Here is a 72089-nt window from a genome sequence, read left to right on the forward strand (position 1 = left end):
TAAAAGGATAGATAATTTAATAAAAACAATTATTCTTGAAATTCGGTCGCTAACCTTATCGGATATCTCAACTGATAGGATTTCTTACAGATTACTTATATCTAGGTGGCCAGGCTGACTACGAAGAGGCATGATCCTTTTGGTTCCAATATAATTGGAGACTGTTCAGAAAATCCAACAACCAAGTCCGTGTATAATTATCTTTCTTAGACACCACTAAACAATACTTTTGTCTGTTTAAAATCTTTCTCAATCAAAATATTCAATCCCCGGCAGCGGCGCCAGAAAAACTTCTCTCATTGATGTGACTGCAAAGATACGGTTGAAACAGAAAGTTTTATTCGTGCGGTGTGGTTAGGCCGCAGGACGTCAGAATCAGTTGATCAAGGTAGCACACAGTGGTTTTATTTATTTATATTATGCGGGGCCTAAATTTACTTTTACTTTCTAAGGTGTAGAAGGTGTAAGTTAACGTAGTGTCGTATTTTTTAATACATTAACGATTTGAAAATCAAGTGGATAATTGTCTTTTATTTAAATTACCTAGATAAAGGATAGTAGTTGGTTTAAGCTAAAAGTCCTAAGTGCGGAAAAGTAAATAAGTGGAAAGATATCCGGAGTATGCAGATCAGGGAAATGTTGACCAAGATATTAGTATTGGGTTAGGGGAAGGTAATTATGCTTATGTTAAGGCTATGCTGGAATGATGTAGATCTGGTTGGATGAGCCAATTACACAGACCTACTTGTCTCTGAACTCTCGGAGTTCTCTTTGAGCAGTGAGAAGTATGTCACTTGGTTGTATAATTGAAAGGTCGATATGCCTTGGAGGTTATCTTCAGTAAAGTACTAGGTTTATTAGTGAGTTTAGCTCTAATCCTAACCCTCGTTATCAGTTTGGTTAACTGAATAACAACGTGTCGTGTTGATTGAACACTGATCACAAATGGAATGAGTCCGTCGGTTTAAGTTGGCAAAACCTTAAATGAAAACTAACAACCATTTCATCATACTAATGAGATCATATCAGTTCAAGTATTATACAGCATTACAGTTGAGATACTGAAAGTAAAGCAGATAGAAACCTAATAAGTACCTAAACAGTTGATATGACCTAATCCTAAGGCAACAATCAAACAAGAACATGCAATATGTTTGGGTCATATAGTGAAGGCACTAACTAGATCTTAACAGCTCCTAAGAAGTCTCTTCGGAATAGTCAATAGGCATACTAGGTCATTCATGTCTCAATTCCTAAGTTCCGTGTCCTAAAAGCGCATTAAATGCCTCTCGAGAACTCCGGTCATACCGAGTTCATACAATCTTCAGATACAGTATAACCAAGGGTCTTAATCCTATGAATTAACTAATTTCATATAGGTGGACAAGTCCTAATCACAACCTAGTTTGGTCAATCCTTAAGATGCTAACATACAAATCTATCAGACTTCCTAGTTCAGTATTACGACAGTAATCGTACTAAATTAACATAATTACGCTAACCCAAACTTCTATCATGGCAACATACGGATTAATTAAGCTATCATGGTAATATCGAAATGCATTATTAAACATAAAAAGTAAGAACACATATTTAATACAAAAGACAAGCGTTTCGGATAAAAACCTGAAAAGGCTGAAGAAATCTGCCCGAGATCGCAGGGACTCGCCGTGATATCCTCCGAAAAATAAAAGGTAAGCTAACTACTACTAAAAACTAACTAAAAGCTTTAAAATATAAAGTGAATTACATATTGAGTGTGTGTTGAAATGGATGAAGAGAGCCCTTTAAATAGACTTGAATTTTTGCCTGCAAATGGCTGGCAGGCCGTTTGGCAGGCCGTTTGCAGGGGCTGTTTGCCAGATCAAGCCGTTTGCAGGGGCCGTTTATCTCGAGCGTGTGGCAGGCCATTTGTGAGCCAGGAAAGCCATTTAGCAGGCCGTTTTGTTGCCTGGTCAGCTGAAATTCACTTGATCGTAACTTGATTTCTTGTCTTTCACCATTTTCGCTCTAGAATCTTCGTTTTAGCTCCGTTTTACTTGATTCTTTTTGCATCGCCTTCGTAATTACTTAATCTACAAAATAAATTGAAAAAGAGATAATTTTTCTGACAAAGTTTGAATTTTTATTGTTTTAGGGCTTAATATTGGGGGTAAAAATGTGACTTTTTGGCCGATGTCAGAGACCAAACGTATGAGACGTCATATATCTACAAAGAACGGACGAAGCTGACACACGATGCAAAACTGATACCTACAAAGTTCACGCATGGAGATAAAGTTCTTGTCTTTAATTCCGATTCAAGAAATTCACTGGAAAATTCAGATCAAGATGGAGTGGACCATACAAAGTTATACATGCTTTTCCACACAGAGCCGTGGAATTAGAAGGACCTACTGGCAACTTCAAAATCAACGGCCACCGACTAAAAGCTTATCTAGAAGACCATGACAAAGAGAAGCACTTCTTCTCCTCTGATCCATTCAGAAAACATACCAGGAAAAGTCGAGGTGTAACGACTTGATAAATAAAGCGCTCTTAGGAGGCACCCCTTGTTATCTTTTTTTATTTTCTTAAAACAAATTATTTTCAGTCTACAAAAATATATCTCTGTGCACTAACACTAAGCGCCATACTTGTGCTTAGTAGTACTTACAAGTTTGTTGAATGTATTCAGGCAAAATACCAAGTTCAGGAGCTTCCCATTGCATTCCAGTTCGCAGGATGAGGACTCTCGGGGTTTACCTATCAGAGAGCAGCATTGTTTAGCACAAGCCGTCAACAGGGCAGTTAGGCCCAAGGCATTTGATCCTAGAGAGTGTTGAGGAGGACATCAGTACGACATCGCCAGCTCCTCTAGTACGACGCTCCAGGCGTTTAGCTTTGAGACCCGCTGAGCATATATAGCCACTAGAGATACTAGAGCCGCAGACTGTGATACATTATGGAGCCACCTTGAATGACCCAGATGTTACATAGGCATTACGAGCATCTTGACTTGAAGAGTATCTTGAACCCATGAGACAAAAGTCTTCATTTCCATCTTGATTAACCAACCAATTTCCATCAAGACATTCATGTCTGTTACCTTTTCTTCTAACCGATTCTTCATGGACCAACTTGAGTCTTCTTCAACATGAGTACATAGTGAATTCCAACATTTCGTTGCACTTTTACATGAAAGCATTTTAACCCATTCTTCATTAGGAAGAATTCCATGAAGTAGTGTTATAGCATCAATTTGCTTTTGCACGTTTTTCACTACTTCACTATTTTGGAATGTTGAATTCGCCATTTTTGAAGATTCTTGAGAAACTTTGTATTGAAGGAAATGTAGATCACCATTGTGTTCGAGTAATATTGGTGATTCACTATTGATAGGACCAGAGATTATCCATGAGACAACCGAGAAGATCTTTCAGATTCAAGAAAGATTAAAGACGGCAAGAAGTAGGCAGAAGACTTATGCCGATGTTCGAAGGAAACCTTTGGAATTTTAAGTAGGTGACAGAGTCATGCTTAAAGTATCTCCATGGAAAGGAGTAATAAGGATTGGAAAGTGAGGAAAGCTAAGCCCGAGATATGTAGGACCTTTTGAAATTATTGAAAGGATTGGTCCAGTTGCATATAGATTAAAGCTACTACAAGAGCTTAGTGGTATTCATAATGCTTTTCACGTTTCAAACTTGAAGAAATGTTTATCAGATGAGAATTTAGTGATTCCTTTAGAGGAACTTAGCATCGAGGATAAGTTGCATTTTGTCGAGGAACCGGTAGAGATAATGGATCGTGATGTGAAGAGATTGAAGCACAGTAAGTGATATGCCCAAATCGGACGGTTTATTTATGCGGTGTCGTTAGGTAGTAAAACGTCAATTCAGGATATCAACAGGAGAAGTTAATTGTTTAATTTATATATGCTGGGCCTAAATCTATTATTCCTTCCTATGGGTTAGCAAGGGCAAATATGACCTAGGGTCATTCCTTGAGCGGTCGAATTTGAAACAGAGCTTATCTAGATAATTTAGTAATTAAGATTGGGTTTATACACAATTTAGTATCCAAGACTAGTGGTTAGGTACACCTTGTGTGGAGAGGCAGGATCCTTTTGGTCCCAATAAATTGGCGACTGTTCGGAAAATCCAACAACTAAGTCCAACCAGTTTATTCTAGACACCACTTTTATCCGGAATATCAAATTATGTAAAGACAATAGTTGGGTTGATTTGATTTAAAATCGTATTTAAAATATTAAAGCAATATAATTAAATTAAGCTAGCTAGCATGCAACATCTAAGGACAGAGAACACGTGGTTCACCATGATTTAAGATAACGTAGTGTCGGGATGATTATGAGACACTCCTTGGATAGATATACCTTGGTGTGAACACTAGATTCCCTACTAAGCGGTTTCCCGATTAGCATGTCACGAGGAACTAGGCTTTGAAGATTCTGATCGGATGGACTATGCTCAACTCCCGACGCTTTATCCGGTTTAAGGATATAAGTGGCCCATCTTGGATGCAATGCATACCTTGGGAGCACGAATAAAGTAGCATAGTCTTATACATATAATATCCAACATTTCTTAACACTTTAGTGTATCACCTAAGTGGGTGGTTATGATTGTGTTTCGAATCTTTTCTGTCAATGGTTTGGTAAAATCTAAGGGTTTGTAGACAAATTAGAACTTCTGATCGTTCTCAGTCATCCTCAAAGACTTATAAGCTTAGTTTGTATTGTAGGGCGTTAAATTCCCATTTATGATTTAAACCAGATCTTACTTAAATCAACCCAATAAATCCCTTAGTTATCCACCATGTACTAGACTTATAGTGGTTCCATAGCTTATAACCTTGATCATGCTCAAGTGGTCCTATAGTACATCAACACTGTACTCTACTGTTGCAACAATATTTCCTCGAGTCTTATACTCTTGACCAATGTCTTGATCTGGTCCTACGATAATTCTCCATGTACTTTATAGTATTTCCGATGGTTTTATACCTTGACCAATGTATAAACACAGATAATTAATTACCTTTATAATGTCGACTTTATAAAAGGTTTTAATAACGTTTATTGGTGGAAGGATGATAATAACGAGGTTTAATATCATAGACAGAAAGCGAATATGAAACGATAATCATCCCTAACTAACATTATTAAATCATGGCAAACAATCAAGCAATTACTCACACGTCATGGTAACAAGCATTTCAATCATTAATAAATCGAAAACATTAAACAAGAACATTATGATGGATTAATAAAAGAAAAGATAGATAGTACCAGATAATGTCGGCAGAATGACACTTGTATTTCTTCATAATATTCATAGCGTTACAATGCTTGATAGCTTCTACTACTAACTACATACTAATCTCCCATTGATCACTAGAGAACGACAATAGAGAGAGATAATTACATTTCCTAATCTCTGTACTTTTCTCTCTCTAGAATCTAGAGAGAGAAAGTAGAGAGAACTAATCTCCTATAGATCACTAGAGAGCGACTATAGAGAGATATTTAGAGAGAGAAGTGAAGAATTGGAGTGTGTTGAAATGAATGCAAAAAGCTCTTTAAATAGGCAAAATTTTCCTGGCAAACGGCTGGTAGGCCGTTTGGCAAGCCGTTTGCCAAGGCCGTTTACCAGGGTAAGCTGTTTTTGATGCCCATTTGGAAAGCCATTTTACCTTATGGCAGGCCATTTGGCAAGCCGTTTGGCAGGCCGTTTGCAAGCCAGGCAAGGGGTTTGGCAAACCGTTTGCTGGATCGAACTTGTCTTTCACTGTTTTTGCTCTAGAATCTTCATTTTAGCTCCGTTTTTGACGATTCTTGTGCCCACGCGTTCGTAATTGAATATCCTAAAACATGAGATTAAGTAAATAAACTTTTCCAGAAATTATAAAATAAGTTATTTAAATGCGAGTTAATCGTCTTAGTTTGTTTTGCTCGTTTTTCCTCGTTTTTCATCTGTTTTTAGTGATTCTTGAAACATAGCCTTCGTAATGACATAATCTACCAAATGAAACAACTAAATGCTTATTTAGATGATAAAGTCAATCACTTGATCATAAATAGGGCTAATATCGGGGGTAAAAATGTGACTTTTTAGCCGATATAAAATATCCCACACTTAGACTTTGCTTGTTCTCAAGCAAACCTCTCTTTTATTTTGAGTTCAAGGGTGCTTATGAGGTTTTCGTTCTATTATTCAAGTGGCTTGTTATTTATTATAAGAGCAAGATCAGACAAACCGTCTTCTAAAAGGGGTAGAAACTATCTCTACAAGCATGAGGGGAGGTTACATGACATTGGCTTCCTTACATGGGTCACTCAAATCACTCAAGTGTTTTAGGGTTCCCTATCAATCTATGAAATGAATTCGCTCATAGCCAGTCATGTTGCAAGTATAGTCATAGGCTTGACCAAGAATCAAATCTCCACCGGTTAGATAAAGACGGCACTGATCTTCTCCCTAATCATTCTTTTAAGAGGAAGAGCGGGTTTAAACATTGGTATGCAGAGAAAAGTGAAGGTTTTGATATGGCGAAAAGGGTGATTTTCGAATCTTTGAAATTTTAAGAGATTCGATAGATTTTGGTTTCAATGAGGATATACTTTTTCAAGGAAATATGGTACTCTATTTTTGTTTAAGAGTTCCTTTAGAGGGTGTTGATTCTCAGTGAAGACTTTGCTTCTTTTCTGCAATTCTCCTGGGTCACAATCTTCATTTTCTTGAGGGATTTATGCTTTTATTCGAAGACTTTTCTCTTCTTTATTTCTGAGACTTTGCTCAATTTTTTTTTTTTTTTTGCATATCCCATCTTCATACCTTTGTTTATTTCTCCTTGTGCCCAGAGAGAAAGGTATTTCACCAGAAATGGGTCTTTTGACCTATCAAAAACAGTCTAGAATTTTGGAATTTTTCGGCAAGTGTTTGAAGTAAACTTGGTCGATCTATCTCTTTGAATTTCTAGATTTTTGAAAGGAGAAACGAAAGAGTGTGGAAAGGGTAACGTATTTGATAGTGAATTTGGGGTGAGTATTTTCTGATTCATCAACTCTTTAAGATAAGTTGGTCGGTTTAAATGCGTGGAGTGGAAACTGAAACAGATGGTTTTTTTGTCTTCTCTATTCAGAATGATTTCGGAAGGAGTATCGCACCTACACCATGTATGGTGCTTTCTAATCATTGGCCTCGAAATGTATGTCAAGGTCAAGTTCTAACTCTCAATGCTAACATCGGTACTCTCAACGGAAAAGATAGTGAAGCATTAAAAATGAATGCTTATTGGCCATTTTTTAGGTGCCTCACAACAATTATATTGGGTCGATAATGCCTAGTCATGCAATGCTCTTTTATAGAATCGGTTCATCCTTAAGAAGATTTATGTCCTTATTTGTCTTAATTTTAGAACAAACACGCTTGATTTTCGAAAGTACTTTTTCAGAAAGTATCATTTAGTCAAAATTTTTGAAAAATTTACGTTGAGGACAACGAATCTAAATAGTAGGTATAGTCGAAAAGCTTAGTCAAATTTTAAGTTTAGAATATTTTCTGAGCATCTCCTAGCTAATTATGGTGTACTACACCGCTATCCCACACTTAGAGGAACATTGTCCCTAATGTTCATTCTTAGATTTTAGGGACTAAAATCCCACACTTAGAGTTTGAACATGTCGAAAAATGTATCTAAGCTTGATATTCGGTTGGAATCCCACTCTTAGTGATAAGCTTAGGATAGGGTATAGTTTAAGGATATAACGAAGCAAAATAAACGAAGAGAAAGAAACGAATTACTCCCCTTGGGTGCGGCTGTGAGCTGAGGATCTGAAGGTAGACTGAGTCGGAACCATCTTCAGCTGGATTCGAATCAGTCTTCTTGAAGCGTACTCGAGCTCATTAGGGTGTTCTCATCCTCCATACACCATCCACCAATAACTTGCAGTGAAATAATCAACGGATTTCCTTGTCGTTTCATCATTATTCAAAGAGTCTCCACCACAGGCATCAATAACTGTCTATTACTTGTATAGATAGAAAACATTAATCCTAGACGGGTGATTAAGCTCTAGGCCATAGACTCACTGATTTGCGTTTTGATGAAAAGGTTATTTGAAAACTTGAGGGTTTCAAAATTAGGTTTTTGAGAATTCAACAAATCAGTGTATGACTAAAAGCTTAATCCCACACTTAAAGTGCTGACTGCCTTTAATTTTAAGACTTTTGAAGTATTGCAATTAATTTCATGACAAGTAAGAAACTTTGAAAATTCCATTTTAAGTTTCACTTTCTCACTTATTCAATTAACCTAATTATCCTAATCTAACTACTACTAAAGCTATAGAAAAATAAACACGCGGGTTGCCTCCCGAGAAGCGCTTGTTTTTGTTCGAGTCAAGAGCCTGACTCTAGCCTTATTTCTCAGGATATCTAGGCGGCTCCCTTGCATCCATCAGTAGACACAAGAGGTAATATCGGAACATACCAATGAGATTGAAGCGGTCATAGAATAAGGTATGTCCAATGAGAGGAGAAGGTAGTTTGAAGTTAATGTTGTGTTTAACTTGAGGTATAGCAAAGCCATCAACTTCTTTTACCTCCTTGATTTATGCGGGTTGGTCAAACAGGTCCTCATCACTCCATGGTGTGTATGTCATTATGTATTTGAGTGATGGTTTATAGGGAAGCCCTGACGCAAAACCCGCTTTCTTCTTTGTGAGTTCAGGTTGGTCGTAACGTTGTACTCTAAGGATAGAGGTGGGACTATGTCCATTGATGTCTCCAATATGGTAACAACATTAGCAACTACTTCGATGCTAGAATCCTCCATCTCTTTCTTCTCATCCGGGCTTTCCATTTCTATTTCTTCATCCACCTCCTCGTCACTCTGGTCGGGAGAGTTCTTCTAGAATGAAATCCTCTCCAGTCATTAAAAGATCAAAATAAGGCGGGAGTGAAGATTGGGTTGGTGTAGAGTGGTTATTCATCTTGTCTTCTACTTCTATCTTCTTCCCTTCATTCTCGGGATAAAAGGTAACTTTCCTAGCAGAGATGGTATTTACTTCGGCGTTCCCATCAGAAGGACATACAGACTCGTCGATCGTGAAAGTGACCTCTTCTCCACGGGCTCTCTGGGTGATAGTCCGTGAATAAACGTCAACGATCACTTTAGCTGTATTCATGAAAGGCCTTCCTAAGATGATAGGGATTTTCATGTCTTGTTTATTGTCCATAACCACAAAGTCAGTCGGAAAGAGTAATTTGTCGACCTTAACAATGACATTCTCAGTTATTCCCTTAGGATATCTAGTAGATTGGTCAGCTAGCTGGATGCTCATTTTGGTAGGGTTAAGGTTTCCAATTTTGAGTCTCTGGAACAGTGAGTAGGGCATGAGATTGATGCTGGCACCAAGGTCAGTGAGAGAATAGATAGTACCAGATTGGTAGATAGAACAAGGATGGGTGAATCGTCCGGTATCCCCTAGTTTTTCAGGAAGAGTATTTAAGATAATGGCTGAACAATCCGCGTTCAGCCGGACATTGGGTACTTCCGGTACCGTATCCTTGGTTGATAGGAGTTTCCTAAAATACTTCTTACTATGAGGATTTTTAGACACAGTGTCCAAAACTTTACCATCAAGCTTGAAAGAGTTCATCTTGTTATGTCTTTGCTTGAGACGGCCTGGGAATGGGATGGGTGTTTTCCCAGTAGGTTTAGGTGATGACTCAATGACTACTACCAAACAGGTATTAGTTAGTTTCTTATCCTTAGAAGAAACTGAAGGTTGGCTATGTGCCACCTTTGAGTCATTTTTAGGACAACCTAGAGAATCAAGACGATGATTTAGCTGGCTTATTTGATTTTCAAGACTACTCAAGTGATTAGTCATGGCTAAGTCAGTTGCATTTTATCTTGCTGTGATCATGTGGATGATACGCAGTAGGACATCGTCTGGACTTATCTCTGGTGGGGTAGTGGGTTTAGTGGGTGGGTTGTGTGGATGAGCTAAGATCTTATCAGAGTAGACAACAGATTCCTCACACTCAGCCTCGTATACCTTGGCCGAATGTGGGTCAGTACAATTCTGGCATAATTGCACTTGAGACACCTGTTGTGGGAGTTTCTTTAGCTCTCCAACTTCTTTGGTGAGGTTTTCTATTTGTTCCCAGAGAAATTTGATGGTTTTATTTTCGATAGGATCGGAGGTGGAAAGTGGTGTTACTGATGAATCGAGCTCTTCCGTGTTCCAATAGTGATCATGCATAGTCATCTCCTTGATCAATCTCCAGGCCTCATCAGCAGTGAAGTTCATGAAGTTACCCTGAGAAACAGCATCAAGAGTAGACTTATTGTTCTGATTCAGACCTTTGTAGAAGGTCAAAATCTTATCAGAGCTCTCAAGACAGTGATTCGGGCATCTTCGAAGCAGGTGTTTGAATCTTTCCCATGCAGTGTAGAGTGATTCATCGCATGCTTGTTGAAATTTTACGATATCATTCCTAAGTCTGATTTGCTTTGATGGGGGAAAGTATTTGATTAAGAAAGTTGTTGCCATTTCCTCCCATGAGGTGATAGACTTAGGTTCTAACCCCTCGAACCAAGTTTTTGCATGAAAAGTTAAGGAATAGGGAAACAGATACATACGAACTACGTCTTGTTCAATCCCATTTTGCTTAAATGATTTGGATAAGGAGAGGAATCTATCTAATTGAGAGCTGGGATCGTCAATTGGTAAGCCATGGAATAGACAGTGATTCTGAATGAGTTGTATGATGTTATGCTTAAGCACAAAAGACGCTCCGTTAATCTCTGGATTGAGTATCGGTCCTCCTTCTAATGAGGGTTTGGTGATGTCAGCGAGAGTGATACGTGTGATGACCCGGATTTTTCCGACTACTTGATTATACTATTTACATGATTTAATAATTTTGACTTGATAAGCAATGAATTTTAATAAGTCTTGAACCTCCGGAAAGAATTTTACATAAGCAGTTGACCACCCTTTTATTCCTACGATTCACGAACGTCATAACTTGTATTAATTATATATATATGTGTGTTTATATATATATATATATATATATATATATATATATATATATATATATATATATATATATATATATATATATATATATATATATATATATATATAACTTGAAAATATGATAATTAAATATCTCATTAAGTATATTAACAAAGTATTATATATTTATTTTCATACTACTAATTTAAAGAGTTTTTGAACAATATATATGTTACTATTTAAACGACTTAATTAACTTATGCTAAAATGTATTTACATATAATGTATTACGAGTGTAAATACATCCATACAAGTATTGAATATGCTTTATAATATACCAATACATATAAAGGATAGCTATACTCGTATTTTCGTTCAATTTCCTCAAAAATTCTACTCGCATTCATACAGTATTTTTACCCGTATTATGCACAGCTTCTAGAAGTATTTACTATTGGTATATACCAATAGAAATCTGCAATTATTTGTGTAATATGTCATCCATGACCTAATCAATTTAATATGTCATCCATGACTTAATACATTTTAACTTATCTTAGATATTTTCACTAAAAACCAAATTTTCAAGCCTATAAATAAGCACCATTTCTAACTCATTTATACACACACTTGCAAGAACTCTCTCAAGTTTTGTTCTACTACTTCTTTCCAGCAACTTTACATTCTAAACTTGAGGTAAAAACTCTACTTCAACTCTTGTTCAATTCATATGTTTATAGCTATCTATATAAGAGTTTATAAACTAGAACATAGTTTAGTTGATTCTAAACTTGTTTGAAAAACTAATCTATTCTTTCTAACTTAACTCTAATAACACTTATTTATATCTATTATGATGTTATATTAAGTTAATATAAGAACTTATAACTTGTACATATGAAGAACACCTTGAAACTTAACATATATCCTTTAATCTCCATTCGATAAAAAGCGGGCTATTTTGGGTTGGGAATTAAAAACCTATCTTAGACTATGAGTTCGAGGCTAAGACTTTGTAAATATGTTAATATATGTAAATAAGACTTCCAGTATTTTTTCATGATTTTAGACAAAGTGAAAGTATTTTATCAAAAATCATATATTGGGTGGATGCCGGGATTTTTCCAAATCTGTCCACCGACAAAAAAAGAGGGTAAAGCTCTAAAAATTACTACTTGGGATGAACTTTTCGAATTGGTTTTGTAAAATTTAATTCTTAAGGAATCCATAGCAATTTTATTCACTTTAAACGGAGTTGTAATGAATATTTGGCGAGCAAAACAAAATCTGCTAAAATTAACGTTGTATGGACGAAATTTATATTATAAAAACTATATTAACCATATCCTTGTTAACTTTTCCTATATCCTATATATATTTGTACATGTTATCATTAGTATAACAAAATATTATAATCTTGGTTAATTCCGAGATTGTATATATATAATAATCTTGGTACGTTCCATGACAATACGTGGACAATACGTTTTGATAAATTCTAAGACAATACGTACACAATACATCTTAGTTTATTCTAAGACAATAAGTATACAATACGTCTCTAGATTGATTCAAGACAATACGTACACAATACGCTGTGGGGTAATTCTAAGATTATATATATATACCGATTATTGGACTACTAACTTAACAACTTAAATAATCACATGTGATTGAAAATATAAACTTTTATAATCACATGTGATTGAATATATGATATGAACTTGCTATATTAATTTTGTTCACATGTTTTATTATCTGAATCGTTATTATTATTATAGGTTCGTGAATCCAAGGACGACGATCATATTTTTAATAAGTTGAAAAGTTATTATTAATATACTTTTACTACCGTGAGTATATAGTCCCATTTTTAAATTCTAAAAATATTTTGGGATGGGAATACATGCATTTTATGTTTTACGCCATGGACACAAGTACTTAAAATATATTCTACGTTGAGTTGTACCACATTGCATATCTTCCCTAATAGCTTGGTAACTAATATTTACATGTTGTAAGAACATGTAAGCGCGAATCCTATTGATAGATCTATCGGGTTTGACAACCCCAACCGGGCTTGTCGCTCTAGTATCCTAAACGGTTGCATAGTACTTTGTTTTTACAACACTTGGTACAGTGTAGGGAGATTTCATAACAAAGGGAATATGCTACATTTATGGTTAAGTATGGTTACCGAAGCGCTCAACAACTTATAGAATATCTTTATTGAAATGTTTGTAACTATGAAATCTTGTGGTCTATATTTATATCGATGCTAGCTTTAAACCTATATATCTCACCAACCTTTGTGTTGACTGTTTAAGCATGTTTATTCTCAGGTCCTTAAGAAAGTCTTCCGCTATCGCATTATCTGAGCAAGCCTTGCATGGAGTCTCATGCTTTTGTTTAAAAGAGGGTTGCATTCAATAAAACTTTGGTCATGTATTATATTCGACTGTTATGTCACCTTTGTAATATTTGAAAATCAATGTATCATGGGGATTATTTTGTAAATAATCGCCCATATGTTTGAAACTGGTATTATGTATAATAATGGTGTGCTTTTTATGAAACGAATGCAATATTTTCTAAAACGTATCATATAGAGGTCAAATACCTCGCTATGGGACCAATGAATAACGTACTACGTTTATAGCAATATGGACGGGTCGTTTCAGTTGGTATCAGAGCAGAGGTCTTAGCGAACCAGAAATTGCATTAGTGTGTCTGACCAGTATTTGTTAGGATGCATTAGTGAGTCTGGACTTTGATCGAACTTGTTTTTGAAAACCATTGCTTATCATTTTTGGTCGAAAATTGAATATTATAACATGTAAATATTATGTGGTATATTACTAATGTGGTAGTTAATGTGTGATAGATGTCTACTTCTAGCACCAACCTCATTATCACATTCAGCGACTCCGAAGAGGAATCTCCAGCAAAAGTACCAATCATTGACTTATCTGATAACCACGATGACTCGAAGAAAGATGTATCAATCATCTATATAACTGATGACGATGATGACCTAGAGTGGGATGCATTTTGGGAAGATTCACAAATTCCAGAAGAACCAGAAGTGAAAGAACCTGAAAATGATCCTGAGGCGGAGGAGGAAGTCAAAGAAATTTCTAAACAAGATTGGAATAACGCAACAAGGGATGTTAAACTTCCTATTGTAGTAGGGCTTGAGAACCGACACCTTTTACCACCAAATCACCCTTACCATATAAATCTCCCTGATAATCCCACCAAGATACCAAGTACCTTCAACCCACGACCAACAACAAAATACAATGTGCGTCTATCCCTCATTCCACCTAAACAAATTGATTCACCAATAACTAAAAGGCCCCGTCGTTTTTGAATCACCTCCCGCTATGATAACATTTCACGTCATGTATAATATTATGTAGTGTGCTTTATTTTATCCTATATATGAATTATGTAAAATAAACATATGTGAAATACTGGTATTGTATTGTTATATCATGAATAAGCGTGAAATGATTATGTGATTTTACTTTAAATTTTTCATAATGAAATAATATCTAGATTGTAGTAGTTAATTTTTGTACTAAGCTATTAAGTATGAACTTTAACGGGTAGGTAATACCCTAGAAATAATTATAAAATGCTAATAAGAAGAAAATGCTTTTATAATAATTGGTTCATATTATTAATATGCCATGATGTACCATTAATTACTCACTACATCTATAATATTCTATGTGATTAGTTATCTTATATGTTTATTGAAGAAACATGGCTCGATTAAACCGAATAACGGAACAAGAAATTGAAGAGCTTATCAACCAACACGTAAACGACCGTATGCTTTGGGTCGAAGTGGCAAGAGCATCAGCAAATAACACCAACCCTCATGTTGGATGCACATATAAAGCATTTCAAGGTTGCAAACCTTCATCATTCAGCGGAACAGAAGGACCAGTTGGTTTAACCCGATGGTTCGAAAAGCTCGAGTCCGTATTTAAAATCAGTGGTTGTGCGGAAGGGGATAGGACAAAGTATGCTTCATGCACATTACAGGATGGTGCACTTACATGGTGGAAAAACTATGTAAAAGCTGTAGGGGGCGATGAAGCATATGATACTCCTTGGGAGGAGTTGAAAAATATGCTAATCACTGAATACTGCCCAAGAAATGAGGTCAGGAAGATGGAAACCGAGCTACAAAATCTGAAAGTTGTTGGCATGAAACTTACTAACTACAATAGGTGATTCATGGAATTAGCCTTGTTATGTCCTGAATTGGTACCAACGGAAGAGCGAAAGATTGAATTGTACAAAGATGGTCTGCCAAAGAACATCAAGGCCAATGTTACAGCATCCAAACCCAATACAATTCATGAAGCTATCACCATGGAAAACGAACTAATGGATCAGATCATCCTGGATAAGAACGCATCAAATACCGATGCCAAGGTATCGGATAACAAAAGAAAGTGGGATGGAAACCGTGATCGAGGTCACCAGCAACAATCTCTTAAGAAATAGGAAACCACGCAAGGTGCGGGTAGTGGTTCAAGCTCGGGTTATAAAGGGCATAATCCCTTATGTAACAGATGCCACAAACATCACACTAGTTTTTGTAATGTGGTGTGCAACAAATGTAATCGAAGGGGTCATCTTGCTGAAGATTGTTGGGTTCCCGTTACAAATACAAATGGCACCAAGACTCCTGCCACCAATGCAAATAGAACTGCCTTGGCTACTGTTACTTGTTACGGGTGTAGGAAACAGGGTCATATTAAGAGCCAGTGCTGGAATCCAGAGAAAAACAATGGACCTGCACGTGGAAGAGCATTTAATATTAATACTAGAGAGGCGTGTGAAGACCCGGAGCTTGTTACGGGTACGTTTACCATTAATGACTTATCAGCATCTATTATATTTGATACTGGTGCCGATAGAAGTTTCATGTGTAGAGACTTTTACGCTAATTTGAATTGTTCAACATTACCTCTAGATGCTAAGTACATGATTGAGTTAGCTAATGGTAAACTAATTAAAGCCGATAAAATTTGCCGTGATTGTAAAAAAATAAACTTAGCCGGAGAAATGTTTAAAATTGATTTGATACCCGTAGAATTAGGAAGTTTTGATATAATAGTCGGCATGGACTGGATGTCCAAAATAGGAGTTGATGTTGTGTGTTCCAAGAAGGCAATTCGCATTCCTCGTAAGGATAAAACGTCAGTAATGATTTATGGAGAGAAGGGTAACTCAAAGCTAAAACTCATTAGCTGCTTGAAAGCCCGAAAGTGCTTGAAGAAAGGATGCTATGCTATCTTAGCACATGTTAATAAATTTGAAATGGAGGAGAAAGAGAAAAGCATCAACGATGTTCCTGTGGTAAGAGAATTTCCGGAAGTGTTTCCAAAAGAATTACCGGAATTACCTCCGCATAGATCTTTAGAATTTCAAATAGATCTAGTACCGGGAGCTGCACCAGTGGCTCGTGCTCCTTATAGACTCGCACCGTTTGAAATGAAAGAACTACAAAACCAGTTGCAAGAATTGTTAGATCATGGATTTATTCGACCGAGTACTTCCCCGTGGGGAGCTCCAATTTTATTCGTCAAGAAGAAAGATGGATCCTTCCGAATGTGTATAGATTACCGCGAATTAAATAAGTTAACTATCAAGAATCGGTACCCATTACCAAGAATTGATGACTTGTTTGATCAGCTGCAAGGATCGTGTGTTTACTCCAAAATTGACCTAAGATCGGGTTACCATCAGCTGCGAGTAAAAAAAGAAGATATTCCGAAAACCGCATTTCGCACACGCTACGGTCATTATGAATTTTTAGTCATGCCGTTCAGGCTGACAAATGCACCAGCTGTATTCATGGACCTCATGAATAGGGTGTGCAGTCCATACTTAGATAAGTTTGTTATCGTCTTTATTGATGATATTCTTATTTATTCTAAGAATGAAGGAGAACATGAACAACATTTAAGGTTGGTGCTGGAACTGTTAAAGAAAGAACAGTTATACGCAAAGTTTTCCAAGTGCGCCTTTTGGCTGAAGGAAGTACAGTTCCTTGGTCACATTGTCAGCATTGAAGGAATTCAGGTTGATCCAGCCAAAATTGAAGCCATTGAAAAGTGGGAGACCCCAAAGACTCCAACGCAAATACGCCAATTTTTAGGTCTTGCTGGCTATTACAGAAGGTTTATTCAAGATTTTCCCGGATAGCCAAACCATTAACAGCATTAACACACAAAGGGAAGAAGTATGAATGGACTTCTGAGCAGGAAGCCGCATTTCAATTATTGAAGAAGAAGTTGACTACATCGCCTATTCTATCGTTACCTGAAGGGAACGATGATTTTGTAATTTATTGTGACGCTTCGCGACAAGGTTTTGGTTGTGTCCTCATGCAACGAAAGAAGGTTATTGCATATGCATCCTGACAACTAAAGATTCATGAACAAAATTATACGACTCATGATCTGGAATTGGGAGCAGTGGTGTTTGCATTAAAGATTTGGAGACATTACTTGTACGGGGTTAAATGTACTGTGTATACCGATCATAAAAGCCTTCACCATATCTTCAACCAAAAACAACTGAACATGAGGCAACGTAGGTGGGTTGAGCTGATAAATGACTATGATTGTGAAATTCGCTATCATCCCGGGAAAGAAAATGTAGTAGCAGATGCTTTAAGTAGAAAAGAAAGAGAGCCGATTCGAGTACGTGCAATGAATATGAAGATTCGTACGAACCTCACTACGCAAATTAAGGAGGCTCAACAAGGAGCTCTTTTTGAAGAAAACTTTGGAAATGAGATGCTTAAAGGGTTAGATAAACAGCTTGTTACACGGGAGGACGGAACCCGATACTTCGCTGGACGCATTTGGGTACCGAAGTTTAAAGGGTTAAGAAAATTGGTTTTAGATGAGGCACATAAGACGAGATACTCGATACATCCCGGAGCTGGAAAGATGTATCAAGATCTTAAAGCACACTTTTGGAGGCCAAATTTGAAAGCTGATATTGCAACATACATCGGAGAATGTTTGACTTGCTCCAAAGTCAAGGCGGAACATCAGAAACCGTCAGGTCTGCTTCAACAACCAGAAATCCCGGAATGGAAATGGGAATGTATTACTATGGATTTCATCACGAAGCTACCAAAGACTGCATGGGGTTACGACACCATTTGGGTAATTGTCGATCGTCTCACCAAATCTGCACATTTCCTACCTATGAAGGAAATGGATAAGATGGAGAAATTGGTACGATTATACATGAAGGAAGTTGTTTCAAGACATGGAGTACCTATCTCCATTATATCCGATCGCGACAATCGGTTTACGTCAAGGTTTTGGCAATCACTACATGAAGCTCTAGGGACTCGTTGAAATGTCCCGTTCATATTGATTATAAACGTTTCATATTAATTGATTTCGTCGCGAGGTTTTGACCTCTATATGAGACGTTTTTCAAAGACTGAATTCATTTTTTGAAAACAAGCATAACCTTTATTTTATCGATAAAGGTTTTTAAAAAGCATTACGTAGATTATCAAATAATGATAATCTAAAATATACTGTTTACACACGACCATTACATAATGGTTTACAATAAGAATATATTACATCAAAAATAAGTTTCTTGAATGCAGTTTTTACACAATATCATACAAGCATGGACTCCAAATCTTGTCCTTATTTTAGTATGCAACAGCGGAAGCTCTTAATTATCACCTGAGAATAAACATGCTTAAAACGTCAACAAAAATGTTGGTGAGTTATAGGTTTAACCTATATATTATCAAATCATAATAATAGACCACAAGATTTCATATTTCAATACATCCCATACATAGAGATAAAAATCATTCATATGGTGAACAACTGGTAACCGACATTAACAAGATGCGTATAGAATATCCCCATCATTCCGGGACACCTATCGGACATGATAATTTCGAAGTACTAAAGCATTCTAAATTCCAGAATGGGGCTTGTTGGGCCCGATAGATCTATCTTTAGGATTCGCGTCAATTTGGGGGTCTGTTCCCGAATTCTTAGGCTACCAAGCTAAAAGGGGCATATTCGGCTTTAATCATTCACCCATATAATGTAGTTTCATTTACTTGTGTCTATTTCGTAAAACATTTATAAAGTTGCATGTATTCTCATCCCAAAATATTAGATTTTAAAAGTGGGACTATAACTCACTTTCACAGATTTTTACTTCGTTGGGAAGTAAGACTTGGCTACTGGTCAATTCACGAACCTATAACAAATATGTACATATATATCAAAGTATGTTCAAAATATATTTACAACATTTTTTAATACGTTTTAATGTTTTAAGCTTATTAAGTCAGCTGTCCTCGTTAATAGCCTACAACTAATTGTCCATAGTTAGATGTACAGAAATAAATCGATATATATTATCTTGAATCAATCCACGACCCAGTGTATACACGTCTCAGGCTAGATCACAACTCAAAGCATATATATTTTTAGAATCAACCTCAACCCTGTATAGCTAACTCCAACATTACTGCATATAGAGTGTCTATGGTTGTTCCAAATAATATATATACATGGGTCGATATGATATGTCAAAACATTTGCATACGTGTCTATGGTATCCCAAGATTACATAATATATTAAAATACATGTATAATACAATATAATTTAGCTAGGATATGATTTGTATAGAATTGTTACAGTATTTCCCGTAGCTACATCAATCAAAAAATATCCAATCTTGTTTTACCCATAACTTCTTCGTTTTAAATCTGTTTTGAGTGAATTAAATTGCTATGGTTTCATATTGAACTCTATTTTATGAATCTAAATAGAAAAAGTATAGGTTTATAGTTGGAAATATAAGTTACAAGTCATTTTTGTAAGAGGTAGTCATTTCAGTCGAAAGAACGACGTCTTGATGACCATTTTGAAAAACATACTTCCACTTTGAGTTTAACCATGATTTTTGGATATAGTTTCATGTTCATAAGAAAAATCATTTTCCCAGAAGAACAACTTTTAAATCAAAGTTTATCATAGTTTTTAATTATCAAACACAAAACAGCCCGCGGTGTTACTATGACGGCGTATGTCCGGTTTTACGGTGTTTTTCGTATTTTTCAGTTTTAAATAATTAAGTTAGCATATCATATAGATATAGAACATGTGATTAGGTGATTTTAAAAGTCAAGTTAGAAGGATTAACTTTGTTTGCGAACAAGTTTAGAATTAACTAAACTATGTTCTAGTGATTACGTTTTCAAATCTTCGAATAAGATAGTTATTTATATATGAATCCAATGATGTTATGAACATCATTACTACCTCAAGTATAGTAGGTAAACCTACTGGAAATGACAAAAATAATCTTCAGCTTGAATGGATCTTTGATGGCTTGGAAGTTCTTGAAGCAGAATCATGACATGAAAACAATTTCAAGTAAGATTATTACTCGAATCAAGATAGTTTATAGTTATAGAAATCGAATCAAAGTTTGGATATGAGTATTACCTTAAATAATAAAGATAACCTACTGTAATTAACAAAGGTTTCTTGATCTTAGATGATTACTTGGAATGGATTTGCAAGATTAAAAGTAAACTAGCAAACTTGAAAGGATTTTAGAAATGTTCTTAAAGTGTTCTTCCTATGATGATTATAGCTTGATTCTTGAAGTAATTTTTGATGAAGATGATGATTAGTTTACTGGAAATTTCGTTCCTAAGTGTGTATGTGTGTTTTGAGAGAATTAGAAAGAGAATTGGAAGTGAAATGGATTGATTGGTGAGTGGTGAATGATGAGTGGTGAGTGGGGTTAAAAGGATCTCTAGTTAGTTGACTAGTTCATGGTAGAAGTTAAATTTGATTAGTCATGCATGACATAATCAAGAGTGGAATCCCATGCTAGTTCCTATTGGTATATACTCATAGTAAGTACGGCTAGCAGCTGTGTAAAATACGGGTACGAATACTGAATGACTACGAGTAGAATTGTTGATGAAAAAATGAATGGAAATGTAATTGTAAGCATTTTTGCTAAGTAGAAGTACTTTGATATGTGTCTTAGTTAACGATCTTATTTAATGTTGTTGAAATCTTAAAATCAAATTTTTAACACATTTTCAATAAAGCGATATTAACCCAAAAAAAGAAATTTCCAAGCTGATCTGGCAGCTCGACCCCAACCAGGGGCTCTGCCCCTTGGACCCCACCAGGGGTTGCCACCCCTTGGACCCTGCTATCAGGGGCGCTGCCCCCGAACCCCCGTCATAATCAAGATAAGTTCAAACAATTGTGCACTCCACACTTTCCCCAAACTTGTTCGATATTTAACAAGGTTATTTTGGTTATGAAATTAATCCCATTACAATTAAATCATATTGGTGACACAAATCACCAACAATGAATATATCTTGATATGATATATATACTTTAAAATGTCATTACAATGATAATCGGTACATATATGTCCATATATATATATATATATATATATATATATATATATATATATATATATATATATATATATATATATATATATATATATATATATATCATATAGTTTTTACAAGTTTTAACGTTCGTGAATCGCCGGTCAACTTGGGTGGTCAATTGTCTACATGAAACTCATTTCAAATAATCAAGTCTTAACAAGTTTGATTGCTTAACATGTTGGAAACATTTAATCATGCAAATATAGTTTTCATTTAATATATAATCATGGAATAATCATGGAAAAGTTCGGGTCACTACAGTACCTACCCGTTAAATAAATTTCATCCCGAAATTTCAAGCTGTTGGAAGTGTTGACGAATCTTCTGGAAATAAGTGCGGGTATTTCTTCTTCATCTGATCTTCTCGTTTCCAGGTGAACTCAGGTCCTCTACGAGCATTCCATTGAACCTTAACAATTGGTATCTTGTTTTGCTTAAGTCTTTTAACCTCACGATCCATTATTTCGACGGGTTCTTCGATAAATTGAAGTTTTTCGTTGATTTGGATTTCGTCTAACGGAATAGTGAGATCTTCTTTAGCAAAACATTTCTTCAAATTCGAGACGTGGAAAGTGTTATGCACAGCCACGAGTTGTTGAGGTAACTCAAGTTGGTAAGCTACTGGTCCGACGCGATCAATAACCTTGAATTGTCCAATATACCTTGGGTTTAATTTTCCTGGTTTACCAAATCGAACAACGCCTTTCCAAGGTGCAACTTTAAGCATGACCATCTCTCCAATTTCAAATTCTATATCTTTTCTTTTAATGTCAGCGTAGCTCTTTTGTCTACTTTGGGCGGTTTTCAACCGTTGTTGAATTTGGATGATCTTCTCAGTAGTTTCTTGTATTATCTCCGGACCCGTAATCTGTCTATCCCCCACTTCACTCCAACAAATTGGAGACCTGCACTTTCTACCATAAAGTACTTCAAACGACGCCATCTCAATGCTTGAATGGTAGCTGTTGTTGTAGGAAAATTCTGCTAACGGTAAGTGTCGATCCCAACTGTTTCCGAAATCAATAACACATGCTCGTAGCATGTCTTCAAGTGTTTGTATCGTCCTTTCGCTCTGCCCATCAGTTTGTGGATGATAGGCAGTACTCATGTCTAGACGAGTTCCTAATGCTTGCTGTAATGTCTGCCAGAATCTTGAAATAAATCTTCCATCCCTATCAGAGATAATAGAGATTGGTATTCCATGTCTGGAGACGACTTCCTTCAAATACAATCGTGTTAACTTCTCCATCTTGTCATCTTCTCTTATTGGCAGGAAGTGTGCTGATTTGGTGAGACAATCAACTATTACCTAAATAGTATCAAAACCACTTGCAGTCCTTCGAAATTTAGTGATGAAATCCATGGTAATGTTTTCCCATTTCCATTCCGGGATTTCGGGTTGTTGAAGTAGACCTGATGGTTTCTAATGCTCCGCTTTGACCTTAGAACACGTCAAACACTCTCCTACATATTTAGCAATATCGGCTTTCATACCCGGCCACCAAAAATGTTTCTTGAGATCCTTGTACATCTTCCCCGTTCCAGGATGTATTGAGTATCTGGCTTTATGAGCTTCTCAAAGTATCATTTCTCTCATATCCCCAAATTTTGGTACCCAAATCCTTTCAGCCCTATACCGGGTTCTGTCTTCCCGAATATTAAGATGCTTCTACGATCCTTTGGGTATTTCATCCATTAAATTTCCCTCTTTTAAAACTCCTTGTTGCGCCTCCTTTATTTGAGTAGTAAGGTTATTGTGAATCATTATATTCATAGCTTTTACTCGAATGGGTTCTCTATCCTTTCTGCTCAAGGCGTCGGCTACCACATTTGCCTTCCCCGGGTGGTAACGAGTCTCAAAGTCGTAATCATTTAACAATTCAATCCACCTGCGCTGCCTCATGTTCAGTTGTTTCTGATTAAATATATGTTAAAGACTTTTGTAGTCGGTATATATAAGACTTTTGACCCCATATAAGTAGTGCCTCCAAGTCTTTAATGTAAAAACAACCGCGCCTAATTCCAAATCATGCGTCGTATAATTCTGTTCGTGAATCTTCAATTGTATAGACGCATAAGCAATTACTTTCGTTCGTTGCATTAATACACAACCGAGACCTTGCTTTGAGGCGTCACAATATATCACAAAATCATCATTCCCTTCAGGTAATGACAAGATAGGTGCCGTAGTTAACTTTTTCTTTAATAATTGAAACGCTTTCTCTTGTTCATCTTTCCATTCAAATTTCTTCCCTTTATGCGTTAATGCAGTCAAGGGTTTTGCTATTTTGAAAAAATCTTGGATGAATCTTCTGTAGTAACCAGCTAGTCCTAAAAATTAGCTTATATGATTCGGAGTTTTCGGGGTTTCCCACTTTTCAACGGTTTCAATCTTTGCCGGATCCACTTGAATACCTTCTTTGTTCACTATGTGACCGAGGAATTGAACTTCGTCCAACCAAAATGCACACTTTGAAAACTTAGCATACAGTTTTTCTTTCCTCAACAACTCTAGCACTTTTCTCAAATGTTCTTCGTGCTCTTGGTCATTCTTTGAGTAAATAAGTATGTCATCGATGAAAACAATGACAAACTTGTCAAGGTATGGTCCACACACTCGGTTCATGAGGTCCATGAACACAGCTGGTGTGTTAGTCAACCCAAATGGCATAACCATAAACTCATAATGACCATAACGCATCCTAAAAGTAGTCTTTGGATTATAATCCTCCTTCACCCGCATTTGATAATACCCAGAACGTAAATCAATCTTCGAATAAACTGACGAGCCTTATAGTTGATCAAATAAGTCGTCGATTCTCGGTAGTGGGTAGCGGTTCTTAATGGTAAATTTGTTCAACTCTCGGTAGTCGATACACAACCTAAATGTACCATCCTTCTTCTTGACAAACAAAACAGGAGCTCCCCACGGTGATGTGCTTGGTCGAATGAAACCATGCTCTAAAAGTTCTTGTAATTGGCTCTGAAGTTCTTTCATTTCGCTGGGTGCAAGTCTGTATGGAGCACGAGCTATTGGTGCAGCTCCTGGTACAAGGTCTATTTGAAATTCAACGGATCGATGTGGGGGTAATCCCAGTAATTCTTTTGAGACGGGAACATCACTGATGTTCTTTTCTTCAGGTTTAACTTCCTTGATGTGTGCTAGAATGATGTAACAACCTTTTCTTATTAGTTTTTACGCCTTCAAACTACTAATAAGATTTAATTTTGCATTGTTCTTTTCTCCGTACACCATTAAAGGTTTTCCCTTTTCACGCATAATGCGAATCGCATTTTTGTAATAAACGACCTCTTCTCTCACCTTCTTCAACCAGTCCATACCAATTATTACATCAAAAATCCCTAACTCAGATGGTATTAAATCAATCTTAAACGTTTCATCACCCAGTTTAATTTCTCTATCCCGACATATATTATCTGCTGAAATTAATTTACCGTTTGCTAATTCAAGTAAAAATTTACAATCCAAAGACGTCAATGGGTAACTTAACTTAGCACAAAAATCTCTACTCATATAGCTTCTATCCGCACCCGAATCAAATAAAACATAAGCAGATTTATTATCAATAAGAAACGTACCCGTAACAAGCTCCGGGTCTTCCTGCGCTTCTGCCGTATTAATATTGAAAACTCTTCCGCGGTCCTCCCATTAGTATTCCCCTGATTAGAGCAATTACTTCTAATGTGGCCTGGTTTTCCACATCCATAACAAACAAAGGCGGCATTACTTGTTTCGCCACTATTTGTTCCTTTAGTTCTATTAAACTTTGGTCCGTAGACCTCACACTTTTTCACACCATGGCCAGTTCTTTTATACTTGGTGCAAAATGTCGTGCAGAACCCATTCTGGCGGTACTCTTCACACCTTTGGCATTTTTGGTTTTTGTTGCCGTTGTTGTTATTGAGGTTGTTGTTGGGATTATTATTGTGTTAGAATGGTTGTTGTAGTTGTTGTTGTTGTTGTTGTTGGGACGTTTGTTGTAGTTATTGTTAGGATTGCGGTTATTGTTGCGATTGTTGTTGCGGTTGTGGTTGTAATTGTTGTTGTTGTTGTATTGGTGACCCTTGTCACTGGTTTCTTCCCACTTTCTCTTGAGTTCTTTCGTATTGGCTTCTTCGGCCGCCTGCTCTTTAATTCTTCCCTCAATCTAATTTATGAGTTTATGAGCCATTCTACTTGCCTTTTTTATAGAAGCGGGATCGTGTGAACTCACATCTTCTTGAATCCTTACTGGTAACCCTTTTACAAATGCGTCGATCTTCTCTTCTTCATCTTCGAACGCTCCCGAACATAATAGGTACAACTCTGTGAATCGTCATTCATACGTGGTAACGTCGAACCCTTGTGTTCGTAACTCTCTAAGTTCTGCCTTGAGCTTATTGACTTCATTTCTAGGACGGTACTGCTCGTTCATCAATTGCTTGAATGCCAACCACGGTAGTGCGTAAGCAGCATTTTGTCCTACCTGTTCAAGATAGGTGTTCCACTACATTAACGCAGTACCTGTGAAGGTATGCGTAGCGTACTTAACTTTATCCTCTTCAGTACACTTACTTATGGCAAACACCGATTCGACTTTCTCGGTCCACCGTTTTAATCCAATTGGTCCTTCGGTTCCATCAAATTCCAAAGGTTTGCAAGCAGTGAATTTGATAATGCTAAAAACGAACATATATTTCATAGCATTATTCCTCAAGAAAGACAAGCTTTTAGTTGCAATTGTTCTATTTACAAGTGATATTCGTTTAAATAATAAAAGGTGAAGACAAAAGACAGATTCGACGAATTGAAGACGCAAACGACCAAAAAGCTCAAAAGTACAAAATACAATCAATAAGGTTCCAATTATTGATAAGAAACGTCTCAAAATTACAAGAGTACAAGATTCAAAACGCAAAGTACAAGATATTAAATTGTACGCAAGGACGTTCGAAAATCCGGAACCGGGACCAGAGTCAACTCTCAACGCTCGACGCAACGGACTAAAAATTTCAAGTCAACTATGCACATGAATATAATATAATATATAATTAATTCTTAAAATTAATATATATATATATTATATTATATTTAAAAACCGTCGGCATAAAAAAACAAAGACTTTTGAGTCTCCCCAGCTGGTCGCATGGCCTTGAAGGGTAAAGCTCATGCGATCGCATGAGCATCTTTTTCAGATCACAGGCCTATAAAAATCGAGCTTTGGTGTAACACAAAACACATCTTTTTCTATCTCTCAATATATCTATACGTAATATTTATATTTATATTTTAATTTTAATTTTAATTTTAATTTTAATTTTAATTTTAAATCCTAATAATAAGGGTATGTTAGCAAATGTTGTAAGGGTGTAAATCGAAATTATGTCCGTGTAACGCTATGCTATTTTTAATCATTGTAAGTTATGTTCAACCTTTTTAATTTAATGTCTCGTAGCTAAGTTATTATTATGCTTATTTAATCCGAAGTAATCATGATGTTGGGCTAAAAATATTAAAATTGGGTAATTGGGCTTTGTACCATAATTGGGGTTTGGACAAAAGAACGACACTTGTGGAAATTAGACTATGGGCTATTAATGGGCTTTATATTTGTTTAACTAAATGATAGTTTGTTAATTTTAATATAAAGATTTACAATTGAACGTCCCTATAAATAACCATATACACTCGATCGGACACGATGAGCGGGGTATTTATATGTACGAATAATAGTTCATTTAACCGGACATAGGAATGGATTAATAGCCACTAGAATTATTAAAACAGGGGTGAAATTATGTACAAGGACACTTGGCATAATTGATAACAAAGTATTAAAACCTTGGGTTACATTCAGTCGACATCCTGGTGTAATTATTAAACAAAGTATTAAAATCTTGTTACAGTTTAAGTCCCCAATTAGTTGGAATATTTAACTTCGGGTATAAGGATAATTTGACGAGGACACTCGCACTTTATATTTATGACTGATGGACTGTTATGGACAAAAACCAGACGGACATATTAAATAATCCAGGACAAAGGACAATTAACCCATGGGCATAAAACTAAAATCAACACGTGAAACATCATGATTACGGAAGTTTAAATAAGCATAATTCTTTTATTTCATATTTAATTTCCTTTATTTTATATTTAATTGCACTTCTAATTATAGCACTTTTATTTATTGTTATTGTATTTAATTGCACTTTTAATTATCGTACTTTTTAATTATCGCAAGTTTATTTTATCGCACTTTTATTTATCGCAATTTCATTATCGTTATTTACTTTACGCTTTAAATTAAGTTTTTTATTTATTTAATATTTTACATTTTGTTTTAACTGCGACTAAAGTTTTAAAATCGACAAACCGGTCATTAAACGGTAAAAACCCCCCTTTATAATAATAATATTACTTATATATATATTTGTATTTTTATAAAATAAAACCAATATAGCGTTAAGCTTTGATTAAAAGATTTTCCCTGTGGAACGAACCGGACTTACTAAAAACTACACTACTGTACGACCAGGTACACTCCCTATAAGTGTTGTAGCAAGGTTTAAGTATATCTATTCTATAAATAAATAAATATCTTGTGTAAAATTGTATCATATTTAATAGTATTTCCTTGTAAAATATAAGCTATTTTATATACACCTCGCATACCATCAAGCATTTTTGGCGCCGCTGCCGGGGAACATCTAGCTTAAAAGCCGGAAGCGCAACGCTAATATATATAAAAAAAATTTATTTTTAGTTTACTTTTATTAAAATACGCTTTTGTAAAAATACGTTTTAATATATTCAAAAATATAAAAAGAAAAACAAAAATATAAATATTTTTAAGAGTTTGTTAAATATTTAAGTTCTATAAAAGTTTCTCTATATTTATTTTGTAAAAATATAAGTTTTATTTAATTTATAAAAATATATTATATAAATATTTAAAACAGAAAAAATAAACACAGCAATTTCAAAAAAAAATAAATAAACTTTCGGGCCTGCTACTGTAGCAGCCCGTAACCTGGCCCAAAATCCTGGCTCATGCGGTCGCATGAGCCCGAAGGCATAAACTCGTGCGATCGCATGAGAGTGTCTGACACGCCAACTGCAACCCTAATTCAGCATTTATTACGGGGTTTATTTATATTATTATTACTTTAACCCTAATTAGGTTATTATTATTATAATATTTAGTTTTAATTTTATTATTTTGTATTATTTAGTTTTAATTAGTTAATTAATTTATATAAACTTAATAGTTTTATAAAATAAATAATATAAAAATAATATTTTTATAAAAATTGTAATTTTTACAACTTTTAGTATATTTTTATATTTTGTCCCTTTTTAATTGTTTTAGCGTAACTTTTGTATTTTTCGCTCGTATTTAGTTTTAAACTTAGTTTTTGCCATAGTTATTTTTATTTCTAGATTTTTAGGCTTTGCCGTAAAATCCCTTAAGTGCTTTTTCTTTAGACTAAGATTTAAGTGCTTTAGAATTTTGCGACGCCTTTTTAAGTTTTAGTACCTTTTTAAGTTATTGCCATTTAGGATATAGTTTTACTTGTAAGCTTTAATATTTTTAGACGCCTTTTACCTATGTATCAATTATCATTCCAATTAGTAATCTCAATTTGCGATTATAATTTTAAGTTAGTGATAGTAATAAGGTTGGGTTAGTCAAGTATTTTTAAGTTTTATAAGTCACTCTTTTTCTTTCTTATTTTTCGACGCCTTTAATTTTTCGACCTTTTTCGACGCGCTCTTTTTCTTTCTTATTTCTCGCTATTCTAGTTTTAGGACATAGATTTTTATTCTACTTCTTATCTAAATTTCTTAAAATTACGAAAATTTATTTTAAGTGGTTAAATTGATAGACATCAAAATTTTCTGGTTCGTAGTAATAGTTGGATTTGTACGTGGACCGGGTTATTGGAGCCAAACAGTCCTCAATTATATTGAGACCAAATGAATCCTGCCCCTCTGCTGCATCTTTTGGCTATTCGAAACGTGGGCAAAATCAGAAAAGTCTATTAATTGGATAACCTATATAATTTTTTCTTTCCTTTTAAAAACTAATAGGATATTCAGTGAATGCACCGAGCAAGACGTTCACCACTTTTTGGTCGTTCACCACCTGTAACTCGATCAAGACATCTAGCTAATATTACCGCCGATGATTTTTCTTTAGAATCGTCATCCAGTCAACCAAGTACTACAATTCAAATTTTCAATAATCCATTTTTTGAACCCGACCTCACAATTGAGAATCCGGATAATATTCAGGGACAATTTATAGATCCTGAACCATTAAATTTTCCTCCGGAACCACCAATCATTCAAACAGAGATTGTTGAGGAACGAACCATTAAATCAGAATCCTTAGTGATTCAGATTCAACAATTTCAATTATGGAGAATCTGGAACCTTTAAGTATGGAAGACCGAATGAGAGCTAAACGCACTGGCCAAGGTCACGCAATTACTCATCCTGACATCAATGCGCCAGATTATGAAATCAAAGGACAAATTCTACACATGGTGACTAATCAATGCCAATTTAGTGGTGCGCCGAAGGAAGATCCAAACGAACATCTTCATACCTTTAATAAGATCTGCACTCTATTTAAAATCCGAGAAGTTGAGGATGAACAGATATATCTCATGTTATTTCCCTGGACTTTAAAGGGAGAAGCCAAAGATTGGTTGGAATCGTTATGTTACATCTCGCCTTTTTCCATTTACTTTTTCGTTTAACTATTTTAAAGTCCGTTATATATTTATAACATCTTTCGTTAATACGCGTTTTAAATTATCTCGATTAGGTAATTCACGCACCCGATTCAAACTTGAGGGACTAAAATTGACACGGGGCAAACTAGTTGACTAGGTCAACTAGTCCACCCCAATCACCACCATTCAATCCTCTTCATCTCTCTCTCTTTCTCTCTAGCAAGAACACACACACATCTACCAAATTCATTCAATCATCATCTAAATTCGATCTAAGAGGCTTACAACAAAATAAATTACATATTCGTGATCCTCTCTCCATCCTCTTCATTTTGGTACCAACTTCATCTCGTTTGGGTAACATTTCTAAAACTCTAGATTTCTCTAAATTCGTGTTTTTGACTTAAAATGGTGTTAGTTAGTGTCTATGGCTCATTGTGATGTCGTGTATGTAATTGGTATGCTCGATCTCGTTGTTTTAGTGTAACTAGCATGAACTTGAATTTTGGAGTGTTGTTCTTGAATTTTGGATGATCATATGTTGTTAGATGTTAAAAGTTCATGTTCTAATTGTGTTCCTAGTATCACTAGCTTTAATTTGATGTGTAGGTTGCTTTAGAAAAGTTCATGAACTTGATTTATGATTTTGGTGAATTTGGGTTAGGGTTTGATGAACTTGAAATGGACTTTTGATGCATTGAATGCCATGGATTATGGTTGGTAAGTGTTTAGTTGGATTGTATGCTTGATTACCTTCAAAACGGCATATCATTCATGTAAATTGGTTGCCCGAATCATTGAATTGCATTTATGAACTTGTATGCGATTAATGTTGAGCATTAGATGCGGTTTTGGTTGTTATAATAGGTAGATTGATTGATTGATAAAATGTGTTTAGTTGTCTTCCTCGTCAAATTACCTTCCCAACGGTATAAAATACTTGACTTGATTGTTTGCGGATCATAAATTGTGTTTATTTGGTTTTTGGTTCGTGCACTTAGGAGTTCTGCATCAGACTTGAAATCCAACCTGGACGCCTTCCAGATATTTGGACGCCGTTCCAGTATTCAAATCTGGACGCCGTCCAGAAAGTCTGGACGCCGTCCCAGCCTTCAAAGCTGGACGCCGTCCAGAAAATCTGGACGCCGTCCAGATACACTGGCAGGCTCTGTCTCCGCTGGCCATTTTACGGAAAATGTTTGCTATGCTATGGACCTCCGATTCACATGTAACTTGTTCTAACATGCTCATACATGATTAAAAACCTCAGGAAAATAGTTTGGGACCCGACCCGAACGTGTTGACTTTTTGTTGACTTTGACCCGACCTAAGTTGACTTTTATTCAAACTTAACCAAATGATTGTGCAATCGTTCTAACATGCTTTTATACTTGTACCTCGCATGAAACATGACAATTTGATTCACATGCTATTATGGTCGAGTCTTAACGAGCCATAGGACTAATTGAACATTTTTGACCTATCGTGTTTACCGTTATTGATACAACCTATTGTTTAGGTCAAGACTAGCATTGTTCTTTGCACACGTTTACTTGTTGAAGTACTTTACTACTCGTGCACTCAAGGTGAGATCATAGTCCCACTTTTACTCTTTTGAACTTACATTTGGGATGAGAAAACATAAACATTTCTTTTACTAATTGAACACAAGTACAGGAAAACAAACATTCTACATATGAGTTTAGAACAAAATCCTCAATTCGATTATTATTAGTTACACTTGCCGGGTGTAAGCGAGAACTTATGTTGTATGGATCCATATGGGTTTGACAAACCCTCATTCAAACGGTTCGCTACCGTTTACGAATGAAATATATTTTCGAGAAACAGTGTATGTTCTAGCACTAAGTGATGGGGTTCAATGGAAGGAATGTTAAGCATTGATAATTGGGTGCTCGTGAAACAAACTTTTGGAATGTATTACTATTATCTCATTGTTGCAAATCTTGTGGTTCATTTGTACTTACTTACTCAAACCTATGATTTCACCAACGTTTTCGTTGACAGATTTCTATGTTTTTCTCAGGTCCTTGAACGATACATGATACATGCTTCCGCTCATTATTTTGATACTTGCATTGGATGTCGAGTATATATGCATACATGGAGCGTCTTTTGGCTACTTTTAAATTGTGTCGCATAAGTTTCACTTGTACTTATAACTTTGTAACGTAACTTGTGGTGGAACCATTCTTGTGAAATTTGAACAATCTTTACATTTGAAATGAATGCGACATATCTTTTGGTCAAATGTTGTTTTAAAGACTTATGACCACGTAACGGGACCTAAGTAGACGGCGCCGTCAATGACGATTTTGTCGGGTCGCTACAGATGGTATCAGAGCGTTGGTTGTAGGGATTTAGAGTTCATTGGTGTCAACCTCGAGTCATAGGGTACATTGGTGAGTCTAGACTACAACCGGCATATAGACTTGAAGTAGGAATTACTTGACTACTTGTGCATTTATACTCGAATGCTTCTACTCATATCTACTCTTAGTTCATCTTAATCTCACGTTGTTTAATTTGATTGACGCGCCGCCTTGACTATATGAAATGATGTCGAATGCACATATGAATCAGGGTAATATAATTTCCGGGATTATATTACGGTGACTCATATGAACGTTCCGACATTATGGCATAAAGAATTTAAGGCGAGTCGAGGAAAAAAAAAACTTCTCTTTATCTTTATTCTATATCACGGTTAGTATTATTGAGAATACTAATCAATGATATTCTGGTGTCTTGAAGGAACAATGGCTCCTCGTCGTGTACGCCGCAATGAAACTCCCGAACAAGCTCTCGAACGGATGATAGCTACCGCCGTAGATGCGGCCATGGCCGGTCACTCATCCAACAACAACAACAACAACCACAACAACAACCACAATAGAGCCGGTAACTCAAACGAGGGATGCTCCTATAAAGCTTTCATGGGGTGCAAACCTCACACTTTCGATGGAACCGGGGGACCGGTCGTGCTCACCCGATGGTTTGAGCAAACGGAAGCCGTCTTTAGCATAAGCGGTTGTCGGGACCAAGACAAGGTTAAATACTCCACTCACACCTTCGCCGGTGTCGCTCTTACATGGTGGAATACTTATGTACAATCGGTGGGTAGCGATGAAGCTCACGCCCTCTCTTGGGCCGACTTGAGGGAAAAGATGATTGTCGAATATTTCCCTCATGAAGAAACCCGAAGGCTCGAACAAGAGCTAAGAACTTTAAAGGCGATCGGAAATGACCTCAAGGCTTATAATCAACGATTTTCCGAACTAGCCTTGATGTGCCCAAATCTTGTGAACCCCGAAGCTTTAAGGGTTGAACTTTACATGGATGGTCTTCCAAAGAGCATCAAACACGGAGTAATGTCATCCAAACCCTCTAATCATCAAGAAGCTTTGAACATGGCCCGCAAATTGATAGAGACGGTGGACGAAATCGTAGTACCGGCACCTAAAGCCGAGGACAAGTCGGGTAACAACAAAAGAAAATGGGAAGCTCCCCAATCAAGCAACAACAACCTTGCCAAGAAATCTTTCACCTCCGACGGCAAGAAGGGTTATGCCGGAAATCTACCTCTTTGCAACAAATGCAACAAACATCACTTTGGCGAATGTAGTAAGCTAATTTGCCATCGGTGCCAAGGAATTGGTCATAAGGCCAACGATTGTAAAAGTGCCACTCCCGTCGCTCGAAAGTGGCCCAATGCACCAAAGACGGGCACTTGTTACGAATGTGGCCAAACGGGTCATTATAGAAATGCATGCCCAAAGAAGAAAGATAACCCCAACACGCGCGGCCGAGCTTTCAACATCAACACCGAGGAAGCCCGGGATGACACTAAACTAGTCATGGGTACGTTTCTTCTCAACAATTCTTATGTCTCTTGCTTATTCGATTCGGGTGCCGATAAATGCTTTGTATCCAAGACTTTGACTCATTCTTTTAGCACTCCACCTCTTCCATTAGATACCACTTATACCATTGAAGTGGCTAACGGGAAACTATTAAGTGCCGACACATATTACCGGGGGTGTACGTTAAACATTTTGGGTAAGGAATTTGAAATTGACTTGATACCTATGGAACTAGGAAGCTTTGATGTAATAATCGGTATGAATTGGTTAGTCAAAATGAAATCTCACATCCTTTGTGATCTTAACGCAATCCGAATTCCTATCGAGAATGGTGAACCTTTGATTGTTTATGGCGATAAGAGTTGCACCAGACTCAACCTCGTTTCGTGCCTTAAAGTTAGAAAACTACTCCGTAAGGGTTGTTTTGCGATCCTTGCCCACGTTAAGAAAGTCGAGTCCGATGATAAGCATATCGATGATGTGCCAATTGTTAGTGACTTTTCCGATGTATTTCCCGACGAATTGCCGGGTATTCCGTCTCATCGACCGGTAGAATTCCAAATCGATCTTATTCTGGGAGCCGCACCCGTAGCACGTGCACCATATAGACTTGCTCCATCCGAAATGCAAGAATTGCAAAGTCAAATCCAAGAACTACTTGATCGTGGTTTTATCCAACCTAGCCATTCACCTTGGGGCGCTCCGATTTTGTTTGTTAAAAAGAAAGACGGATCCCTACGAATGTGCATTGACTATCGTGAACTAAACAAATTGACGGTAAAGAACCGATATCCTCTTCCTCGCATCGATGACCTCTTTGATCAACTACAAGGGTCTTGTGTATATTCAAAAATCGATCTCCGCTCGGGTTATCATCAATTGAGGGTTAAGGGGGAAGATGTCTCCAAAACCTCTTTCCGGACTCGTTATGGTAGTTATGAGTTCCTTGTCATGCCATTTGGTCTCACTAACACACCGGCAGTGTTCAGGGATCTTATGAACCGCGTGTGCAAACCGTATCTCGATAAATTCATTATTGTGTTCATCGATGACATATTGATCTATTCTAAAAATGAAGAAGAGCACGAACAACATCTCCTACTTGTGCTTGAACTCTTGAGACAAGAACGACTTTATGCCAAATTCTCCAAGTGTGAATTTTGGTTGAAGGAAGTTCAATTTCTTGGTCATGTTGTAAGTGATCAAGGTATTAAAGTCGATCCCACGAAAATCGAAGCCATTAGTAAATGGGAGACTCCTACTACTCCTACTCACATTCGTCAATTCTTGGGTCTCGCCGGGTACTATCGTAGATTCATCGAAAACTTCTCTTTGGTTGCACGTCCTCTAACCGCATTAACTCACAAAGGAAAGAAATTCATTTGGGCGACCGAGCAAGAATCCGCGTTTCAAATCTTGAAGACAAAACTAACCACCGCTCCTATCTTGTCACTTCCCGAAGGCAATGATGATTTTGTTGTATATTGCGATGCCTCGAAACATGGTTTTGGGTGTGTATTGATGCAACGGAAGAAAGTCATTGCTTATGCCTCTCGACAACTAAAAATTCATGAACGGAATTACACGACTCATGATCTCGAACTTGGAGCCGTTGTCTTTGCACTTAAAATGTGGAGACACTATCTTTATGGAACCAAGAGTACTATCTTCACCGATCACAAAAGCCTTCAACACATCTTCGATCAAAAGCAACTAAACATGAGACAACGACGATGGATTGAAACTTTGAACGATTACGATTGCGAGCTTCGTTACCATCCCGGGAAGGCAAACGTAGTAGCCGATGCCTTAAGTCGAAAAGAAAGAGCGGTGCCTCTTCGTGTCCAAGCCTTAAACATCACCATCCACACAAACCTTAATAGCCAAATTCGGGTAGCCCAAGATGAGGCTCTCAAGGATGAAAACCTTTCACACGAGCTCTTGAACATTCTCGTCTCTCGATTCGAAATTAGGGAGACCGGAATCCGTTATTACGCCGAAAGGATTTGGGTGCCTAGTTATGGGAACCTACGAAGCCTTATTTTAGATGAAGCCCATAAGTCACGATACTCGATTCACCCCGGTGCCAATAAGATGTACCACAACCTTAAACAACTATATTGGTGGCCGAACATCAAAAGGGACGTAGCTACTTATGTTTCCAAGTGTTTGACATGTTCCAAAGTCAAAGCCAAACACCAAAGACCGTCCGGACTACTTCAACAACCCGAGATCCCGCAATGGAAGTGGGAAAGGATAACGATGGATTTTATCACCAAGCTACCAAAAACGACGGGCGGTTATGATACCATTTGGGTTATTGTTGACCGTCTCACCAAATTCGCACACTTCCTTGCCATGAAAGAAACGGACAAAATGGAGAAACTTGCACAACTTTACATTAAGGAGATCGTAGCCCGACACGGTGTACCCTTATCGATTATCTCCGACCGAGATGGCCGTTTCGTTTCTAGATTTTGGCGTACATTGCAAGAAGCGTTGGGAACGCGTTTAGACATGAGCACCGCATATCATCCTCAAACCGATGGACAAAGCGAACGTACAATTCAAACCTTAGAGGACATGTTACGAGCTTGCGTGGTTGATTTTGGAAAAGCTTGGGACAAGCACTTACCTCACGCCGAGTTCTCTTACAACAATAGTTATCACGCGAGTATTAAAGCCGCACCTTTTGAAGCGCTATATGGCTGAAAATGTCGTTCACCTCTTTGTTGGGCCGAGGTAGGCGACGTGCAAATCACCGAACCCGAACTCATTCACGAAACCACCGAGAAAATCGTTCAAATCCGAGATAGGCTTAGGACGGCCCGGAGTCGTCAAAAGTGCTATACCGACAAAAGACGCAACGACCTTGAATTTCAAGTCGGTGACCGCGTCATGCTAAAAGTCGCACCTTGGAAAGGTGTAATCCATTTTGGGAAACGCGGGAAGCTAAATCTGCGTTATATTGGTCCTTTCGAAATCTTGGAGCGTATTGGAATCGTTGCTTATCGTTTAGATCTTCCACCTCAATTGAACTCCGTTCATCCTACCTTCCATGTATCTAACTTGAAAAAGTGTTTTGCCGAACCCGATATCGTCATCCCTCTCGAAGAACTTACAATTGATGACAAACTTCATTTTGTGGAGGAACCGGTTGAAATTGTGGACACCTCCGTCAAGACATTGAAACAAAGCCGAATCTCGATTGTTAAAGTCCGTTGGAACGCCAAAAGGGGACCCGAGTTTACTTGGGAAAGGCAAGATCAAATGCAAAGGAAATACCCTCATTTATTCGTGCATTCAGAAACGCAAGATCTCGGGGAAGAAACAACGACTACTACGCCTACTTAAATTTCGGGACGAAATTTCTTTTAAGGAGTAGGTAATGTAACATCCCGCCTTTTTCCATTTACTTTTTCGTTTAACTATTTTAAAGTCTGTTATATATTTATAACATCTTTCATTAATACGCGTTTTAAATTATCTCGATTAGGTAATTCACGCACCCGATTCAAACTTGAGGGACTAAAATTGACACGGGGCAAACTAGTTGACTAGGTCAACTAGTCCACCCCAATCACCACCATTCAATCCTCTTCATCTCTCTCTCTTTCTCTCTAGCAAGAACACACACACATCTACCAAATTCATTCAATCATCATCTAAATTCGATCTAAGAGGCTTACAACAAAATAAATTACATATTCGTGATCCTCTCTCCATCCTCTTCATTTTGGTACCAACTTCATCTCGTTTGGGTAACATTTCTAAAACTCTAGATTTCTCTAAATTCGTGTTTTTGACTTAAAATGGTGTTAGTTAGTGTCTATGGCTCATTGTGATGTCGTGTATGTAATTGGTATGCTCGATCTCGTTGTTTTAGTGTAACTAGCATGAACTTGAATTTTGGTGTGTTGTTCTTGAATTTTGGATGATCATATGTTGTTAGATGTTAAACGTTCATGTTCTAATTGTGTTCCTAGTATCACTAGCTTCAATTTGATGTGTAGGTTGCTTTAGAAAAGTTCATGAACTTGATTTATGATTTTGGTGAATTTGGGTTAGGGTTTGATGAACTTGAAATGGACTTTTGATGCATTTAATGCCATGGATTATGGTTGGTAAGTGTTTAGTTGGATTGTATGCTTGATTACCTTCGAAACGGCATATCATTCATGTAAATTGGTTGCCCGAATCATTGAATTGTATTTATGAACTTGTATGCGATTAATGTTGAGCATTAGATGCGGTTTTGGTTGTTATAATAGGTAGATTGATTGATGAAATGTGTTTAGTTGTCTTCCTCGTCAAATTACCTTCCCAACGGTATAAAATACTTGACTTGATTGTTTGCGGATCATAAATTGTGTTTATTTGGTTTTTGGTTCGTGCACTTAGGAGTTCTGCATCAGACTTGAAATCCAACCTGGACGCCGTCCAGATATTTGGACGCCGTTCCAGTATTCAAATCTGGACGCCGTCCAGAAAGTCTGGACGCCGTCCCAGCCTTCAAAGCTGGACGCCGTCCAGAAAATCTGGACGCCGTCCAGATACACTGGCAGGCTCTGTCTCCGCTGGCCATTTTACGGAAAATGTTTGATATGCTATGGACCTCCGATTCACATGTAACTTGTTCTAACATGCTCATACATGATTAAAAATCTCAGGAAAATAGTTCGGGACCTGACCCGAACGTGTTGACTTTTTGTTGACTTTGACCCGACCTAAGTTGACTTTTATTCAAACTTAACCAAATGATTGTGCAATCGTTCTAACATGCTTTTATACTTGTACCTCGCATGAAACATGACAATTTGATTCACATGCTATTATGGTCGAGTCTTAACGAGCCATAGGACTAATTGACCATTTTTGACCTATCGTGATTAGCGTTATTGATACAATCTATTGTTTAGGTCAAGACTAGCATTGTTCTTTGCACACGTTTACTTGTTGAAGTACATTACTACTCGTGCACTCAAGGTGAGATCATAGTCCCACTTTTACTCTTTTTGAACTTACATTTGGGATGAGAAAACATAAACATTTCTTTTACTAAGTGAACACAAGTACAGGAAAACAAACATTCTACATACGAGTTTAGAACAAAATCCTAAATTCGATTATCATTAGTTACACTTGCCGGGTGTAAGCGAGAACTTATGTTGTATGGATCCATATGGGTTTGACAAACCCTCATTCAAACGGTTTGCTACCGTTTACGAATGAAATATATTTTCGAGAAACAGTGTATGTTCTAGCACTAAGTGATGGGGTTCAATGGAAGGAATGTTAAGCATTGATAATTGGGTGCTCGTGAAACAAACTTTTGGAATGTATTACTATTATCTCATTGTTGCAAATCTTGTGGTTCATTTGTACTTACTTACTCAAACCTATGATTTCACCAACGTTTTCGTTGACAGATTTCTATGTTTTTCTCAGGTCCTTGAACGATACATGATACATGCTTCCGCTCATTATTTTGATACTTGCATTGGATGTCGAGTATATATGCATACATGGAGCATCTTTTGGCTACTTTTAAATTGTGTCGCATAAGTTTCACTTGTACTTATAACTTTGTAACGTAACTTGTGGTGGAACCATTCTTGTGAAATTTGAACAATCTTTACATTTGAAATGAATGCGACATATCTTTTGGTCAAACATTGTTTTAAAGACTTATGACCACGTAACGGGACCTAAGTAGACGGCGCCGTCAATGACGATTTTGTCGGGTCGCTACACGTTACCTGAAGGGGCGATTGATACATGGGACGTTTTAGTTGAAAAATTCCTTAAACAATTCTTTCCGGCATCTAAAGCTGTAAGACTTCAAGGAGAAATTGTTACGTTCACACAGAAACCAAATGAAACTCTATATGAGGGGTGGACAAGATTTGGAAAGTTATTAAGAGGATGTCCGCAACATGGTTTAGACACCTGTCAAATAGTACAAATATTCTACCAAGGATGCGACATCACTACAAGAAAAGACATAGATATAGCAGCTGGTGGTTCTATTATGAAGAAAACCGAAACTGATGCTTATAAAATTATTGATAACACTGCTTCCCACTCACATGAGTGGCACCAAGAAAAAGATATCGTTATCTCATCTAAAGCAGCTAGAGCCGATTCTAGCCATGACTTAGATTCCATTTCCGCAAAGATAGACGCTGTCGAGAGACGAATGGAAAAGATGACTAAGGATATACACTCAATACGAATTAGTTGTGAGCAGTGTGGAGGACCACATTTGACAAAAGATTGTCTCAGTATTGAACTAACAATGGAACAAAGAGAGAATATTTCATACCTAAACCAAAGGCCTGGAAATAATTATCAGAATAATTATCAACCGCCAAGACCGATCTACAATCAAAACCAGAATTATAACCGAAATATTCCATACAACAACCAACAAGGTCCTAGCAATCAACAAGTATCCAATAATACTTACAACCAGCAAAGACCTAATTTTCAAAACAACCACCACAAACCGATGATAAAAAGCCGAATTTAGAAGATATGATGACGAAGCTAGTTGAAACTCAAACGCAGTTTTTCACATCTCAGAAACAAACTAATGAACAAAATGCTCAAGCATTTAGAAATCAACAAGCTTCTATTCAAAACTTGGAACAAGAAGTAAGTAACCTAGCAAGGTTAATAGGTGAAAGAAAACCGGGAAGTTTACCTAGTGATACAAATGCAAACCCCCGGAATGAAACAGCTAAAGCCATTGCCACAAGAAGTGGTACAACACTTAAACCACCTGAAATACCTGTAACTTCTGATGAAGCTATTCCTACTCCACAAGAACCACAACCTGATCGATATAAGGAAAAAGAACCGGTAGTTGAAAAGGTTAATGAAGATAACACAGTTAAGGCTAAACCTTATGTTAAACCATACCAACCACCACTTCCTTACCCGAGTAAAATGAAGAAAGAGAAACTTGAAGCCTAGCAATCCAAATTTTTGGATATGTTTAAACAAATAAATGTAAATCTTCCTTTCATTGATGTGATTTCAGGAATGCCTAGATATGCTAAATTCTTGAAAGATCTAATCTCAAATAGAAAGAAAATGGAAGAACTCTTGGTCGTTACTATGAATGATAATTGTTCAGCAGTGCTGTTTAATAAGATACCAGAAAAACATCAGATCCAGGAAGTTTCGCAATTCCATGTTTTCTGGGTAGTCTTAGTTCAATAGAAGCATTGGCAGACTTAGGTGCTAGTATAAATTTAATGCCGTATTCACTATACGCTAAACTAGACCTTGGAGAATTGAAACCAACAAGAATAAGCATACAACTAGCCAATCGATCAATAAAATATCCTAGAGGGATAATGGAGAATATGCTAGTTAAAGTTGGTACTTTAGTATTTCCAGTAGATTTTGTTGTTCTGGACATGAAAGAAGATTCTCAAGTTCCTCTCATATTAAGAAGACCATTCTTAAACACGGCTAAAGCAATGATAGATGTGTTCAGTAAGAAATTGACCCTAAGTATAGAGGACGAGAGTGTTACCTTTTCAGTTGATAGAGCAATGCAACAACTGCAATCTGCAGATGATACATGTTATTATATTCAAACTATAGATTCACATGCAGAATTGTTAGAAGAATTTCCAGAATTACAAGGAACAGGAGAATGTTCTTTAGGAGAAGGTAATGAACCAATTGATGAAGCTGAAATGTTAGCTACACTAATAGCTAATGGATATGAACCAACAACAGAAGAAATTCAAATGCTAAAAGAAGAAGACAGATATCGATATAAATCATCGATAGAAGAACCTCCGACATTCAAGTTAAAGCCACTTCCAAATCATTTGAAATACGCTTATTTACATGGTGAATCTGAATTACCTGTAATAATATCGTCTTCTCTTACTGAAAATGAAAAATCACAACTCATTTCTGTGTTGAAAGCTCATAAACCAGCCATTGCATGGAAGATTCATGATATTAAAGGAATAAGTCCTTCGTATTGCACACATAAAATCCTTATGGAAGAAGGTCATAAAACGTATGTGCAACGCCAACGAAGACTAAATCTGAATATGCAAGATGTAGTTAAAAAAGAAATTATTAAACTGCTAGATGCAGGTTTAATTTATCCAATTTCTGATAGTCCATGGGTAAGCCCAGTTCAATGCGTGCCTAAGAAGGGTGGCATGACTGTCATTACAAATGAAAAAAATGAGCTTATTCCTACTAGGACTGTAACAGGATGGCGTGTATGTATTGATTATAGAAAATTAAATGAGGCCACCAGAAAAGATCACTTTCCCTTACCTTTTATTGATCAAATGTTGGAAAGATTAGCCGAAAATAGTTATTATTGTTTTCTTGATGGATTTTCCGGATATTTTCAAATTCCAATAGCACCCGAAGATCAAGATAAAACCACATTCACGTTCCCTTATGGTACTTTTGCTTACAAACGCATGCCATTTGGACTTTGCAACGCCCCTGCAACCTTTCAAAGGTGCATGATGGCGATTTTTCACGACATGATAGAAGAATGCATGGAAGTTTTCATGGATGACTTTTCAGTCTTCGGTGATACTTTTGAAACATGTCTAGCTAATCTTGAACGAATGCTGATTAGATGCGAACAATCAAATCTAGTACTTAATTGGGAGAAATGCCATTTCATGGTTAAAGAAGGCATCGTTCTTGACATAAAATTTCAAAGGAAGGAATTGAAGTGGATAGAGCTAAAGTAGATGTAATTGCTAAACTTCCACATCCCACCAATGTTATAGGAGTTAGGAGTTTTCTAGGGCATGCCGGTTTTTACCGACGTTTCATAAAAGATTTTTCTAAAATTGCCACTCCTATGAATAAACTCCTAGAAAAGGATGCTCTATTCATCTTTTCAAATGAATGCATCAAATCTTTTAATATTCTTAAAGAGAAACTCACTAATGCGCCGATCATGATAACACCGAATTGGAATTTACCGTTTGAACTAATGTGCGATGCAAGTGATTTTGCAATGGGAGCCGTTTTAGGACAAAGGATTGAAAAACGATTTCAACCTATATATTATGCTAGTAAGACGTTACAAGGAGCACAAACGAATTACACAACTACTAAAAAAGAACTCCTTGCTATTGTCTTTGCTTTTGACAAATGTCGTTCATATCTCGTTCTAGCAAAAACGGTGGTCTATACCGACCATTCTGCTCTTAGATACCTATTTTCGAAAAAAGATGCCAAACCAAGATTAATCCGTTGGATCTTACTCTTACAAGAGTTCGATATTGAAATCTGAGATAAAAGAGGAGCAAAAAATCTCGCCGCTGATCATCTTTCTCGTCTTGAAAATCCCGAATTAGAAGTTCTAAATGAATCGGCCATACAAGACAACTTTCCTGATGAATATCTATTGAAGATAGATTATAATGAAATTCCATGGTTTACAGACTATGCAAACTATTTAGTATGTGGATTCCTTAAAAAAGGATTATCGTACCAAAAACGAAAGAAATTCTTCAGTGATATAAAACACTATTTCTGGGCAGATCCACATCTGTTTAAAAGTTGTCCAGATGAAATAATACGCCGATGTGTATTCGGAGATGAAGCTAGTAAAATTTTAAACCATTGTCACACAGGACCAACAGGAGGGCATTATGGGCCTCAACTAACAGCAAGAAAAGTTTATGATGCTGGATTCTATTGGCCTACAATTTACAAAGACGCACACCTTCTTTGCAAATCCTGTGATGCTTGTCAAAGGGCTGGAAAAATAAGTCAACGTGATGAAATGCCACAAAATATCATTCAAGTATGCGAAGTATTTGACATTTGGGGTATTGAATTTATGGGTCCATTTCCAAAATCTCATAATAATCTCTACATTCTCGTAGCCATTGATTATGTATCTAAATGGGCGGAAGCACAAGCTCTCCCAACTAACGATGCACGAGTTGTAGTCAACTTTTTAAAACGTCTTTTTGCAAGGTTTGGAACACTGAAAGTTTTAATAAGTGATCGGGGTACTCATTTCTGTAATAATCAACTTGAGAAAGTTCTCAAAAGATATGGAGTAACTCATAAAATCTCCACCGCATATCATCCACAAACAAGTGGACAAGTTGAAAATACCAACCGAGCTTTAAAACGTATTCTAGAAAAAACCGTAGGATCAAATCCGAAGGAATGGTCCATTAAATTGGAGGATGCACTCTGGGCTTTTAGAACAGGATACAAAACTCCAATTGGAACCACACCTTTTAGACTCGTTTATGGAAAAGCATGTCATCTGTCATAACCCGACCTTAACCATAAGGACGAATACAATAACATATGATTTCATCGCGAGGTATTGACCTCTATATGCGACATTCTTCAAAAACTGCATTCGTTTTTACAATACAAACCATAGCTTTTATTACAAATACAAGGTTTAAACAACTTAATAATGATTATCGTTTAGCGATAATCTTAGACTTACAAACTTTACAGGTGATAATAACAATACGACCTCCAACATATTTTACATTACAAATCCTCCGATATGCAGTTTTATTTTTAACACAAATATGCATACTCAAGATCTTGCTTAAATTCAACATGTTGCAGCGGAAGCTTTTAGTTATCACCTGAGAATAAACATGCTTAAAACGTCAACATAAAGTTGGTGAGATATAGGTTTAATGCCGGCAGCATTATAACCACAAGATTTCATATATAAACGTTTTAATAAAAATATTCTAAGTTGTTGAGCACTTGATAACCATACTTAACATTTAATCAACGTCGCATATTCCCTTTATTATGAAATATTACTACACCGTACCAAGTGTAGTCACCGAAACGAAGTACTGTGCAACCGTTGAATACTGGTCGTCCAGTTCGGTTGGGGTTGTCAGGCCCGATAGATCTATCAACAGGATTCGTGTTTACAATACCTCATGTAAATAATAGTTACCAAGTTACAGGGAAGTATGCCAGTGGTACAACTCAACGTAGAATATATATTTTTAATCACTTGTGTCCATAACGTAAATCATAAAATGCGTGTATTCTCATCCCGAAATATTTAGAGTTTAAAAGTGGGACTAATACTCACTTTTGTCTTGAAGATAATAACACGACTTGGTCTCCGATTGATATCACGAACCTAACCATATATATGATATATCAACATATTTTCTTTTTAAGTAATCATTACATATATATATATATATACTTTTAATACTTTTAATATTTTCTTAGTCCGTAGTTAGCAGTCTGATGTTAGTGGTCCACAATTAGTTACTTAAAAAAAAAATAAAGACCCCATCGTATTCATGTTGATCGGAATTAATCTTGACCCACGGTACCGTGTTGTCAAATGACGTGTTGCGTACATAAAGTACCGTGTTGTCAAATGACGTGTTGCGTACGTACATGAGGTCTTATGATTAATATTCTCGTGTTGTTTACGGGTGGTCCTGAAATATATAAAATTAAATCATGAGTAAATATATATGAAATATCATATTAATTAGGAAAGATATGATTTATTTAATTTTTCTCCAATTATTTTCGTTGTTAAACAAGCTTTGGATACCCGATCTTATTTTAGTCGTAGTTTCTTCGTTACAACTCCGTTTTTGTTGATTCAACTTGCCACTTCCTTGGATCGAGTCAAATTTTAAGAATATGAACTGTAAATACCTTGGTTTACATTCGGAATCACAGGTTATAGTCCAAACTCTAGGTGAATCTTATGAAAGTAATCATTTTTGTCATAAAAACAACATTTAATGGTCATTTTTTTAAAAATACTTATACTTTGAATTAAACCATGAAATTTTTATGTGTTAACATATTCATAAGAAATATCATTTTTCCAGAACATGAACTTCTAATTCAAAGTTCAAGATGGTTTTTAATTATCCAACCCAAAACAGCCCCCGGTTACACTCCGACGACATAGATTCAGTTTTAAGGTGTTCTTTGTAAAAACAAGTTGTATCTTGTTAAATTAGCATATCATTATGATATATTACAAGTCTTGAAGTATTTTAAAAGTTAAGTTAGAAGGATCTATTTAGTTTGCGAACAAATTTGAAATCATTCAAACTATGTTCTTGTTGTTAAAATTTTATATCACAAAATAAGATAGCTATATAAATATGAATCGAAAAAGATTATGAACAAAGTTACTATCTCAAGTTACTTGGACAAGATTGCTGTAAAAGATGAGTAAAATCCTAGAACCAAAAGAGTGGTGGAGTTGGATCAAAGGTTGGAAGTAAACTTGTAAATTTGGAAGGATTTTTGAAGTGTTCTTGGAAAGGTTTTCTTATGATGTTTAAGTGTTGTTTTTGAAGCTAGATCTTCATGGTTGTGGGCTGAGATGGTTAAGGTGTTTAAGGCTCATAAGGATTTGTGTTTTTAGCTAAGAAATGGAAGTAAAATTTGAATCAAAATGATGATCCTAACACTCCTTTAAAAACGTGTTTCAAGGGGGACAAAGACAAGATTTTTAAGTTGTAATTTTATGTAATTAGTCAACAAACTTCCAAATTCTAATTACCTTATACTTAGGGCAATAACATGGCTGATTAAAAGGTTGATTTGATGTGTATATACCAATAGTAAATACATCTAGAAGATGGGTATGATACGGGTACCTATACCCTAGGTGTACGTATAGAAATCTTTGAGAAAACGAAACGAGGATTCAAATATAGCTATCTTTTGTAAATATACTTATATTGTTTTATGTATGTAAGCCCTTTAAAAGTGATAAAATACATATCTATACGATGCATGTATAAGTATTATAGGTTATAAGTATTTATGTCAAAGAACGTTACGTATAGTTATCGTTTTGAAAACTTAAGTTAGTAGTTTCAAAATATACCTACAACTCATTGTTATTAGTACACAATGAGATGTTAAACATCCTTAGATCATGTTAAATATATATAAATACATATATATACACAAACATATAATTATCGTATGTTATATAGTTCGTGATATCATCGGTCAAATTGGACCGTCAAACGTTGTGTAAAACTCTTTTCAAAAACATAAATCTCAACAATTTAGATTGCTTATCATGTTGGTAAGGTTTAATTTATGTAAATATTAATCTCATAAGTATAAAACAATCGAAAAATCCGGGTCGTTACATCATCTTCCCGTTAAATAAATTTCGTCCCGAAATTTTAAAGTTGTACCTATTTTGCATTGTCGGGAAACAAATGTGGATACTTTTGTATCATCTGATCCTCTCGTTCCCAAGTAAACTCGGGACCCCTTCGAGCATTCCAACGAACCTTGACGATTGGTATGTTGCTCTGCTTGAGTTGTTTAACTTCACGGTCCATGATTTCGACTGGTTCTTCTATGAATTGTAGTTTCTCGTCGACTTGGATTTCTTCAAGAGGAATGGTGAGATCTTCCTTTGCAAGACATTTCTTGAGGTTTGAGACGTGAAATGAATTATGTACCCCGGCGAGTTGTTGTGGTAACTCGAGTCGATAAGCTAGCGGTCCGATGCGTTCGATGATCTTAAACGGGCCTACATACCTTGGGTTCAGTTTACCCCTTTTTCCAAAATGTATTACACCTTTCCAAGGGGACACCTTTCCAAGGTGACACCTTTAGCATAACCATGTCACCGATCTGAAACTCTAATGGTTTCCTTCGGACATCGGCGTAGCTCTTTTGGCGACTACGGGCTGTTTTCAATCTCTCCTTGATTTGCACTATCTTCTCAGTAGTTTCATGGATGATCTCGGGACCAGTTAATTGTCGATCTCCTACTTCATTCTAACAGATAGGGGATCTACACTTCCTTCCATACAGTGCTTCGAATGGTGCAGCTTTAATGCTCGCATGATAACTATTATTATACGAGAATTCTGCTAATGGTAGATATTTATCCCATCCGTTTCCAAAATCGATCACACATGCCCTGAGCATGTCTTCAAGATTCTGAATTATTCTTTCACTCTGCCCGTTAGTTTGCGGATGATATGCGGTGCTCATATCCAAACGGGTTCCCAGGGCCTCCTGTAGTGATTGCCAAAACTTTGATGTAAATCTACTATCACGATCGGATATAATGGAAATAGGTATTCCATGCATTGAAACAATTTCCTTTGTGTATAATCGTAATAGTTTCTCCATTCTATCCGTTTCCTTTATAGGCAAGAAATGTGCAGATTTGGTGAGACGATCAACTATTACCCAAATGGTGTCATAACCCCAGGCAGTCTTAGGTAACTTTGTGATGAAATCCATGGTAATACCTTCCCATTTCCATTCTGGGATTTCTGGTTGTTGAAGTAACCCTGACGGCTTCTGGTGTTCTGCTTTGACTTTGGAACAAGTTAAACATTCCCCAACATATGTTGCAACATCTATCTTTAAATTAGGCCACCAATAATGCGTCTTAAGATCTTGATACATCTTTCCAACTCCAGGATGCATCGAGTATCTTGTCTTATGTGCCTCGTTCAATATCAACTTCGGTACTCAAATACGGTTTGCGAAATATCGAATTCTGTCTTCTCGTATAACGAGTTGCTTCTCATACTTCTTCATTATTTCATTTCCTATGTTTTCTTTAGTAAGAGCTTCTCGTTGAGCCTCTTTGATTTGTGAGTTGAGATTCATGCGAATTTTTATGTTCATCGCTCGTACTCGAATTGGTTCCCGTTCCTTTCTGCTTAAAGCGTCGGCCACCACGTTCGCCTTCCCGGGATGATAGCGAATTTCACAATCATAGTCGTTTATCAGTTCAACCCACCTACGTTGCCTCATGTTCAGCTGTTTCTGATCAAAAATATGTTGAAGGCTTTTATGATCAGTAAACACAGTGCATTTAACCCCATATAAATAGTGTCTCCATATCTTCAATGCAAAGACTACTGCTCCCAATTCTAAATCATGCGTCGTATAATTCCGCTCGTGAATCTTCAATTGTCGGGATGCGTATGCTATAACTTTCTTCCGTTACATAAGGACGCAACCAAAACCTTGTCGCGAAGCGTCACAATATATCTCAAAATCATCGTTCCCTCCAGGTAACGATAAAATAGGTGTTGTAGTCAACTTCTTCTTCAGTAATTGAAATGCACTCTCTTGCTCAGAAGTCCATTCGTACTTCTTCCCTTTTTGCGTTAACGCTGTTAATGGTTTAGCTATTCGTGAAAAATCTTGAATAAACCTTCTATAATAACCAGCTAAACCCAAAAATTGGCGTATCTGCGTTGGTGTCTTAGGAGTCTCCCATTTTTCAATGGCCTCAATTTTAGCTGGATCAACCTGAATTCTTTTGCTACTAACAACGTGGCCAAGAAATTGCACTTCTTTCAACCAAAATGCACACTTAGAAAATTTGGCGTATAACTGTTCTTTTCTTAACAATTCTAATACCAACCTTAAATGCTGCTCATGCTCTTGCTCACTCTTGGAATAGATAAGAATATCGTCAATGAAAACGATAACAAACTTATCTAAATACGGACTACAAACTTGATTCATGAGGTCCATGAATACAGCTAGCGCATTAGTCAACCCAAACGGCATGACCAAAAATTCATAATGACCGTAGCGTGTCCGAAAAGCAGTTTTTAGAATATCTTCTTCTTTGACGCGTAGTTGATGATAGCCCGACCTTAGGTCGATTTTTGAGTAAACACATGATCCTTGCAATTGATCAAATAAGTTATCAATTCTCGGTAGTGGATACCGATTCTTGATAGTTAACTTATTTAATTCACGATAATCTATACACATTCGGAAAGATCCATCTTTCTTCTTGACGAATAAAATCGGAGCTCCCCACGGTGAAGTGCTCGGTCGAATGAAACCACGGTCCAGTAATTCTTGTAACTGGCTTTGTAACTCTTTCATCTCAGATGGTGCAAGTCTATATGGAGCACGAGCCACTGGTGCAGCTCCTGGTACTAGATCTATTTGAAATTCTACAGATCTAAATGGAGGTAATTCAGGCAAATCTTCCGGAAATACTTCAGGAAAATCTCTTGCCACAGGCACGTCGTTGATGCTCTTCACTTTTTCCTTCGTTTCGACTTTATTAACATGTGCTAGGATAGCATAGCACCCTTTCTTCAAGCACTTTTGAGCTTTTAAACAACTAATGAGTTTTAGCTTTGAGTTACCCTTCTCTCCATAAATCATTAATGGCGTTCTATCCTTACGAGGAATGCGAATTGCCTTCTTGGCGCACACAACTTCAGCTCCTATTTTGGACATCCAGTCCATGCCCACTATTACATCAAAACTTCCTAATTCTACGGGTATCAAATCAATCTTAAATGTTTCTCCGGCTAAATTTATTTTACAATCGCGGCAAATTTTATCGGCTTTAATTAGTTTACCATTAGCTAACTCAATCATGTACTTAGCATCTAGAGGTAATGATGAACAATTCAATTTAGCGTGAAAGTCTCTACACACGTAACTTCTATCAGCACCAGTATCAAATATAATAGATGCGGATAAGTTATTAATGGTAAACGTACCCGTAACAAGCTCCTGGTCTTTATACGCCTCTCTAGCATTAATAACAAATGCTCTTCCACATGCAGATCCGTTATTCTTCTCTGGATTCGGGCACTAACTCTTATAATAACCCTGTTTCCCACACCCATAACAAGTAACAGTGGCCAAGGCAGTTCTATTTGCATTGGTGGCAGGAGTCTTGGTTCCGTTTGTATTTGTAGCGGGAACCCTACAATCTTCAGCAAGATGACCTTTTCGATTACAATTGTTTCACACCACATTACAATAACTAGAGTGATGTTTGTGGCATCTGTTACATAAAGGATTTCGTCCTTTGTAACCTGAGTTTGAACCGCTACCCGCACCTTGCGTGGTTTCTTGTTTCTTGTTGGATTGTTGATGATTACCTTCCCGCTTTCTTTTATTTCCCGATGTCTTGACATCGGTGTTCTTATCCAGAATAATCTGGTCCATCAACTCGTTCTCCATGGTGATAGCTTCATGAATAGTCTTGGGTTTGGATGCTGTAACATTTGCCTTGACCTTTTTAGGCAAACCGTCTTTGTACAGTTCAATCTTCCGTTCTTCGGTTGGTACCAATTCGGGACATAGCAAAGCTAATTCCATGAATCGCTGACTGTAGTTAGTGAGTTCAGTACCAACAACTTTCAGGCTTCGTAATTCAGCTTCCAACTTCCTAACCTCGTTCCTTGGACAATATTCGTTGATTAGCATTGTTTTGAATTCTTCCCAAGGAGTATCATAAGCTACATCTCCTCCTACGGCCTTCACATAGTTTTTCCACCACGTGAGTGCACTATCTTGTAGGGTGCACGATGCATACTTGTTCATGTACTTCTCAATACAACCACTGATTTTAAACACAGACTCAATCTTTTCGATCCACCGGGTTAAACCAACCGGTCCTTCTGTTCTACTGAATGATGAGGGCTTGCAACCTTGAAAAGTTTTGTAAGTGCACCCCACACGAGGATTTGGGTTAACTGCAGCACCTCTTGCAGCCTCAACCCATAACATTCTGTCGTTCGCTCGCTGATTGATGAGTTCCTGGATTTCTTGTTCCGTCATTAGGTTCAATCGCGCCATAATCTTCAACAAGAATGAAAAAAAAAATAATTATTCACATGGAATATTATAGATGTAGTATGTATTTACAGTACATCGTAGCTTATTAATAATATGAACCAGTTATTATTATAAAATCCTTTTCTTCTTATTAGCGTTTTATAATTATATCTAGGGTAGTACCTACCCGTTAAAGTTCATACTTAATAGCTTAGTACGAAAATCAATTACTACCACCCAAATAATACTTAACCATGGAAAATTATTGCATTTCACACTTCACTATTTTACATATGCTTATCTTACATCAAACATTAAGCAAACCACACTAGTAATATTATACAAAACATTATATGATCCCATGGTTTAAAACAACAGCGCATCATTTAACCCAAAGCGTTTGTGTTCAAAGAAATCGCTTAAAGGTTATCCTGGTTGTCTCCCTGCGTTTTGGCTGAGGAACCGAAGAACTGGATGTCAGGATAGAACTAATAGGAATAGCGGGAATAGGTGTGGAAGTATCTGGTGGAGTTGGTGTGACAACATTCTCTCTAGACTCGGGATTTGGATTTTCCATTTCAGTAGCCTTTCGTTTCTTTCCTCGTTCGAACTTGTCTTTCGTAATTTCCTGTATTTCTTCCTCCTCAGGATCACTTTCTGGTTCCTCTTCAATTGATTCATCCGGAACTTGTGAGTCTTCCCCAAAGGTGTCGTTTTCATCATCGGATAGGTTAATAACTGGAACACCATCTGAAGATTCTGGTTCGGAGTCGCTGAATGTGATAATAAGTTCTAAGCCAGACATCTATCACATAACAACTAGCACGTTAATACCACATAATATTTACATATTAATTTTTAACCAACAAGGATAAGCAATAGTTTTTGAAATCAAACACGGTCAAAGTCCAGACTCACTAATGCATCCTAACAAACTCGATAAGACACACTAATGTAAATTTTCTGGTTCTCTAAGACCAAAGCTCTGATACCACATGTCATAACCCGACCTTAACCATAAGGACGAATACAATAACATATGATTTCATCGCGAGGTATTGAGCTCTATATGCGACATTCTTCAAAAACTGCATTCGTTTTTACAATACAAACCATAGCTTTTATTATAAATACAAGGTTTAAACAACTTAATAATGATTATCGTTTAGCGATAATCTTAGACTTACAAACTTTACATGTGATAATAACAATACGACCTCCAACATATTTTACATTACAAATCCTCCGATATGCAGTTTTATTTTTGACACAAATATGCATACTCAAGATCTTGTTTAAATTCAACATGTTGCAGCGGAAGCTTTTAGTTATCACTTGAGAATAAACATGCTTAAAACGTCAACATAAAGTTGGTGAGATATAGGTTTAATGCCGGCAGCGTTATAACCACAAGATTTCATATATAAACGTTTTAATAAAAATATTCTAAGTTGTTGAGCACTTGATAACCATACTTAACATTTAATCAACATCGCATATTCCCTTTATTATGAAATCTTACTACACCGTAACAAGTGTAGTCACCGAAACGAAGTACTGTGCAACCGTTGAATACTGGTTGTCCAGTCCGGTTGGGGTTGTCAGGCCCGATAGATCTATCAACAGGATTCGCGTTTACAATACCTCATGTAAATAATAGTTACCAAGTTACAGGGAAGTATGCCAGTGGTACAACTCAACGTAGAATATATATTTTTAATCACTTGTGTCCATAACGTAAATCGTAAAATGCGTGTATTCTCATCCCGAAATATTTAGAGTTTAAAAGTGGGACTATATACTCACTTTTGTCTTGAAGATAATAACACGACTTGGTCTCCGATTGATATCACGAACCTAACCATATATATGATATATCAACATATTTTCTTTTTAAGTAATCATTACATATATATATACTTTTAATACTTTTAATATTTTCTTAGTCCGTAGTTAGCAGTCTGATATTAGTGGTCCACAATTAGTTGCTTAAAAAAATAAAGACCCCATCGTATTCATGTTGATCGGAATTAATCTTGACCCATGGTACCGTGTTGTCAAATGACGTGTTGCGTACATAAAGTACCGTGTTGTCAAATGACGTGTTGCGTACGTACATGAGGTCTTATGATTAATCTTCTCGTGTTGTTTACGGGTGGTCCTGAAATATATAAAATTAAATCATGAGTAAATATATATGAAATATCATATTAATTAGGAAAGATATGATTTATTTAATTTTTCTCCAATTATTTTCGTTGTTAAACAAGCTTTGGATACCCGATCTTATTTTAGTCGTAGTTTCTTCGTTACAACTCCGTTTTTGTTGATTCAACTTGCCACTTCCTTGGATCGAGTCAAATTTTAATAATATGAATTGTAAATACCTTGGTTTACATTCGGAATCACAGGTTATAGTCCAAACTCTAGGTGAATCTTATGAAAGTAATCATTTTTGTCATAAAAACAACATTTAATGGTCATTTTTCTAAAAATACTTATACTTTGAATTAAACCATGAAATTTTTATGTGTTAACATATTCATAAGAAATATCATTTTTCCAGAACATGAACTTCTAATTCAAAGTTCAAGATGGTTTTTAATTATCCAACCCAAAACAGCCCCCGGTTACACTCCGACGACATAGATTCAGTTTTAAGGTGTTCTTTGTAAAAACAAGTTGTATCTTGTTAAATTAGCATATCATTATGATATATTACAAGTTTTGAAGTATTTTAAAAGTTAAGTTAGAAGGATCTATTTAGTTTGCGAACAAATTTGAAATCATTCAAACTATGTTCTTGTTGTTAAAATTTTATATCACAAAATAAGATAGCTATATAAATATGAATCGAAAAAGATTATGAACAAAGTTACTACCTCAAGTTACTTGGACAAGATTGCTGTAAAAGATGAGTAAAATCCTAGAACCAAAAGAGTGGTGGAGTTGGATCAAAGGTTGGAAGTAAACTTGTAAATTTGGAAGGATTTTTGAAGTGTTCTTGGAAAGGTTTTCTTATGATGTTTAAATGTTGTTTTTGAAGCTAGATCTTCATGGTTGTGGGCTGAGATGGTTAAGGTGTTTAAGGCTCATAAGGATGTGTGTTTTTAGCTAAGAAATGGAAGTAAAATTTGAATCAAAATGATGATCCTAACACTCCTTTAAAAACGTGTTTCAAGGGGGACAAAGACAAGATTTTTAAGTTGTAATTTTATGTAATTAGTCAACAAACTTCTAAATTCTAATTACCTTATACTTAGGGTAATAACATGGCTGATTAAAAGGTTGATTTGATGTGTATATACCAATAGTAAATACATCTAGAAGATGGGTATGATACGGGTACCTATACCCTAGGTGTACGTATAGAAATCTTTGAGAAAACGAAACGAGGATTCAAATATAGCTATCTTTTGTAAATATACTTATATTGTTTTATGTATGTAAGCCCTTTAAAAGTGATAAAATACATATCTATACGATGCATGTATAAGTATTATAGGTTATAAGTATTTATGTCAAAGAACGTTACGTATAGTTATCGTTTTGAAAACTTAAGTTAGTAGTTTCAAAATATACCTACAACTCATTGTTATTAGTACACAATGAGATGTTAAACATCCTTAGATCATGTTAAATATATATAAATACATATATATACACAAACATATAATTATCGTATGTTATATAGTTCGTGATATCATCGGTCAAATTGGACCGTCAAACGTTGTGTAAAACTCTTTTCAAAAACATAAATCTCAACAATTTAGATTGCTTATCATGTTGGTAAGGTTTAATTTATGTAAATATTAATCTCATAAGTATAAAACGATCGAAAAATCCGGGTCGTTACATCATCTTCCAGTAGAAATTGAACACAAAGCATTTTGGGCTTTGAAGACATGTAATCTTGATTTACATGAAGCTGGACGTCTACGATTAAGTCAATTAAACGAATTAGAAGAATTAAGACATGAAGCATACGAAAATTTGTTAATCTATAAGGAAAGAACGAAGAAATGGCATGATAAAAGAATCAGAAGTTCAAAAGAATTTAAAGAAGGACACTGAGTTCTTCTTTTCAATTCACGATTCAAGCTATTTCCTGGAAAATTGAAATCAAGATGGTCTGGACCATTCATAGTCAAAAGAGTTTTCCCATATGGAACAGTAGAGTTAATAAATTCAAATGGGATTGAATTTAAAGTTAATGGTCACAGAGTTAAACATTACATAGATAGTCCGATGGAAGTCGACAACGAAGTTAATCACAATTTTGATACCACAGCTAACTAAGTGTGGGGAGAATCAAGTCTTTTAAGGATTTTATGTATTTCTGTTAGAGTTAGATTGTCTGTTTTCGTGTAGTTCTCGAAAATGGAACCCGAATGGTCTTTCCCTAGCAGACCCTAAAGAACTAGTCTTCTCCCCACATTCTGAATTTTTATTTTTTTTAGAAAATGAAGACTGCCTGTGAACTAAACCATGGTCTAATGCTACACGCTTTGATCACTAAACGTAATAATGACACACTTCCGAGTGAACAAGTATCAGTAATCAGAGAAAGATTGGACGGAGTAAGAAAAGAATCCAGATGCGAAGATAATAAGTTACAATTTGGTAAAGGAAAATCAAAATCCGCAGCGAAAAGAAGAGCCCGACACCTTGAAAGATGTCACAAATGCGGAAAATGGTCACATGGAGGTAAATGTTCAAATAATCAAACCTATTCAAATACCGAATTTGTTACTTTATGCAGAGACGGACCGTTCATATGTTTAGAAGAAAAAACACTGAATGCTCGAGGTTACGCCTATGTAGCTATGGAAAACCAATTAAACCGACTATCTTATGAATAGGATAGATCATATAACTACGAATACTATCTCACAGGTAAGTATGTACAGTTTTTATTTTTTATTTTTATTTTTAACCTTTTGATAATAAACGCTAATTTGTTCGCTATAAAGTATTAAATTGGTATTGAATAAAATTAGGTTTGGCGACCGAAATTATTGATATCATTCAAAAATTTATTACATCACTGCGAAATTTAACGTTTATTCTTAAGGTATAAATATCTTTAATCAATCAACCCAAAATATTTCAAAAATTTGTCATGAGTTAAATTAGGTCATGGAACCGAAATTACTTTACCGAAAAGAGGGGCACATATTTTTGATAATATTTGATTGATTAAAGTGGGATAAAGACCAAAAAGATTTTTAATTTTATTTTTACCATGTTTTTAAAATTAATATATAAATATTAAATTAATATTTTGAACTTTGTAAAATCAATATATTTAAGTTTATAAATATTTGAAAAATTAATCTTTTTAATATAAGTTTGTATGTATAAAAACAAAAATATAATATAAGTTTGGTGTAAATTTATAATATGAATTTTTAATTAAGTTTAATATGAATTTTTAATTTTATGCATTTTAAATTTAAGTTTGGTGTGAATTTAAAAACAAAAATTTACTTTATTTCACTAAGTTAAAAATATGATTTTTAAAATTCGTCGTGAGTTGAAGACTAGGTCGTTGAACCGAAATTGCTTTATCCGAGGGAGGGACGAGAACTTTTATTATCATTATTTTTAATCTTATTGAATTAAAGTATGCCAAAAACATTAAAAAAATCCAAAAATCTTTACTTTTAAAACCGCGCTTTGATTTGACAAATTTTAAAAATTTTGTCGAGGGACAGACTAGGACATCGATCCGAAACGCCCTCATCCTAAAAAGAAACAAATTTTTAAAATTTTATTAATTTTATGTTTTATTAAGAATAAGGTTCTATATAAAAATAAAAAAAATAAAAAAACCCTGAAAGTACTGTACCCGGAACCCCATGCGATCGCATGGGGTTTACTCTTCAACCTCATGCGATCGCATGAGGCTGGATTCCAGGCCAGTTTGATAAAAAGAATAGCTCGCTGTTCTGCACAAAAAACACACACATATACGAAGCAACCCCAAAATCACCTCTAAAATTCGCAATTTTTCACCGTAATTCGTCATTTTTCTTGCTCTAATCATGCCTAAATTCTCATTCTTCAGCAAAATGGTAAAAATTACACCCCTAAACTCTATAAATTCCTAGTTTTTGTGATAATTACCAATTTTTTACCTAATGCAATTTTGTTAATTTCTAGTGTAATTAATGTTAAATTGTTAGTATTTTATGCATGTATAACCTAGATTGATGCTATTTAACATGATTTGAAGCCAAAAACTTCAAATTTTTTAGAAATCTAGGGTTTGTGTTCTTGAGCAATTTGGGGCTTTTTGATATAAACAGGTTATGGCCGATTTTTGTCATGAATTATTGCTAAATTGAGTAGTGTAACATGTTTAGATAGTTAAATGATCCAAACATTGATCCTAAACATGATTTTTAGAGATTAAAGTGGACTTTTTAAGTCCAAAATTCATGAACTTGATTAATTTGATATATTTGCCATTTGAGACTTGTTTAATTATTAGTAATGACTATTTTGACATGTTATTTGAGTTAAATGCTTATGAATTTTGTATACATTTTCATATGTGCTTATTTGAAAAGTGTAGAATTGTGAAAAATTGTGAAAATGTGTATAAGTTTAATTTTGATTTAACATGTTATAGTGATTGTTTTAAGTTGTTATTTTTCTAACACTAATGCATATTTGGATGCACAAATTTTGTGTTTAATGTGTTTTGCAGAAAGCCGATACTGGAGATTCAGGAGCATCATCATCTAGACGACCAGCACCAGCACCAGAACCAGAACCAGAAATGCAACACGAACAACAACCACAACAGGAACAACAATAACAACAGCCTGATCAGCACGTACCTTATTATGATCCGGTACAGTTTGTTGATGAATTCATAGTATTCCCAATGAGGCCGCCAGTAGAATTCCCAACGATTCCTGAGCACACTCTGTATCCTAATCTAAGATTTGATAGGAGATGGAGAGATTACGAGACATATCAAAGGAACAAATTCAAATTGGTAACAAAAAATGTAGAGGTGCCAAGGGTAATCGATTGGGCCCCTTTGGAAACGGTCCATCTAGCTGACCGTGTTAGACAGCTTTTGGTACAAAGGTATGGCAGTTCTTCTTTTACAGATTGGGAACGTCTTTTCACCATTCGTAGACCTGTATATAAGGAATGGTGTGTTGAGTTGATGAGTACTGTATCACTTGATACAAATATAGTTAGAATAGATGATGGAAGATTTCTTAGGTTTATCCTTGGCGGTAGGATGTACAGAATGTCCATGCTGGACATGGCCAGGGCCTTACAGATATATACTCCTGGTGAGTTGCTATTACCCGATTATACAAATTTGATTCATTATGGTGAAAGGGTAGATAGCAACTTTGACGCTGACGCCATTTGGAGGCGTATGTCACATTTTGATGTTTTTATACGAGCAGTAGGACACTCCTATACACATATTGACAGAGCCGAGCTTCGTATTATTCATAGATTTTTAGCTAACTCGATTACACAGAGAGGTCACAATAAAGAAAAAATTACCTTACATGATTTATTCTACCTACAGTGTATTCGGGATCCTAGAAGCTTTGTCAATATCCCTTACTGTGTTGCTTTTTATTTATCTAAAATGGTAGAGGGAATGCAGGACGGGAGTATAATAAGAGGAGGTATTTTTGTTACTCTCATCGGAGAGTATTTAGGTGTTGATAGGAACCAAGGGGGTCCATTACAGCTTTGTAGAGAACAGGTTGAGCACTTAGGATTGAAAGTTTATGTGGGTGCTAAGGTATTGAAAAGTAGACGTAACCAGGCAGTACCCTATGAGGGATCTCATCCTCAGGTAGAGAGAGGCTCAGACGAGGAAATGGAGGAGGCGGAAGACATTAGGGATGTCTTTTGAGATGCTATTCTTGACGTCCACGTTCGTATAGATGAAGAAGCAATGACGAACGCGGCCAGACATAGTATGTACGAGCAGTGGAACTCCGAGCGAGTATACGAGGATTATAGGCGACGCCAACACGATAGCTGGGTAGTTCATCAGCACCAAATCATGAGCCAGCTATCATATCAGGTACCAAATAATTACGTGCCTACTCGACCTGCTCATTTTCCGCCACACAGCCCCGATATCCGACCACCCTTTAACCGATATGACTATAACCAAGCCTATCAGAACACCTATAACCAACAATAGAACCCACCTGATGAGATGAACTGGAACCCCTATCCAGACTGATTTGGTTCCATTTGGTTATTTATATGATTTTTATGTTTTTATCTTTTTACTTATTCATGTTTAAACTTATGTTATTGAATATACTTATGTAATCTTTATCATTTTTATTATTATTGTGTACTAATATTTCACATTTAGGATTTGAAAGTGGGATATTAAGTCCCATTTCAAATTGTCATGCATGTTTATATTTGTATGTATGTATATTGTAAATTGTACAAAACAGGATAAAACAGCGCATTTTCAAAGACTGGCATTAAGTTCAGCAAAAGCTACTAATTTTGACGACAAGATGACAAATAAATGTGATGTAACAACAGATGGAATGAACAAATGATATGCACCATTTATCATTCAGCAAACAAACGCCAATATGTTTGGAAACTTTGGTAAAATTTAATCATTTTTCTACGCTAATCACCCTCAATAATTTAAATTGTTACTGATTTCTTGCAAATGAGGGCATTGCAAGATCTTAAGTGTGGGAAGGGGTTAAATTCTTTCGGATTTTAAAATTTTTACTTTATACACTTGGTTACCATTAGAAATACTAGTAAAGTAGTAGTTGTATTAGAATCTAGTGCTCTCTGATAAAGAACAGCCCTAGTCTTATATACTGACTACCCAATTCTAGTAAAAAATTTTAAAATTTTCAATTAAATGAACTCAAAATCATGTTTATACATATTTATGAACGATAAAACTAGGTGTTAACACCGAAATTATTGTTACCTCAGAAAGGACATAAATTGAGAAACAAACCAAAATGTTAAAATTCATTTAAAATGGAATAGAGGACAATAAAAAGGAAAATAAAAGCCAAGTGTGGGAAAAATTACCAAGTTATCTTAAACATATATCACATATTTCTGTAACAAATAATTGAAGATACTTTTGCTTTGGACTAAACTAAACAGTTTTACCCGATTTACTGTAATATATTTGAAAGAAAGATGGATCTACACGATGAATCAATTCCATCATTTAAAGGAAGTAAAGTCTTCCGAAAAAGACACGCGCTTCTTGATTTAGGTCATGAAGTTGTCGTCCAGACCAGCTGTAGGTTGACGAAAAACCTAGAAAAGTCATCACTAAAATCAGCAGGAATTCCACGGACCTCAGCATCAAACAGGGTCGCCAAGTGGTCAGACTTATCCTAACCATGAGAGGATCTGTCTTGTACAGTGGGGGGCACCGTGCAAATTAGCTTGATAAGACTAATGAATCAGATCCCCAGAAAGGATAATCTCCTTAAAGATTAAAAATCAGCTTTTAAGACTGATATTACTCAATCCTTGAGATTGACCTTAAAGATTGAGAATTCAAACTCATGGAATTCAATGATATCTAAACTCGAGCTTGAACGAGAAAATATTTTGATCAAAATTACAAACCGATTTGTTTTCTGAAAACCCATTTTCAATGCGTTCATTACCATTGAACGTAAAATCCTAGGAATTCACCTGGAATTCATTAGGTCACCTGAACCAAATCGGGTGTCAACCGTAAGAACGGTGGTTGCATAGCATGGTCAAAGACAGGACCTTGTGCCAGACCGAAAAATCATAAGGGTGAGCTTTACTATTGCTCCTACCAAGGATAGTAATTGCGTCTGACACATTATAGACCATAATTAAAAGCATGTCAGGGGACATTGCCTTAACAGTTGCTTGTTCAAACACTTTCCTTTACAACCGGATGGTAGTTTACCGAAAGGTAATATACGGAGCAAGTATACTGGACGTGTTGCTTTCCCAATACAAGGTTAGCAAGTGGGTGATACAAAACCACAAGTTTTGAGCTAAAATTTTCAAATCTGAAACCCACCAAACCCACAAAAATATTTTGCAAACACCGGTGAAGGGTTATTCCGAAAAACTTATCTAGGGTAAAAGCTAGATTGAATTTTCAAAAAGATCAAATGTTTTCATAAAGATCCAATTTCTTAAAGGATCTAAATTTTTATAGTCATGTGGGACTGTAAACCACAACGTTACTACCATTGTTTATACCGCCGTATTGAAATCACTGATGTACAAAGTGTGAAGAATAAAGAAGTGATTCTAGTATTTCAAGACGATATTGCTTGAGGACAAGCAACGCTCAAGTGTGGGAATATTTGATAATGCTAAAAACGAACATATATTTCATAGCATTATTCCTCAAGAAAGACAAGATTTTAGTTGCAATTGTTCTATTTACAAGTGATATTCGTTTAAATAATAAAAGGTGAAGACAAAAGACAGATTCGACGAATTGAAGACGCAAACGACCAAAAAGCTCAAAAATACAAAATACAATCAATAAGGTTCCAATTATTGATAAGAAACGTCTCAAAATTACAAGAGTACAAGATTCAAAACGCAAAGTACAAGATATTAAATTGTACGCAAGGACGTTTGAAAATCCGGAACCGGGACCAGAGTCAACTCTCAACGCTTGACGCAACGGACTAAAAATTTCAAGTCAACTATGCACATGAATATAATATAATATATAATTAATTCTTAAAATTAATATATATATTATATTATATTTAAAAACCGTCGGCATAAAAAAACAAAGACTTTTGAGTCTCCCCAGCTGGTCGCATGGCCTTGAAGGGTAAAGCTCATGCGATCGCATGAGCATCTTTTCCAGATCACAGGCCTATAAAAATCGAGCTTTGGTGTAACACAAAACACATCTTTTTCTATCTCTCAATATATCTATACGTAATATTTATATTTATATTTTAATTTTAATTTTAATTTTAATTTTAAATCCTAATAATAAGGGTATGTTAGCAAATGTTGTAAGGGTGTAAGTCGAAATTCTGTCCGTGTAACGCTACGCTATTTTTAATCATTGTAAGTTATGTTCAACCTTTTTAATTTAATGTCTCGTAGCTAAGTTATTATTATGCTTATTTAATCCGAAGTAATCATGATGTTGGGCTAAAAATATTAAAATTGGGTAATTGGGCTTTGTACCATAATTGGGGTTTGGACAAAAGAACGACACTTGTGAAAATTAGACTATGGGCTATTAATGGGCTTTATATTTGTTTAACTAAATGATAGTTTGTTAATTTTAATATAAAGATTTACAATTGAATGTCCCTATAAATAACCATATACACTCGATCGGACACGATGGGCGGGGTATTTATATGTACGAATAATCGTTCATTTAACCGGACACGGGAATGGATTAATAGCCACTAGAATTATTAAAACAGGGGTGAAATTATGTACAAGGATACTTGGCATAATTGATAACAAAGTATTAAAACCTTGGGTTACATTCAGTCGACATCCTGGTGTAATTATTAAACAAAGTATTAAAATCTTGTTACAGTTTAAGTCCCCAATTAGTTGGAATATTTAACTTTGGGTATAAGGATAATTTGACGAGGACACTCGCACTTTATATTTATGACTGATGGACTGTTATGGACAAAAACCAGACGGACATATTAAATAATCCAGGACAAAGGACAATTAACCCATGGGCATAAAACTAAAATCAACACGTCAAAGTATATTCGACTCTTCATTATTATTAGGTGAGTCGATGGGATTTGTACTAGTGGTAGACATCTATCACACAATATCAAACATATTAAGAGATTAATATATCACATAATATTTACATGTTAATAATATATAGTTTCCAACAAAAAGTGTTAAGCAATCGTTTTTAATGAAAACACGGTCGAAGTCCAGACTCACGAATGCATCCTAACAAAGTTGGTAAGACAAACTAATACAATTTTCTAGTTCTCTAAGACCAACGCTCTGATACCAACTGAAATGTCCCGTTCATATTGATTATAAACGTTCCATATTAATTGATTTCGTCACGAGGTTTTGACCTCTATATGAGAATATAAACAGAAAAAGTATAGGTTTATAGTCAGAAATATAAGTTACAAGTCGTTTTTGTAAGAGGTAGTCATTTCAGTCGAAAGAACGACGTCTTGATGACCATTTTGAAAAACATACTTCCACTTTGAGTTTAACCATGATTTTTGGATATAGTTTCATGTTCATAAGAAAAATCATTTTTCTAGAATAACAACTTTTGAATCAATGTTTATCATAGTTTTTAATTATCAAACCCAAAACAGCTCGCGGTGTTACTACGACGGCGTATGTCCGATTTTACGGTATTTTTCGTGTTTTTCGTGTTTTTCGATTTTAAATCATTAAGTTAGCATATCATATAGATATAGAACATGTATTTATTTGATTTTAAAACTCAAGTTAGAAGGATTAACTTTGTTTGCGAACAAGTTTAGAATTAACTAAACTATGTTCTAGTGATTACGTTTTCAAATCTTCGAATAAGATAGTTATTTATATATGAAATGAATGATGTTACGAACATCATTACTACCTCAAGTATAGTAGGTAAACCTACTGAAAATGAAAAAAATAATCTTGAGCTTGAATGGATCTTTGATGGCTTGGAAGTTCTTGAAGCAGAATCATGACACGAAAACAATTTCAAGTAAGATTATTACTCGAATCAAGATAGTTTATAGTTATAGAAATTGAATCAAAGTTTGGATATGAGTATTACCTTGAATAAGAAATATAACCTACTGTAATTAACAAAGGTTTCTTGATCTTAGATGATTACTTGGAATGGATTTGCAAGATTAAAAGTAAACTAGCAAACTTGAAAGGATTTTCGAAGTGTTCTTGAAGTGTTCTTCCTATGATGATTATAGCTTGATTCTTGAAGTAATTTTTGATGAAGATGATGATTTTTTTACTGGAAATTTCGTTCCTAAGTGTGTGTGAGTGTTTAGAGAGAATTAGAAAGAGAATTGGAAGTGAAATAGATTGATTGGTGACTGGTGAATGATGACTGGTGAGTGGGGTTAAAAGGATCTCTAGTTAGTTAACTAATTCATGGTAGAAGTTAAATTTGATTAGTCATGCATGACATAATCAAGAGTGGAATCTCATGCTAGTTCCTATTGGTATATACTCATAGTAAATACATCTAGCAGCTGTGTATAATATGGGTACGAATACTGAATGACTACGAGTAGAATTGTTGATGAAAAAATGAATGGAAATGTAATTGTAAGCATTTTTGCTAAGTAGAAGTACTTTGATATGTTTCTTAATTAACGATCTTATTTAATGTTGTTAAAATCTTAAAATCAAATTTTTAACACATTTTGCTAAGTAGAAGTACTTTGATATGCCCCTTGGACCCCGCCAGGGGTTGCCACCCCTTGGACCCCGCTATCGGGGGCGCTGCCCCCGAACCCCCGTCATAATCAAGATAAGTTCAAACAATTGTGCACTCCACACTTTTCCCAAACTTGTTCGATATTTAACAAGGTTATTTTGGTTATGAAATTAATCCCATTACAATTAAATTATATTGGTGACATAAATCACCAACAATGAATATATCTTGATATGATATATATACTTTAAAATGTCGTTACAACGATAATCGTTACATATATGTCCATATATATATATATATATATATATATATATATATATATATATATATATATATATATATATATATATATATATATATATATATATATATATATATATATATATATATATATATAGTTTTTACAAGTTTTAACGTTCGTGAATCGCCGGTCAACTTGGGTGGTCAATTGTCTACATGAAACTCATTTCAAATAATCAAGTCTTAACAAGTTTGATTGCTTAACATATTGGAAACATTTAATCATGCAAATATAGTTTTCATTTAATATATAATCATGGAATAATCATGAAAAAGTTCGGGTCACTACACTCGTCTGGATATGAGCACTGCATATCATCCTTAGACCGATGGGCAAAGTGAAAGGACCATTCAGACTCTTGAAGACATGCTTAGAGCATGTATGATCGATTTCAGACACGGATGGGATAAATATTTACTATTAGCAGAATTCTCGTATAACAACAGTTATCATACGAGTATTATTGTTGCACCATTCGAAGCACTTTATGGAAGAAAGTGTAGATTGTAGTGACCCGAACTTTTCAATGTTTTTATATATTAAATGAAATTGATATTTACATGATTAAATGTTTCCAACATGTTAAGCAATCAAACTTGTTAAGACTTGATTAATTGAAATAGGTTTCATATAGACAATTGACCACCCAAGTTGACCGGCGATTCACGAACGTTAAAACTTGTAAAAACTATATGATGACATATATATGGATATATATATGGATATATATATATATATATATATATATATATATATATATATATATATATATATATATATATATATATATATAGTTAACATGATATTATGATAAGTAAACATATCATTAAGTATATTAACAATGAACTACATATGTAAAAACAAGACTACTAACTTAATGATTTTGAAACGAGACATATATGTAACGATTATCGTTGTAACGACATTTAATGTATATATATCATATTAAGATATATTAATACATCATGATATCATGATAATGTAATAATTTAACATCTCATTTGAATTAATAAACAGTGGGTTAACAACATTTAACAAGATCGTTAACCTAAAGGTTTCAAAACAACACTTACATGTAACGACTAACGATGACTTAACGACTCAGTTAAAATGTATATACATGTAGTGTTTTAATATGTATTCATACACTTTTGAAAGACTTCAATACACTTATCAAAATACTTCTACTTAACAAAAATGCTTATAATTACATCCTCGTTCAGTTTCATCAACAATTCTACTCGTATGCACCCGTATTCGTACTCGTACAATACACAGCTTTTAGATGTATGTACTATTGGTATATACACTCCAATGATCAGCACTTAGCAGCCCATGTGAGTCACCTAACATATGTGGTAACCATCATTTGGCAACTAGCCTGAAATATCTCATAAAATTACAAAAATATGAGTAATCATTCATGACTTATTTACATGTAAACAAAATTACACATCCTTTATATCTAATCCATATACCAACGACCAAAAACACCTACAAACACTTTCATTCTTAAATTTTCTTCATCTAATTAATCTCTCTCAAGTTCTATCTTCAAGTTCTAAGTGTTCTTCATAAATTCTACAAGTTCTAGTTTTATAAAATCAAGAATACTTCCAAGATTGCTAGCTTACTTCCAATCTTGTAGAGTGATCATCCAACCTCAAGAAATCTTTATTATTTACAGTAAGATATCTTTCTAATACAAGGTAATACTCATATTCAAACTTTGATTCAATTTCTATAACTATAACAATCTTATTTCGAGTGGAAATCTTACTTGAACTTGTTTTCGTGTCATGATTATGCTTCAAGAACTTTCAAGCCATCCAAGGATCCTTTGAAGCTAGATCCATTTTTCTCATTTCCAGTAGCTTTATCCAGAAAACTTGAGGTAGTAAAGATGTTCATAACATCATTCGATTCATACATATAAAGCTATCTTATTCAAAGGTTTAAACTTGTAATCACTAGAACATAGTTTACTTAATTCTAAACTTGTTCGCAAACAAAAGTTAATACTTCTAACTTGACTTTTAAAATCAACTAAACACATGTTCTATATCTATATGATATGCTAACTTAATGATTTAAAACCTGAAAACACGAAGAACACTGTAAAACCGGACATACGGTCGCCGTAGTAACACCGCGGGCTGTTTTGGGTTAGTTAATTAAAAATTATGATAAACTTTGATTTAAAAGTTGTTCTTCTGGGAAAATGATTTTTCTTATGAACATGAAACTATATCCAAAAATCATGGTTAAACTCAAAGTGGAAGTACGTTTTCTAAAATGGTCATCTAGACGTCGTTCTTTCGACTGAAATGACTACCTTTACAAAAACGACTTGTAACTTATATTTTCAACTATAAACCTATACTTTTTATTTTTATATTCATAAAATATAGTTCAATATGAAACCATAGCAATTTGATTCACTCAAAACGGATTTAAAATGAAGAAGTTATGGGTAAAACAAGATTGGATAATTTTTCTTGTTGTAGCAAAGTGAAAATTGGTAACAAATCTATATTAATCGTATCCTAGCTAACTTATATTGTATTATACATGTATTCTAATATATTATATAATCTTGGGATACCATAGACACGTATACAAATGTTTTGACATATAATATCGACCCATGTGTATATATTATTTGGAACAACCATAGACACTCTGTATGCAGTAATGTGGGAGTTAGCTATACAGGGTTGAGGTTGATTCCAAAAATATATATACTTGGAGTTGTGATCTAGCCTGAGACGTGTATACACTGGGTCGTGGATTGATTCAAGATAATATATATATCAATTTTTTTCTGTACATCTAACGTTGGACAACTAGTTGTAGGTTACTAACGAGGACAGCTGACTTAATAAACTTAAAACATCAAAATGTATTAAAAGTGTTGTAAATATATTTTGAATATACTTTGATATATATGTACATATTTGTTATAGGTTCGTTAATCGACCAGTGGCCAAGTCTTACTTCCCGACGAAGTAAAAATCTGTGAAAGTGAGTTATAGTCCCACTTTTAAAATCTAATATTTTTGGGATGAGAATACATGCAGGTTTTATAAATGATTTACAAAATAGACACAAGTACGTGAAACTACATTCTATGGTTGAATTATCGAAATCGAATATGCCCCTTTTTATTAAGTCTGGTAATCTAAGAATTAGGGAACAGACACTCTAATTGACGCGAATCCTAAAGATAGATCTATTGGGCCTAACAAACCCCATCCAAAGTACCGGATGCTTTAGTACTTAGAAATTTATGTCATGTCCTAAGGGTGTCCCGGAATGATGGGGATATTCTTATATGTGCATCTTGTTAATGTCGGATACCAGGTGTTCACCATATGAATGATTTTTATCTCTATGTATGGGATGTATATTGAAATATGAAATCTTATGGTCTATTGTTACGATTTGATATATATAGGTTAAACCTATAACTCACCAACATTTTTGTTGATGTTTAAAGCATGTTTATTCTCAGGTGAATATTAAGAGCTTCCGCTATTGCATACTAAAATAAGGACAAGATTTGGAGTCCATGTTTGTATGATATTATGTAAAAACTGCATTCAAGAAACATATGTCGATGTAATATATTTCTATTGTAAACCATTATGTAATGGTCGTGTGTAAACAGTATATTTTAGATTATCATTATTTGATAATCTATGTAATGCTTTTGAAACCTTTATTGATAAAATAAAGGTTATGGTTGTTTTAAAAATGAATGCAGTCTTTGAAAAACGTCTCATATAGAGGTCAAAACCTCGCAACGAAATCAATTAATATGGAACGTTTATAATCAATATGAACGGGACATTTCAGTTGGTATCCGAGCGTTGGTCTTAGAGAACCAGAAAATTTGCATCAATGTGTCTTATCGAGTTTGTTAGGATGCATTAGTGAGTCTGGACTTCGACCATGTTTTCTTTAAAAATGATTGCTTAACATTTTTGTTGGAAACTATATATTTTTAACATGTGAATATTATGTGATATATTAATCTCTTAACGTGTTTGATATTATGTGATAGATGTCTACCTCTAGAACAAGTCCCATTGACTCACCTAATAATAATGAAGTGTCAAATGTAAATTGGAATGATTCGTGGACTGATTCACAAGTTCCCGAAGAGGAACCGGAAGAAGAGTAGGAACCGGAAGAAGAATCGAAACCGGAAGAAGAATCGGAACCGGAAGAAGAAAAAGAACCAGTGGGGAAAATAATTAAACGGTTAAGTAGAAGAAAATCCTTAACCAACCGACCAAAGTTAATTATGGTCAATGGTGTTTCCGCCAAGGAAGCAAAGTATTGGGAGGATTACCAATTCTCCGATGAATCGGATCCCGACAAGGATTCTGGTGATGTTATAGAAATTACCCCAACACAATTTAATAAGGCAAAAGAGAACAATAAGGGAAAGGGCATAAAAATAGAGAAATTTGATTCCAAACACGATGAACTTTATATGTATCGTCAACACCCGTATTTCTTAAGTTGTGACAATAACCCGAGAACCTCTAAACCACCTGGTTTTTCTAAACCAATGTGGAAAACGACGGCTCGTATTAGAGGAATATCATATATCCCTAGAAACTTGGCAAAACGAACCAAAACCGAAGAAGAAGAAACGAGCGAGTCGGAATAAGATAGTTGTATTCGTGTGGTGTAATATATGTAATATAGTGTGCTTATGCTTTATGATATATGTAAAAATTGCTTGTATTAATAAGTATTTTTTTTATGAATCTAACTCTTGTCTATTTTACAGTATAAAAACACAAAATGGATAGACAACCCAATATTTTAAGAGACCTACCCGGAGACATGATTGATGAAATCTTGTCTAGAGTCGGTCAGAATTCCTCGGCACAACTATTTAAGGCGAGATCAGTTTGTAAGACATTCGAAGAACGTTCCAAGAATGCCTTGATTTATAAAAGGCTTTCGTTCGAAAGATGGGGGATATCACATTGGGAAATCCATAAGTTACTATGTGTTTACTTTGACGCATATATTGCGGGGAACCCAAATGCTATTTTACGCAACGGGTTAAGAAATTATTTTGACTCAATATATCCGAATATAGGACTTCGTGATTTAGAAAAAGCGGCTAACATGCAACATAAAGAATCATGTTATGCTTACGGGTTAGTAATGTTCGCTTCTCACCAAAGTGAGAACAAGAACATCGGGCTACAACTATTAAATAAAACATTCCCACAAGTGACGGAGTCGGTAATTGGGGTAAGAAATGAGGTTTTTAGGTTATTACGAGACTGTTGGTCATTACGTAACCTTCATCATTTTGACAACGTTACAACACATTGTCTTACTATCGGTCACAACGGTTATGTTCCACAAAACCAAGAATGGGAAGTGGTATTAGTAAAACCAGAATGTATGACTTGTTTCTGGACGTATAAATTATGTGTCTTTATTGCCTTTGATGAACGCCTTATTTATTAACTAGAATTATCTTCGCAACTACTTTTTATCAAAGTTTTATGTGCTATATTTCATGCTATATGTAAAAAAAGCGGTATTGTAAGTTTGTAAGTTTTTGTATAAAGGTTTGAATATGATAATTTTTTTTTTTTTTTTTGTGATTAGTTTTTCATATAGAATTGTAGTAGTTGAAATGGTATGTTAGCTACTAAGTATGAACTTAACGGGTAGGTACAACCCAAATTAAAGAGTATAAAACGCTAATATGAAGAAAGAGATTTTATAAATAAGTTCACATTACGCTACGAAATACTATTGACTACTCTTGATATTCTATATGATTAACTCGTTTCATTTGACTATTTTGAAGGAAATGGCACCGACTACTCGACACACCTTGAATATGAGCGAAGAGGAATTTCGTGCCTTTCTTGCTTCAAACATAGCCGCAGTACAGGCTACGCTACATACCAACAATAACTTCGAATCTAGTAATGCAGCTAACGGCACAAGAAATCGTGTAGGATGCACCTACAAAGAATTCACTGCCTGTAAACGTTTAGAATTTGATGGAACCGAAGGACTGATCGGATTGAAACGGTGGACCGAGAAGGTCGAATCGGTGTTTGCCATAAGTAAGTGTACTGAAGATTACAAAGTGAAATACGCTACGCATACCTTCACAGGTACTGCGTTAACATGGTGGAATACCTATCTAGAGCAAGTGGGACAAGATGATGCTTACGCACTACCGTGGTCAGCATTCAAGCACTTGATGAACGAGAAGTACCGTCCCAGAACCGAGGTCAATAAGCTCAAGACAGAACTTAGAGGGTTACGAACCCAAGGATTTGATATTACCACGTACGAAAGACGATTCACAGAATTGTGCCTATTGTGTCCGAGAGCGTTCGAAGATGAGGAAGAGAAGATCGACGCGTTTGTGAAAGGATTACCGGAAAGAATCCAAGAAGATATAAGTTCACATGAGCCCGCCTCCATATAACAGGCATGTAGAATGGCTCACAAACTAGTGAACCAGATTGAGGAAAGAATTAAAGAATAGGCGGCTGAAGAGGCCAAT

The sequence above is a fragment of the Rutidosis leptorrhynchoides genome, chromosome 11 (assembly GCF_046630445.1).
Source record: "Rutidosis leptorrhynchoides isolate AG116_Rl617_1_P2 chromosome 11, CSIRO_AGI_Rlap_v1, whole genome shotgun sequence".
NCBI lineage: Eukaryota > Viridiplantae > Streptophyta > Magnoliopsida > Asterales > Asteraceae > Rutidosis > Rutidosis leptorrhynchoides.